The 55927-nt window shown below is 59.3% G+C and overlaps 1 protein-coding gene and 1 pseudogene across 13 annotated transcripts; one reads left to right on the forward strand and one right to left on the reverse strand.

Moving 5' to 3' along the window:
* The first annotated feature begins 1255 nt into the window (after positions 1 to 1255).
* Positions 1256 to 11390, forward strand: LOC146426315 (unconventional myosin-Vb-like; annotated as a pseudogene).
* Positions 11391 to 15751: 4361 nt separating this feature from the next.
* UNC13A (unc-13 homolog A) lies at positions 15752 to 53166 on the reverse strand. Of its 13 annotated transcripts, none has more exons than XM_085040848.1 (44): positions 52994 to 53153; positions 48101 to 48130; positions 47672 to 47771; positions 47321 to 47438; positions 47017 to 47140; positions 46773 to 46846; positions 46639 to 46693; positions 45895 to 45930; positions 45151 to 45361; positions 44529 to 44654; positions 42489 to 43124; positions 40758 to 40851; positions 39728 to 39774; positions 38327 to 38420; positions 36971 to 37042; positions 36448 to 36667; positions 35691 to 35918; positions 35361 to 35502; positions 34804 to 34973; positions 34205 to 34320; positions 33938 to 34101; positions 33124 to 33274; positions 30941 to 31009; positions 30739 to 30828; positions 30487 to 30621; positions 30093 to 30226; positions 29559 to 29644; positions 29196 to 29322; positions 29018 to 29114; positions 28763 to 28906; positions 27560 to 27643; positions 27252 to 27329; positions 26884 to 26972; positions 26615 to 26767; positions 26358 to 26481; positions 23155 to 23193; positions 22152 to 22181; positions 20965 to 21021; positions 20744 to 20824; positions 20475 to 20622; positions 19398 to 19454; positions 18087 to 18176; positions 17850 to 18009; positions 15752 to 17572 (listed from the first exon to the last, which is right to left on the reverse strand). In XM_085040848.1, exons 1-44 carry the CDS (start codon positions 53013 to 53015, stop codon positions 17284 to 17286), a joined length of 5391 nt encoding a protein of 1796 aa, XP_084896974.1. In that variant the 5' UTR covers positions 53016 to 53153; the 3' UTR covers positions 15752 to 17283. The 13 variants fall into 13 exon arrangements, with proteins under 13 accessions (XP_084896974.1, XP_084896973.1, XP_084896976.1 ...); XM_085040847.1 differs by having other exon boundaries at positions 33112 to 33274; XM_085040850.1 differs by lacking the exon at positions 38327 to 38420 and adding an exon at positions 38580 to 38658.
* Positions 53167 to 55927: the final 2761 nt, after the last annotated feature.

The raw sequence follows: 55927 nt of genomic DNA on the forward strand, positions 1-55927 counted from the left end.
CATGGAGATGCTCCAAGGGCTGGAGCCCTTCTGCTCTGGGGCCAGGCTGGGAGAGCTGGGGGTGTTCACCTGGAGGGGAGAAGGCTCCAGGGAGACCTCAGAGCTCCTGCCAGGGCCTGAAGGAGCTCCAGGAGAGCTGCAGAGGGACTTGGGACAAGGGATGGAGGGACAGGATAAGGGGGAATGGCTTCCCACTGCCAGAGGGCAGGGAGAGATGGGATATGGGGAAGGAATTGTTCCCTGTGAGGGTGGGGAGGCCCTGGCACAGGGTGCCCAGAGCAGCTGTGGCTGCCCCTGGATCCCTGGCAGTGTCCAAGGCCAGGTTGGACACGGGGGCTTGGAGCAACCTGGGCTAGTGGAAGGTGTCCCTGGCCATGGCAGGGGGTGGCACTGGATTTAGCTTTGAGGTACCTTTCAACCCAAACCATTCTCCATGCTCTTCATCCCTACCTCTCACCTTACTTGAGCACTCCCTTATCCCTCTGTCTGTAGCTGCACTGACTCTGTATGTGGCACCTGCTCACCAGGGCTTCATCCTGGCCCTGCAGGGATTGCTGGGCCACTGAGGCATGAGGGGACAGCAGGCATCTGCCAACAGGAACACCCTGGGATGTGGGAGCACACGGGTAGTTTGGGCTGTGGAAAACGGGGATCTACAGACTGTGGCACCCCTGGAAAGTAGCAGCCGTGGGCAGTGGGGGTCCAGAGAGTGGCACCTGGGGGCAGCAGGGACACTCAGAGGTGTCAGTGCCATGGCCACTGGTTTCCATCATTACTGTAATGAGTGGAGCAGTGGCTGTGCCGTGGGGCTGTGGTGGTGTGGGGTGCTCTGGATGAGGGACCTAGAGGGGCCCTGGGTGCCCTTGAATGAGGACAGTTTTGGGGTATCCTAAACAGGAGAGGTCTTTGGGTGCCTCGATGGGCTCTTGGGGTGTCCCAGGTGGGAGGGGGATGAGAGTTTGGGGTGTCCCAGGTGCTGGAGGGAGTGTCTGTGATGAGGCTTCTCTGTATGCCCCAAGTGGGGTCTCAGGGTGCCCCTTATGGGGACTCTTGGCTTGTCCCGAATTGGGAGTCTCGAGGTGCTTTGCACAAGGACCCTTGGGGTGCCCCAGCTGGGAGAGGTCTCGGGGTGCTGCAGTGGGGGAGGAGCAGCCCCAGCAGCCCAGGAGATCCTCTGTCCCAGGGAGGGGCTGGGGGCAGAGAGGGGCGGGGAACATAAACACCCTGCCCTTCCAATTAGCGGCAATTAACGGCCATGGAGGGCTGCAGGCGGGGCAGGGAGAGAACTGGCAGCAGCAGCAGCGGTGGGGGTCACACTGTGGCCACTGGGGACCCCATGGCTGCGAGGGACCTGTACGTGCAGGTGACAGGTTCAGGGGTCCCAGGTGCGGTGCTGTGGAGGGAGCTGGCGGGGCTTCATGCCCTGGATAGCTGTGGTGGCTTGTGTGTCCCCTGGGTCACCTCTGTGCTGGTGCTCAGCCTGGTGGCCTGTGCAGCACCTTGCAGAGGGTTCACCACAGCTGAAGAAAGGGTTTGGTGCCTCCTGAGCACCCTGTGCTGCTGCTTTCCCAATTTACCTGGCTGCTCATCCCTGGGATTCCTGCCCCATTCTCTGCCCTCAGAGCTGATCCAGCTCTGCCCATGAAGGACCTTGAGCAGGTAGCAAGATGGGCCTTGGCTCCTTCCTTGAGCTGGTGTGTGTCAGAAATGATCACCACAGCCATGAGACTGCCCCAAAACATGGCCCTTCCTCCCTGGAGATACAGCATGAACCTGGGGCTGTGTGGTGCTGGACTCTCTTCACTGTCCATCCTCAGAGAGTGATGGGCAACCTGATGTCCCATCCCTGAAATGTTCAAGGCCAGGTTGGATGAGGTTTAGAGCAATCTGGGATAGTGGGAGGGTGGGGAACCATGGCATAGTGGGGAACAGGATGGGCTTTAAGGTGCCTTTCAGCCCAAGCTGCTTAGGGATTCTATGAGAATTCCTTGGATGTGAACCCAAAGTCCATCCCTTCCTTCTCCTTCCCTGGCCTATTCAATGCTCAGGTGATTGACTCTAATGATGCTTTGCACACTGCAGACCAGGAAATGTTTGCTGCAGCCAAGTTCCCTGAATTTGCAAAACCAACAAACCAGAATGATTTTTAAGGCCCTGGAGGGGTAGGGGCTGAGCTCTGCTCTGGGACAGGGACAGGAGCCCAAGGAATGGCTGGAGCTGGGTCAGGGTTGGGATGATCTCAGGGAAAGGTTCTTCCCCCAGAGGCTGCTGGGGCACTGCCCAGGCTCCCCAGGGAATGATCCCTGCCCCAAGGCTGCCAGAGCTCCAGGAGCGTTTGGACAATGCTGCCAGGGATGCACAGGGCTGGACCGTGGGCACCTGTGCCAGGAACAGAAGCAGCAGGAGCAAGTTCCCTGTTCTCAGAGCACGGGTCATCATGTGCCATCTTGAGGGTGGGTGTTCACCCTCTTGGCAGGTGACAAGAGGTGTTTGCATCAGGGTTTTGAGGTTTTTTGGCCCAGTTTTCAGCTCTTCCCTCATGGTTTTGTACTGCTTTGCTTGTGCTGAGCGTGGGATCTTGCTTCCTGTAGGGGGGCTCCGAGAGAGGATTGTTCCAGGTGTGAAGGAGGTGTGAGGTCCCTCCAGGGCTGAGGGACATATCTAGGGTGTGGGGTCCCTTGGCTGGCCCTGCCACTGGGCTGCCTGTCCCAGGTGAGAGCTGTGGGAAGGGCTGCAGCCCTTGGCTCCAGGGCTGGTGGCGAGATGCTTTCCTGCCTCTTGGCCAGTCTTACTGCTCTCTGCAGTGCCTCTCTCCTGTGTCCTGCAGGGTGCCCAGGTATGGATCCCTGACCACATTGAAACCTGAAGGGTGGCAGAAATAACCAGCGGCTACAGGTAACACTGTTCTCCATCTTTGCCTGGAGGATGGCCCAGTAAGGCTGGAGCTGTGCAGCCCCATGGGACCCCCTGTGCTTCTCCCCAAGTCAGGAATCCCCAGGTGGGAGATGGTTCACTCTGCACCCCAAAAGAACTCAGGCTCTTCAGCAGGCCTTGGGAGCTCACGCATTGCCTGATGTCCCACCTAGTGCCTGAGCAGGTGCCCAGAACCTGCAGTATGTCTGGCTCTGGGTGTCCCATGTCCCCAGGCTGACTCAGGAGATGGTCCTTGCTCCTGCTCCTCCCCGGCTTCCCGAAAGGCCTCCAGCTTGGCTGATGCTGGCTGGGGTGGGATTCTTGGTGACCACCAGCCAAAGCGTGGCCTGCAGACAGAATCCCTCTGGCTGTGCTGCTCCCCCAGCCCCATCCTGCTTTTGGGGACCACGTGCCTCTGCTCAGCCCTTCTGCTCCCTGCAGGCACTGGCCTACCCCATCGAGCTCCAGCTGCCTCCTCTCTGCAGCCCTGCCTGCCTCTGAGGCACCAATGACCTGGTGGCCCTGAGCTACCTGCATGAGCCAGCTGTGCTGCACTCTCTCTGCTGGCACTTCTTGGACGCCAATTCCATCTACACCTGCTGTGGTGAGCCCTGAGCCCCTCTCCTGCTCCCTGGCCTGTGCACACCTCCTGCCCTGCCCTGGCACAGCCTTCTTCCTCCAGGCATCATCCTCATCACCATCAACCCCTACGAGCTGCTGCCCATCTATGAGGAGGTGATTTACGCCTATAGCAGCTGTGAGCTGGGGGACATGGACCCCACCTCTTTGCCTTGGCAGAGGAGGCCTTCAGGCAGATGGTGAGGTAAGGGAACCCCCGGGGGGGGCAAAGGGGAAGGCTGAGGTCCCTCTGGAGGGGGCATGTCGGCAGAGCTGTCCTCACCTGCCCCTGTGTGCAGGTTTGGGAAGAACCAGTCCCTCAGCAGCAGCAGGGAGTCGGGCATGGGGAAGACTGCATTGGCCAAGTATGCCATGAGGCTCTTCACCATGGTCGGGGGCTGCCGGGGGGACTCCAGCACGGAGGAGAAGGTCCTGGCCTCCAGCCCCCTCATGGAGGTGGGTGCCCCCAGTCCCCAGACTGCGTGTGGGGAGAGCTGGGTGTCCCTGCAGCCTCTCCCTGTGCTCCTCGTGGCCTGGATCCCTGGTGTGAGGCTGTGTCTGTCCCCTCCTGGGAAAATGAGTGGCAGGAACTGAACCTCCCAGAGTGCCTGGAGGTCTGGGGCCAACTCAAGCCTCCTCCCTCTGTACTTGCCAGGCCTTTGGGAATGCAAAGACAATCGGGAATGACAACAGCAGCTGCTTTAGGAAGTACTTGGAGATTGGATTTATCCAAGAGAATGTCACTGGGGCTACCACCAAAACCTACCTGCTGGAGAAGTCCCATGTCACCTTCTGTGTGGGTCTCTGGGGTGGCACAGGGACAGGGCTGAACGGAGCCCGAGTCCTTGGAGTGGGACGGTGTTCTTCCTGAGCATCCCTGGGGAATGTGACCTCAGTGCTGCTGAGTTGAGCTGGGAAAGGTGAAAGTGTCCCTTGCCCCCAAATCTGGGGCTGTAGTACTGCTGCAGGGTGGCCCAAGGTGACCTGACTTCTGGGTGACTCTTGTTCAGCCACAGGCAAAAGAGGAGAGGAACTGCCACATCTTCTACCAGCTCTGTGCATCAGCCACGCTGCCCGAGCTCCAGGGCTTGGGTGTCCCTGAGTGTCCCCAAGTCCCTGTGACCCCCATGGCTGCCAGCCTGACCCATGTTGGGCAGTGCCAGCCCTTCCTGCCCTCCCAGCTGCTGTCTGGATGCTGGAGGGGGCTCTGCTGATGATAGTCACACAATCCTAGAATGGTTTGGGTGGGAAACTTTGGGACCCTAAAGCTCATGTCCTTCCACCCCCTGACACCTTCCACTATCCCAGGTTGCTCCAAGCCCTGTCCAGCCTGGCCTTGGACACTGCCAGGGATCCAGGGGCAGCCACAGCTGCTCTGGGCAACCTGTGCCAGAGTCCCCCCACCTTCACAGGGAGGAATTCCGTCTCAATATCCCATCTATCTCATGGGTGCCCAGGGCTGGGAGGGAGGTGGTTGGGAGCCCCATGGGGCAGGTTGTGCTGGGTCCCAGCCTGACACGTGTCACTCACAGGTGGGGCAGAGTCCTCCCACTACACCTGCCAGGGCCAATGCTCCAGTGCCCAGAGCGCCAGAGATGCCGAGGACTTGGAGAGCACCTGGCATTCCCTGTTGCTCCTGGGTGTGCAGGGGTGGGGAGGGGTGGGCAGGGCTGTCCCCAGGGCTGGCTGTCCCTCTGTCTTCACCCTGACCTTAGGGTAGGAGTGCTGGGGCCAGACATCCCAGTTCTGGAGAGCCTGGCTGTTTACTGGGAATTCCATCCCTCTGGTTTGTGGGATGTGGGGGGAGCCCGGAGGTCCCTCATGTGTGTGGGCATTAGGGACCCCTCCCTTGCTGCTCCTGTAGGTGTCCCCCAGTCTGAGCAGCTGGAGATGTTCAGCATCTTGGCTGCCATCCTGCACCTGGGCAATGTCACGATCAGAGTGCAGGACCGGCGTGGGGATGGCTGTGTCGTGGAGGTGGGCGAGGGCTTGATGCCACCACCCCAAACTGTCCCCAGAGCCGTGGCCACGCCAGGCCTCAGTGACAAGGACTGTCCCTTTGCAGCCAGGCAGCAAGGCTCTGGGACTGTTCTGTGCTCTGCTGGGCCTGGAGGGGTCACAGGTGACACATTGGCTCTGCCACAGCAAGCTGGTCACTGCTGGTGAGACCTTCCAGAAGCTGCTGTCCAGGCTGCAGGCGCTGCATTCGCGGGATGCCCTGGCCAGGTACACGTATGGGCATCTCTTCAGCTGGATGGTGAGGAGGGTCAGCTGTGCCCTGCAGTTCCTGGAGTGTCACCACACCTCTATTGGCATCCTGGACATCTCTGGGTAAGAGCAGCTTCCCTGTCCTGGGCTGCCTGGAAGAGCATGACCCTGGTCCTGGTCCTGCTCCAGCTGGGACACAGCAGTGCCTGTCCCAGCACTGGGGACAGTTGGGTGCCTGGGATGGCTCTGCCTGGGAGGTGCCTCAGGCTGGTCTCTGGTGCCCACAGGTTTGAGGTGTTTGAGCTCAACAGCTTTGAGCAGTTCTGCATCAACTACGCCGAGATGCTCCAGCAGCTCTTTAACCTGGTGGGTATTGCCCCAGTGTGTCCCCAGCTGTGTTCCCTCACTGGGAGCTGCTGAGGGGGAGCCTTGCATGTTCCTGCTGGTTTTGTGCTCTCTGCCTCCATCATGGCTGTGCTTCAGACCCTGCAAACCTGGGGCTCAGCATGGTCCCTGCTCTCTCCCAAAGTGCTCCATGGAAAGGTCTGTCAGGGGTCATAAGGAAACCAAGCTGCTGCTTGGGGCCTGACCACCTTTGTCCCCTCCTGGCTCACTCCTGATTTCCTCTATGCCTTCCAGCACATCTTCAAGCTGGATCAGGACCAGTACGTGACCAAGGGGATCCCTTGGGTATTTGTCGACGTCTGTGACAACCAGCCATGCCTGGAGCTCATCGAGGGCCAGCTTGGCATCCTGGACCTGCTGAATGAGGAGTGCAGGGTGGGTGAGGGGTGCTGGGACAGGCTGCTCTGACCACCCAGAGCCCCCCCACTGCCCCCTCTGATGTTTGTCTTCCAGATGCCGCAAGGCAGCGATGGGAGCTGGGCCAAAAGCTTTACCAGAACCACCTCAGCAGCTCCTACTTCCAGAAGCCGAAGAGGCCCATGTATGCTTTCATTGTCTCCCACTTTGCTGGAAAGGTAGGGAATGGTGTAGGTGGGGAGAGCTGGGCAGGGGCTCTGCACAAGTGGCCCCCAGTATGCCCCGTTTGGAGATCATGGTGGCACTTTCTGCACCCTCCCAGGGTGGGAAGTGGATCCTGCTGGGCTGAAACTCCTTATCTGAGGGTAAAAATATGGAAATTATGTGCTAGTTCTCATCAGCAGCCTCACAGCAGGGCAGGAGAAGAAGTGTGGCCACCACCAGTTCTGACTCCTGCATGGACATTTCCCAAGTCCTTGGACTGTGTCCAAGCAGAGCTCTGCACCAAACTGGTCTGGGGAGCTGCAGGCTGAGGCTGGTGCCAGTGTTGTGTCCTGCCAGGTGGAATACCAGTGTGCTGGGTTTGTGGGGAACAACAGGGATTCTGTTCCGGAGGAGCTGCTGGGGCTGCTACAAGCCAGCAAGGTGAGATCCCCTGGGCAGCTGCGGAGCAGGCAGAGCCTGGCTAGGCTGTGGGAGCCTGGGAGGCATGGGTGGTGTAGGAGGAAAATCCCTGTCTGCCAGCTGGCACAGCCCCACGCAGAGCTGGCCTTGGTCAGGGTGCCCTGAGAGCACAGAGTCCTTGAATATTCTGAGTTGGAAAGGACCCATAGAAATCATCCTGTCCAGCCACTTGCCCTGCACAGACACCCCAACAATCCCACCCTGGGCATCCCTGGCAGCATTGTCCAAACACTCCTGGAGCTCTGGCAGCCTTGGGGCAGGGACCATTCCCTGGGGAGCCTGGGCAGTGCCCCAGCAGCCTCTGGGGGAAGAACCTTTCCCTGAGATCATCCCAACCCTGACCCAGCTCCAGCCATTTGAGAGTGTGTCATGAGATGTGAGTGCTCCCCACTCCGTTCCCCTTGCTTGGTTGTCCCCATTTTGGAGCACACCTTGGCCATGGCCCTGCTCAGAGTCCTTAAGGCTTCTGCTGCTTCCATAAACAGTCTGTAATGCTGCTGTTTTTCCCTTCCACCCTCCATGCACCTGGTTAAAGATAAGGAGCACCTGGGAAAGTGCACAGGGCTCTTCCTGGGGGAGGGAGTAGGTGGGGCACAGCTGGATGTGGCACATCTGGGTTGTGCCCCTGGGTGGGTGGGGTTTGGGGCTGTGGCTGCTGGCGGTGGTGGCTCTGCAGGGGCTGCCTGTCTGTCACGGCTCTCTCTGGGCAGTCTGCCCTCCTCGCCGAGCTCTTCCTGAAGGACGGGGAAGTCCCCATGTCCCTGCAGTCCCGCAGGTCCAGCGGGGCCAGGGGCCCTCATGGCTCTGGCCACAGGTCCCTGCCCAGGAGCCAGAAGAGCAAGACGTCCCTCTCCAGCCAGGTATGGGGAAGGGGGGCAGGTGTGCTGGCCCTGCCAAGAGCCCTGTGTGCCCTGGGGACCTCCTTGTGACCCCGGGGGTTCCTGCTGGCCCTGTGCTTCCCCCCTGCCTTGTCCCCTGCAGTTCAAAGCCCCCCAGCTGATGGAGGTGCTGGGCAGCACCATCCCCACCACATCTGCTGCATCAAACCCAACAATGGGAAACAGCCTTTTGCGTGACTGCCTGGCTGGAGGCACTGGGGCATTGCTGTTCCTCTGCTCTCTATTCCTCTTGCCCTGCGTGGTTTGGGGTGTGCCGAGCTGGCTAGGACCCATTCTGGATCAGCCCCTCCGTGCCCCAGGTTTGACTCCAGGTGAGTGGTGGAGCAGCTCTGAGCCTGTGGGGTCCTGGAGACCATCCAGATCAGTGCCTCAGGATACCCCTGCAGGTACCCCTGCCCCAGCAGCACCCTGGCTGCTCCCCCCTCTCCAGTCACAGCATCTCTGACCCCACTCTGTCCCCTGCAGATGGATGTACCAGGAGTTCTTGGAGAGGTACCAGGTTCTTGGAGAGGAGAGTCCTCTGGTGAGCAGAGAGAAGCTGAAGGGCACTGACATGAAGCAGATCTGCAGCACTGCCCTTGGGAGACTGCTCCAAGTAAGGCTCCTGCTTTGGGGATGCAGCCGTGGCACCTCAGGAACATTTCCAAAGCAGGAAAGGTATCCCTTGCAGGTGCTTTTCCCTGTCTGTTGGTGCCCAGTTGTCCTAGGTTGCAATATAGATGTAGTTAAGTATTCTATTACCACCAGCTGTGGGCCGTTAGCTGCTATCACCTGCTAATGACCCACTCCGGATGACAGGCAATGGGCCATCCGTTAGCTATTATCAGCTGTTAACGACCCACCCCGCATGACAGGCAATGGGCCATCAAGGACCCACCGTGTGACTCATGGACTTATCTCATCCCATTGTGAGATGCTCTGCCCAGGAGGGAGGAGCCAGGTGTTCCCACCTGGATATAACCTGGCCTTGGAACTGCCTGAGGTAGCCCTGTCTACTGGGTTCCCAGAGGACCAGAGCTACTACTGGATCTTCAGCTGGAAACTAGACCTTCACAGGATCACCGCTTCAACTGGACTACTTCAGTTGGACTGCTACTACCACCCTAACAGGGTGTTAGGTTGTATCTGACTTTGTCAGTGCTTTTCCTTGTATTATTTCACTTATTTTTAATTTCAGTCTTGACTTGTGATCTCCCACTGGTTTGTTTTCAAACCAACACACCAGTGAGGCACAGAAATGGGTGAGCTGGGGATGAGCTCTGCCTGCAGGGAGGCTGGATGGGAAGGATCCCTCTTGGAGGAGCTGAGGGAATGCTTTGTCCTGGGACTGACTCTCCCTTTGCTGCAGGACCCCAGCAAGTACCAGTGTGGGAAGACCAAGATGTTTCTCCAGGCTGGCCAGGTGGCCATGCTGGAGGAGCTGCAGGTGCAGAGCCTGTGGGCAGCCTGCACTCAGCTCCAGAGGCACCTGCAGGGCTGGCTGGCCCCGTGGCACTTCGGGTGGCTCCACAGGGCCATGCTGGGCCTGCAGTGCACTCCCAGGCCTGCTGGCCTGCAGGTGAGTGGGGACAGGGCTGGGGACAGAGGGCAGTGCTGCCGGCTCCAGGCTGGGCTGTGACACGGCTGTCCCCATGGGATGGGGTGCAGGCTCTGCCACCCCCTGCCCAGGGCTTTGTCCTCCCTCTGCCCAGGGAGCCACCCCTTGCCCTGTCCTCTCTTTCAGGCTTTGCTGTCCCTTCTCTGAGCACTGCCAACCCCTGTCCAGCTCTCTGTCCCTTCTCTGGGCTCTGTCACCTTCTGCCCAGCTCCCTGTTCCCCCTCTTGGCTCTGTGCTTCCTGCCCCGGCTCCCTGCCCTCCCCACAGGTTTGTGAGGATGTTGGGGAGGACCAGAGTTGCCATGGTGCTGCAGAAGACCCTGCAGATGCTCCTGGCCCGATGCTCATTCTTGCACCTGTGCCAGGCCACCGTCACCATCCAGACCTTTGCCCGGGGCCTGTTTGCCCAGTGCCCTTACCAAGAGGTGGGAGCCCGGCAGGGCAGGGGGTGCCTGGGTCCCCTCTGGGGGTGCTGGTGGTGCCACTCTCCTGCCTCTGCCCCTGCAGATGATGAGGCACCACAAGACCATGGTGATCCAGGCCACTGTCCAGGGCTGGCTGGCTTGGACACACTATGGCCATGCTGTTCCTGTAGTGCTGCTGCCGCCAGGCCTGGGCGTGATGGGAGCTGTGCTGGCTGCAGCTCGAGGCACACTCGGTCAGGCACAACAGGCAGCTGCACAAGGACATGGAGATCAAGGTGATCCAACTGCAGTGCAGGTTGGATGAGCAGGTGGGTCCCAGGTGCAGGGGCAGGAGCTTTGTTCTGACCACCTCTAACCTGCGCCTGTCCCAGCCCTCTCCTGGCCCTAGGGCAGAAGCTGATTGCTCCATGGGGCCCCAGGAGAAGTGGTGCCTCTGGGCTTTGTTCCTGGGTTTCTGTGCTCCTTGGTGGCCTTGGAATGGGTGGGGCAATCTCCTGGGTGCAGCCTTGCAGCAGTGTCATGTGCTGGGAACAGTTCTGGTGTGACACGTTCCACTGTGCTGCTGCTGGCAGCATTCCTTGTCACCATCTGGGTGTCTCTGCTCTGACTGTCACTGCTCCAGTTCTGGGGGTGTCTCTGGAGGAGGAGGGAGGTGGTGTGATCCTGTCTGGGAGTTGAAGGAACCAGGGCAGGATAATTCTGCTGTTGGAACCAGACTGGAGGTGGGGAAGGGACCCATACATGAGCTTTGCCATGGCTTTAGAGCCCATGGGGGCAGCAGGTCAGGGAGAGCTGCTCTCCCAGGCCTGAGGTTTGTGTGTGGGGATTCCAAGGCTCAGAGCTCCAAAGAGATGGTGGGAAATGGGGTCCCATTGCAGAAGGACAGCCTGAGTCCATGGGGGCTCTCGGTGATGTGACATGTGGGGATTGCCCACTGTTCCCAGCACTGTTCCCAGCACTGTTCCCAGCACTGTTCCCAGCACTGTTCCCAGCCCTGCCTGATGCTCTGTCCCTTGCCCCAGGCCCAGGACAAGCAGCAGCTGGTGGAGCAGCTCTCAGGGCTGCAAGAGCAGCTCTCGGGGCTCACAGCTGCCCACGCCAAGGAGCTACAGTGCCTGCGGGATGAGATGCAGTGGCTGCAGGAGGACGCAGCCCGTGATGCCCAGGTCCAGCAGCTGGCACAGCTGGAGAGGCACAGCATGGAGCTGAGGCAGCTCTGTTGGGGGATGCTGCTGCTCTTCTGGGGCTCCACAGTGCTCTCCAGGAACCTGGAAACTCCAGGTAGAATCTGGAAACTCCAGGTAGTCCCTGGAGGAGCCAGCTGGGCAGGGCTTGGGCTGTGCCTCCCTTCTGCCTTCCCACAGCGCTCGGTGGAGATAGAGGCTGTGAAGCTGCAGCTGGGGGAGGAGTGAGATGCCCTGACCCAGCGCACGTTGGAGCAGCCACAGGATCTGGAAGGTAAAAGGGGCGCTCTGATCCCCTCATCCCCCTGGGTACGGGCAGGTCCTGCAGGCTCGGTGTGTCTCTGCACATCCCCTCTCTGAGGGGTCACGGTGTGGCTGTCCCCACTCCCTGCTGTGTCTGTCCCCACAGAGCAGCGCCTGCGAGTGGCGCGGGAGAGCCAGGGGATGCTGCGGGAGCTGGAGGAGGAGCAGGAGCGCTACCGGAGCCTGGAGCAGGAATACACCCGCCTGGAGCAGGATTATGAGAACCTGCGGATTAAGGTGGCCTGCCACAGGGTGAGGGGCTGGCAGGGAAACAGGAGCCTCCAGGCAAACCCTTCCTTGGCTCCTCGTGGGGAGTGGGCAATGCTCACCTCTGAGGGAGAAATGCACTCCCCAGTTCACCTGCTGGGGGTCCCCAAGCCAAGATGCCCTCCCGAGGCTGTCACTGCTCTGGGTGATGTGGCATCAGGGGATCAGCCTTGTCTTTCTCTTCCCCAGTTAGCGAAGCACCTCGAGATGATCCCCTGTGGCTAGCACAGGTCTTTGCCACGAGAATTCCTTTTGTGTTTTATAAATAAAGTTTGGATGTTATTGAAAACAGTGTCCCAAGATTTGGACGGTGCAGGCCTGGCCAATTAGGCCTAGGGGGAGGTTTCTGACTGACCAATCTGGGTGACCTTTGAAAACTCTATATATATGATGAAATCAAAACAATAAAGGCTTTTCCTTCTTGCCACTGAGAACTGGGTTCTTCTCTCTGCTAGCGGCTCAACAGCAACAATCCCCCTCCTCGGAGAGCTTCCAGGGCTCCAAGAGAAGCTATTTGTCTTCCTCCCTGTCCACAGCCCCCTTGAGAGACAGCTCTGTCCTGCAGGCTGAGGCTGGTGGGGGTGACAAGTGTGTTGTCCCTTCCCCTGGCTGTGGGGACAGATGTGCCCCAAGGTCCCTGCCTAGTGGCTGGTCCTCTCGGGAGGGGTGTCCCCAGGGATTCACTGGCTGCTGTTTCACACCCTGTCTCTGTGCACAGGGGCTGGAGGAGCCGCGGGCTGGAGTGAGATGCTGAGTGGTGTAGGTGGCCAGGCCTCCTTGGAGAGGTCGTGTCTCCTCCCCAGGGTGGAGCTGGCTGGGACCTGGGAGGAGCTGTGGAGGTTCAAGGGCTCGGTGCAGCTGGAGGAGAAGAAACCATTGGGATTCCTCAAGCGCAGGGTGAGCTGCTGCCCTGATGCCGTGAGCAGGGCTGGCTCTGGGCTGGCCTCACCCCTTTCTCCTCCATACTGGACATAGCTGGGGCTGGGCAGGAGCTCAGGGTAGGCAGTGGGCAGTGACGTGAGACACACCCGTGACGCAGTGCAGGTCACCAACAGGTGAGTGTGGCCCCAGTGAGGTGGCCTCAGCTGAGGTTGGTTCCCCCATGCTGCTGGTGGGGCTTTTCCTGGTGCTTAACCAGCCATGGCCTGGCTTGTGGTGCTGGGCACCTGCAAATCCTCTTTGGAAGAGCTACATCCTCCCACATGAGAGACATCACAGCCTCAGGAGAGCTGGGCCAGCCGGTCCCTCACTGCTCAGTTGGGTGTGGGGCACCCCTGGCTCTCCTTCCCTGCCATCCAGCCTACCCAGCTGTGTTTTCTTGGATGGGGCTGGAGCATCCCACTGTGCTCAGAGCACCTCTGTGAGCAGATGGGATGTCCTGGACTCCACAGGAGCCTCTTGAGAGCTGGTGGAGCTCATTCCTAGGCTGTGCCACATGTGCTCTGTCCTCACAGGGGACATGCTGGGGCTGTGCTGCCCTGCCTGGGCAGGGGAAGAGTCCCCAGTTCTGCAGCTTCTTGGAGGAAATACCCCCTCGGCAGCCTCCCAGGGGCTGGGATGGGGCTGCAGTGCCTCAGTTTCCCTGTGCCGGTGTGCAGGCTGCACAGGTTCCTTCAGAGCTTACTTTGGACTCACTGAACAGGGTTTCAGAGACTCTCTCATGGACTGTAATTATTGGCCTGTTCACAGTGGGCAGCTGGTGTGTAAGTGATTAAGACCATGTTCTAAAATAAATGATTACTTAGGTTCTAAGTAGTCATGGCTGGAAAAGACCTTTAAGCTCATCAAGTCCCACTATCAATCCCTGTTCACCACTCAACCACATCCTCATGTGCCCCAGCTCTAAAGTGTTTGAAGGCTCCCAGGGATGTTGATTCTACTCTGGCCCTGGGCACCCTGTTCCAAGGCCTGGAACAGCAAGGCCTGACCATGCTTTCAGTGAAGAAATTTTCCTAATAGCCATTATAAATCTGTCCTGGTGCAATGTGAAGCCATTTCTTCTCATCCTGAAGCTCCTTGAAGCCTGGGCCCGAGAATCTCTGTGTCCATCCTTGTACTTCAGACCGCTTTGGATCTACCAAGGTACAGATTCCAAAAAATTGGTAACTTCTATGGCTTCCACAGAGCAGTCAGGGGTAAGAGTGAAGGGCAGGACTCTGTTCTAAACTCCCCCTGATTTATACAGCTGCCAAGACCCCCAGGGTCAGGATTCTTCACTCCAAAAGGCTCCTGGATCAAGGTACGGGACGTCACTCACCATTTACCCTCCCTGCCTCACCTTGGTGGAATTAGTTTAAATTGTTGTTAATCAACTCCTATGAGGGTAATGAGAAATAAAACTAAATCTTAAACCACCTTACCCCTCCCTTCTCCTCAGGCTCAACCTCCCTCCCCACTTCTCCACCTCCTCCCCCACAGCTGTGCAGGGATGGGTAGTGGAGGTTGTGGTCAGTTCATCACCTCTTGTCTGTGCTGCTCCTTCCTCCTCTTCCCCTGCTCCAGTGTGGAGTTCCTCCCAGGGGAGCCAGCCCTCCATGAACCTCCACTGTGGATGGATCCCAGAGCTTCTGCATGAGCTGCTCCAGCCCCAGGTGCTGCCAGACGCCTGCCTAGTACAGCTATGCCAGAGGGTCAGATCTTCCTTACGGCACATCCCACTGCCCTGGCCAGGGTCCTCCAGGCGCTGCAGGTGAATTTCTGCTCCCCTCGACCTCCATGGGCTGCAGAGGCACAGTCTGTGTCACCTCAGGCTGAGAGGGAACCTCTGCTCTCTTTTCACATGGGCACAGGAGCCCCAGTACTGATAATTAAATCTAATTCATTAACCCAGAAACCTTCAAGAAAGGGTGTATCCATCAAGGATCACTGGAAAAAGACAAGACCCCAAGAGCCAGGATCGGACTGGACTTGAAAACTTTATGGGTCCCTTCCAGCCTAAACCATCCCATGATTCTAGCAAAGCCTGGTGGCAGCTCCACAATTCTCAAGGGTGAAGCAGGACTCTGCCAGACCCCAGGAAAAGCCCCAGGTCTCTCTGCAGGTCGTCAGGCCCCAACATTAATCAAATCCACATCAATCCAATTTAGGGGGAAGAGCGTTTTGAGGGACTGCAGCAAAAGGCTCACCAAAGTCCAAGCAGGTGCTATCCACAGCTCATTCCTTGTCTGCTGATGGCGTCACCCCATCATCAAAGGCCACAAGACCAGCAAGGGATGGGTTTGCCCTCAGTGAAGCTGTCCTGGCTGTCCCTGATCGTTCCCATGTCTGGGAATTGTGAGCATGGTGCTTGGGAATAGTATCACCTCCCATGGCAGGTCTGTCCTAGCTCTTCGGCTTCTGCCCGAGGGGAGCCGGAGGGACAGGGGCTGAGCTCTGCTCTGGGACAGGGACAGGAGCCCAAGGAATGGCTGGAGCTGGGTCAGGCTTGGGATGATCTCAGGGAAAGGTTCTTCCCCCAGAGGCTGCTGGGGCACTGCCCAGGCTCCCCAGGGAATGGTCCCTGCCCCAAGGCTGCCAGAGCTCCAGGAGTGTTTGGACAATGCTGCCAGGGATGCCCAGGGTGGGATTGCTGGGGTGTCTTGCAGGGCCAGGGGCTTGGACTGATGGTCCCTGTGGGTTCCTTCCAGCTCAGGATGTTCCAGGATTTGTGCTCCTGTGATTCCATTTAACACCTGTCCTTGGTTTTGCAAAGGCACCCTCAGGGAGGCTGAGTGACAACAGGGATCAACTCTGGGCTATTGGGCCTTGGAGTTGGTTGTCCTTAGAGCCAATTATCCTTGAGGTTGGAGATCCCTGCTTGTCACTTAAAGATGGAAGTGCTGCACAGGGGTGGAAGAGGAGGTGGGAAGCCCTCAGGTGTCTGTCCCCTCCCACCTCCCCACATGAGCCACAGTGAAGGGTGTGCTTTTTAATGTCAGTTATAATAAAATATTTTTACAGAGCCCAAAAAATTCAAAATAGTGCAAAACATCTCACTGTCATGCATCCATGGGAGCCGCCACCACCGGCGGGACAGACACACAGGCATCGGTGACACTGTGCTACAGGAGCAGAATTGGTCAGTTCAATCACATGCCAAACAGGACAGTCTGGGGAGGGGGCACAGGGCCAGGGGCACCATGGTCGAGGTGCAGGGCTGAGCCCCAGCCTGGCCGTGCAGGAGCAGCCAGTAGAAAAAGGGTGTAAACATTGAACAGAAACGAGAGAGGAAAGTGAAACCCTTTGGTCCCAGGCAAACCCTCTAGAAAAAGGAGCATGGGGGCCAGTCGGGGTACCCTGTTTTGGGATGGGAGGGGGCTGAGAGAGCTGTATTGACTTGTGGGGTCATGAGGCCTCTATCTGCCCCAGGACTTGGGGCAAAGGGGCCAGCTGGGGTGCCCACCCCAACACTGCACACCCAGGCCTCCCAGGCACTCGCACGAGACATGCACACCACTTACCACACAGAAATGGTGCTCACTGGGGAACTGGGGGGCACAGAACTGGTGCTTACTGGGGGACTGGAGGGAGGAGTTCTCTGTGGTGGGGTGGGAAGGGTTTTGCTTGCGCCAAGGAGATCCCATGGGCTGCACTGCTCAGGGATGCTGGTCCCCACCGGCCTGAACAAAGAGGAATGAGTCTGTCTGCTCTGGTGCCCCCAGCCCTTGCCTCCCCAAGCCCTGGCACCTTGTGGGGGACAGTGGGGCAGCCCACGGTGGCAGCAAGGCAGGGAAGACAGGATATGGGCCGGGGGCTGCTCCCTGCTGCTCCCGACCCTGGTGATGCTGCTGCCAGCCAGGGAGGGGACCCTGTGCAGGGTACATGGGGGCTGCACCCGCCAACCCAACAGCCCCAATAGCCCTTCCGGGTGCAGGACACAGCCTGTCCAGCTGCCCTGTATGTACAGGTATTTACATATGTACAGGTGCTCAGGGCTGGGAGCTGCCCTGCCCTCAGGGCACACCACGAGGCTCAGGGATGGGGACAAGGGGCCATTTCACTGTGCCAGCCACTCACCAACACCCGCACATGGGATGAGACACACACACCCTCCACAGCCCTTTCCTTGTGTCACTCGGTGAGGTTTGGGGCTGGGTGGGACAGTGGAGGTTCAAGGATGGGCCACTGGGGTTCCTCCATCTCAGACAGGCTGGGGAAGGGTGGATTGCTCCCCTCATCCAGGCTCGGGTCCAGCCCTTCCCTGCAGCACCCCCAGCCCCAGTACCTTCCTGCGGGGTGGGACGGGGGCCTGGCTGTGCTCGGCACCACTGTCACCCAGCCAGCGTGGCCAGGGAGGGAGGGGAGGGTCTGTCACTGCAGCCACAGCACCCCCTCCCTAGGGCCGGGACGGCGACTCCTCTGTGCCCACTCCTATGGCTTATACACGGCTGGAGGATGCTGTCAGGGGGCTGGGAGCAGGGGGCGAGGGCTGGGGGCCAAAGGATTTTAACTGCTGCCCTCCTCGGCCGAGCGCGTGTCCGACTTGAGCTTGACGAACTCCTTGGCCACCTCGTCGTTGTTGCGCTGGGACAGGATGCGGAGCACGGTGAGCCCGGTGTCATCCATGTGGATGCGGCGGCCCAGGGGCAGCCAGCAGGCACAGCCGGGGCGCTGCAGGATGTCCCGGAGCTGCAGCACGGCGATGCCCACCGTGCGATCCTCCCGGGCGAAGCAGTAATCCTTCACACACACCTGCAGCTCGTAGCACTCAGGGCCCGTCTCTGACCCCAGTGTGCTGGGGGGCGAGGGATAGACAGTGTTGGCACAGGGGGTCACACCTCACCCCTCCCTCAGCCCTCTAACAGCCCCTACACGGCTGCTGTCCCCAGCCGTAAAAAAGCCTTTTCCGTTTTACTCCTTTTCCCCCCTCCCTGCTTTTACCAATGAGAAAATACCTAAAACATCCCGTCGAGGATGAGCAAACTCACTAGTGGGAACCCAGGAGGTTCCCACACGATGGGGACATGTTCCCCCAGCCTGTCCCCACATCCCCAGCCTGTGCTGCAACTCACAACTGGAAGCTCTCGTTGTACTTGGGGGCCCAGCTGTTGTTCTTGGATTTGGTAGCAAATTTCCTCTTCTTGTCACTGAGGTGGGGCCCGATGATGTTGACCTCGATGAAGGGCCGGAAGATGCCTGATGTCTGCCACTTGAGGTCATTCGCAGCCACCACTGCAAGGAGGGGACAGGTGAGGCTCACAGGGCACTGTCACCATCCAGACCCTGGCACCCTGGCCAGCAGAACCCACCTTTGACGGTGACTTTGTGCTCACCACCAGGGTTGGTCAAGAGCTCCACGTGGATGGACACCTCCCCGACAGGGTCATCCACACCAGAGCCTATGACAGAGGGAGGAGGTGTAAGTGCCTGTTTTCCCAATGTTCCTGCCATTCCCTGCCCATCACTAACCCCACTGGAGGAGGCACATCACCCACTGCGGGGTGGAGAGGGGTGGGCAGTAGGATGTGTCCCAAAGGGTTGTGGGCACAGCAGTGTGGATGCAGCAGCTGTGACAGACATGGCAGGACACCCCAGCACCAGGCTGTGAACCCTCACTTGTCCAGGCAGGGCTGAGGGGCTTGGCCAGGATGGGGCAGAGGACAGTGGCCCAGTTCACCCTGCTCTGGCCACAGCGAGGTGACAGTGTCATGGGAACAGCACTGGGCAGCAGGGACCCGGCCAGGACAGCCACAGGCCCAGCAGTGTCTCGAGGCTGACCTGCCCCTCACACCCCTCCATCCCAGGGACCACATCGAGATCAATCCCCAGGCTTGGGGACCCCAGGTGACCTGCAACGAACCCACCCCATCCCTCCCCCAGAGCCGTGCATGCACCCATGGGTGAAGGACAGGGTACAAAGCAGAGGGACTGGCTCTGTGTGTCTGATGGACCCATGGAGATCCAACAGGGCTCAGCAGAAAGCTCCCAGGGTGGGAATACCAGTGGGAGGACATGTCCCTGTGTGGCTCACCCCAGCCTGGCACATTCCCCTCCATCCCCCCAGCCCCCGCCCCCACATGCTGAGCCAGGATGGAGGCGATGGTGGGCAAGGAGGAGGGGTCTGGGCATGGAAGGCCAAGCGGGGGTGCAGCCCCAGCCCCCGGCAGGGTGTGATGGAGGCCAAGCGGGGCCCAAGTGGGGGGCTCATTCCCTGCACCCCAGGACAGGCAGACAGAGCACGCCGGAGCAGGGCTAGTAATGGTCCTTAGGGCAGCAGGGTGGGCAGGATGGGGACAGCACGTGGCACAGCCTCCCCTAGGGCCATGTGTCCCAAGGGGAGGTCATGGTAGGTGTCCACCCCCAGGGAGCAGTGCTGGGGACAATGTGGGGTGCCATGGGGACAGCCCCCAACCCGCTCTGGGGTGTGGTCAATGTGGCTGAGCACAGTTCCTCCAAATTCCCCCAAAGCAGCCTTGGGAATGGGAGTTTTCCCATTCTGGGGATCCCCAAGGCCAGTGATGCTGGGGGGTCCCCAGGCCACCCCAGCCCGCAGTGCCAGGACTGTTACTAGCCCAGGCCGGTGGCAGGCAGGTGCAGGGGCGGGCGAGTAGCACACGTACCCTTCTCAGGATAAACCTCTTCACTAAGGGTAAACCTAATGCCTTTCCCACCATGAACTAGTGGGAAGGAGAGAGAAAGAGACAGAGACACGGCACAGAGTACACAAAGAGAGGAGGAAGGAGATGAAGGAGGAAGGGGATGACAACCAAGAGAGGAGGGAGGAGATGACGTGTGTGTGGGGAACAGGAACAGTAGGAGTGGGGGGGAAACAAAGAGAAAGAGAGATCAGATCTCGCAGACAGACTGACAGCCAAGCACCCGGACAACACTGCAGCAACACAGGAGTGCCAGGCACCCCCAGCTCCGAGTGCAGGCTCCTGGGGACAGGGTACACCCAGGGGTGCTGGCACCCATCAGACCCAACCCTACACCCCCAACATGGCTGGCACAGGAGGCACAGACAGGACAGATGTCCCTTGAAGGAGACTCACGGACAGCGAACGCACGTCCCACTCCCAGAGGACGCAGACAAGCCTGGCTGGGGCACCCTGCAGTGGCCTGTGACCACTAGCGAGCATCTCAGGGCCCTCCTCAAGCAGTCAAGGGACAGAATAAAGGGCAGCACTTAGAGCTGAGGGCTGATCCTGCCCTGGAAGGTGCCCAGCATCCTGCACTGCACCCCAGCACCCCAGAGCCCAAATCAGGGGAGATGGGCACCCAGCATGCCCAGGACAGGCCCTGGAACAGAATCTGGATCCAGTGGATCCTGTGATTGGTCTCTGCTGGGTGACCTGGGCCATCCCGAGGGGACAAACACTGTGACATCTGGCCAGAGGGTGACCTTCCCCCCACCCACAGGCCCCATTTCCATGCCAGCCCAGCAATGCGCTGGCGACCCACTGTTCTTGGTGGGAGACTGGGGAGTGCCAGGCTGCAGCTGGGCACACATGGCCACTCTTCACCTGCAAACCACAGGAGGAAAAAGCCCTTCCCTCCTTACCCATCTCTCCCCCACCATGAACTTGGCTGGGACCCCCAGCCCCACTGGGACAGAGCCAAGTTAGGTCCTGGCCATGGGGCAGCCAAGCCTGTGGGGAGGACAGGGGCCCAGCAGAGGCCAGGGCAGCATGTCCTACCCTGCGACGACTGGGTCTGCACGAAGGTTTTGATGAGGAGATCTGTGGCCTGGGTGTAGAGGGACAGGGCATAGCGCAGCGACTGCAGGTCAGGGCTCTTCTCCAGGAACGTCTTCTTCAGCCCCACGCCACCGGCATGGAAGTATTGCTGGAGGGGGAAAAGCCTCAGGATGCTCAGCAGTGCTGCTGGGGTTCCCCTGGTGCTCCATGTGTCTGTGCATCAGGGTCAGAGCCCTGGAGGCACCCCAAGTCCCCCAGAGTGCCCTCACCTTGATTGTGTCCAGTGCCAGTTCCACCACAGCACACTGCTTTGGGGTCAGGCTCTTGGCTTCCTCACGCACCATGTGGTCCTGGGGGGCACAAATCCTGCTCTCAGTACAGGGCCAGGACCCCACTGCCACCCCCTTTAGCAAGCCAGCAAGGGGTCCTGGCAGCAGTGGCAGTGGCACCCACCCTAGAGCAGAGAGCAACATAGACCCCCAGCCCTCACCTTCAGCTTGGAGAGCTGCCCCAGCTCCTTGGCCGCGTTGAAAATCATCTGTGTGCCCTGCAGAGAGCAAAGAGACAGGGACGGCCCTGGTGAGCAGCTGGGCTGGGGGTGGCATGGGCAGGCTGGGCCCATCATGCCAGAAGCTTGTTGCAGTTCCAGGGGCTCCCCCAGGCTCCAGGGGACCGCAGCCAGGAAGGTGACGCAGGAACGGGGCTGGCAGTCCCAGTCTCAGCCCAAGTTCTTAGCACAGGTGTGAGGCTGGGGACTTGGGGACTGCAGGACAGGATGTCACCCTGACGTCAGGGACCTCATGCTCTGCTCAGCATAAGCAGCCCGGCCCAAGGGTCCCATCCTGCTCCCTGTGCTCCAAGCACCTGCTCCAGCAGGGCCTGGCACAGGACGGCACTGACCACTCGGACATCAGACACGTTGAGAGCAGAGAGCAAATGCAGGGGACAGGGAGGACGTGGCCTGCACCCCACAGCCACCAAACACCCCTCTGCCGCACGGAGCCCTGCCCAGTCCTAGGGAGGTTCCCAGCCTCTTCGCACTCCAAGGAACCCCCCAGGTGGGAGCCCCAGGCTGCCTCTGTCTGCCCTGTGCCCCCACCATGGCAGGGGCCACAGAGCCATTATGTGGGGCTCATGGGCACAGCAGCCACCTGGACAGGCAGATCCTGCTCACTGCCCTGGGCTGGCACCTCTTACTGGACTGAGCACAAGCTCCCCTTCTCAACTCCTCCAAATGTGCCAATGTGACTGGATAATCTGAAGCCCAGAGACCTCCACCACCTTCCCTCTCCCAGCACCAGTACCTCCAGTCCTTCCCAACAGTCCTTCCCAACAGGACTTCCTTCCCAACAGAGAAACCTCAGCATTTCTCCCACTAACCATTACCTTTTCAGGGGTCTGCCCCCTCCATGACTTCATTTTGTACCCCCCCAAACCCTTTGTGCCCACCCCTCCGCTCACCTGGTTCTGTCCCATTAATCCCACTCTCAATGTTCCCTTCTCCCCCAGTCAGTGGACAGGCTGGGAGCTGGGGACACTGATGTCCCCAAAACAGAGCATGACAGGACACTGGACTGAGCTGGGACCCCCCAAACCAGAGCACAGGGGACAAGGGATGGGGAGGAGGGAAGGGGAGAGAGCAGTGCCAAGTGGGGAGCAGAAGAGCCATGTCCTTACTTCAGTGTGACTGGGCAGCTTCACCCTGCTCTGGAAGAGAACAGCAAGGGATAGTTACTGGTGACCCCAGCAGCATTCAGCCGCGGCTCCAGGCCCCCCACATCCCCTGGCCACGAGGGCTCCAGCCGTGTACTCTCCTCTGGCTGTGCCTAGCTCTCCGCTGGTGCCACTGGTTTGGCACCAGTTTACAGCTGCAAAGGCTCAGCCCTGTTACCGTGCTGGTGAAGCTGTGATGAGTGTACAGGTCTCTTCTGAGGGGGGCAGGTTTGCTCCACACCCCATTTGGGGCCGGGAGATCAGGGAACCAGCTCACCCAGCACACTCAGCAAACTGGGCAGGAGCCAGTGTCCCCCAGGAGAGGAGGGGGAGCCACAGGTATTGCCCAGATGGGTGCTGGCATGGCTCTTCCCAAGACCCAGGATTTGGGGAGCAGGCTGGGGTCACTGTTGGGTCCCCACCCCATGGTGAGGAGCCCCCAGACAGGGCAAGAGCCCACGTGCTGGAGAACGCCCTTGGGGCAGGGCTGGGGCTCAGCAAGGAAGGGGGAGTGGGCTTAGAGATCTAGGGGATCTCAGCAGCCCCAGGCCCCCAGAAGGGAGCATGGCCCAGCATGGGGGACCCCTCTTCCTGACCCCCCACAGTGGGATGGGGTTGTGTGGAGAGTCTCCCATGTAAGGGGTCTCATCCACTTGCCGTCCCAGCCAGGCAGCTGGTGCTGAGGGCTGTGGGGCAGTGTAACCCAAAGGGATGGGTGACACCCCACATGCCCCCACGGGGGCTAAACACCACAGAGCCCCCACTCCCTATCCCAAGGACACACAGAACCGGGACTGTCCCCGGCACACAGCACAGCACACCTCACCACAACACCACGCAGGCAACAGCACATCCAGACAGCACGACAGAGGAAGCACGGACAAGCCTGGACCTCCACAGCAGGCGGGTGTGAGGCCACGAGTGTGGCCCCGGGGTGGTGACACACACGGAGCCCACAGCTATTTACCTTCTCTGTCCCCTTGCCATGTTTTCTCAAGAGCGTGCCCTGTAGAAGCAATGTCAGAGGTTGAGTGTGGGGTGGGGGGACAGCGTGGGACAGGACACAGGGGCATAGGTGACAGACATCACGAGCTCCTGAAGGACAGCCGATGGGGGACTGGTCCCCACCAGGATACTCAGTGAGGGCCTGGTGTCATCAGGGTGCTGGATCCCCACTGGAAAGCAGGATGTTGCACTGCTGGAGAACTTGTCCTCGCACTGGGAAACTGCAGGGATGCAGGGATGCTGAATCTATGAGGATGATCCTCGCTGGGATACAGAGATGCTGAATCCATGAGGGATGATCCTTACCGGAATACAGGATCCAGCTGTGTGTGGGCAGGCTCTGGTGCCCCCACACATCCTGCTCCAGCTCTGGCAGGTGCTCCCAGCGCTGGGGAGGGAGCAGGAAGGGGATAGCTGGGATTTGGGTTTGGCACACAGAGCTCTGGTCTGTGCAGAACTGGGCCCAGTGACAACCCCACACTGATCCAGGCAAGAAAAACTGGGTGAAATGAGGCAGCAGGGCCATAGCGGGGACAAACTGGGCTCCCAGGGTGGACTGGGGCATACTGGAACCAGGAAGAAGAGCAGGGAGTCAGCTGGCCAGGAAGCCTCAGGAGGAACAAGCAGCACAGGTAGGGCCAAGCAGGGCTGCCAGGAGGGCTTCTGGCCCTGGCACAGTGTGATGGGTGAACAAGAGGAGCTTGTACCACACAGAGGTGACACTGCTCCATTTCCCACAGCCTCAGCAAGGAGGGGACATGGGGTCCCCATGGGGTCCCCATGAGGTCCCCAGGAGGTCTGAGGGGAAGCTCAGCCCCAGGCTGCCCCCAGGGCCTCCCCAAATCCTGCTGCTGGACACAAAAGGTGTTGGGGGACAGCACAGGGGGTGGTTGTTCCCAAGAGGGATTGGCAACAGCACCCAACTGCTGGCTCCCACCCCTCTGCTCTTCCTGCATGGGTGCCTGAGTCACAGCAGGGGTGGGGACAGGATTGGAGGAGGGGGGGATTGCCCTTCCCTTGCCCCCAGTACACAAACCCATGGCCACAGACTGGTCAGAAGAGGACAGAAGGAAACTGCTCAGTCAAAGCCATGCAAGGACCCAGCAGCAATGCTGAGAAGGGAACCAGGAATCCAGGCTCCCAGGGTCGTATCCCGATCAGGGAAGGAGCCTCACAACTCGTGCCAGCAGCCTGCCCTGCCACCAAGCATCCGGGCCAGGGACTGCTGTGTCCTCCTGAGAGACTTCTCCTTCTCATGGCAGGGAAAGCCTCTGCCCTCACCCCCACCACAGCCAGACCCCAGCCAGGGCCTCGAGGGGAAACTGAGGCATGAGGAAAGGAAGAGCAGCCCTGACTCCAGGCACACACCGCTCCCTGCTCGTGCCTCCCGCGGCATTTCTCCCCTCAGCACGGCGCCCTGGTTTGGCAGTCCCCGATGACATGGCACTGCCATCACAGTCCCCTCCCAGCCCATCGCTTCCCCTTGTCCCTCCCCACGTCCCGGCACTGCCAATCTGCCCAAGAGCTCTCCACCCACCACATCCAGGAGGGGCCGCTGGCATGTGCCGGCCAGGAGCCAGTGCCAGGCGGGCAGCACAGGGGTGGGGACCAGGAGCTGGACCAGGTCAGGAGCCGAAGGAGGGTGTGGGCAGGGCACGGGCAGCCACACAAGACAAGAACCGGCGAGGCCAGGACCGACACAGAGCGGACAGACAGACAGACAGACAGGGAGCTGCCGTACTTACAATCATCTGCCATTGAGAGGCGAGAGGAGCAATTGGAGAGAACAACCGTGACGTGAGTGTCGGCCCCCGCCTCCTCCATCCTCCCCAGTGCCAGCCCTGGCTGCCCCCCACCCCTGCCAGGGCCAGGGGTGTCCCCCATTCACAGCACTCAGTGTCACTGCCCTGCCACTGCACCGTAGGCCTCCACAGCCCCCGAGGTGCCCCATCCCCACCTGCCCAGTCCCTCCTGACTGTGGAGGGGGGCTTTGCTCCAGGGGGGCTCAGTTCCAGGGACCCCACTTGACATTTGGCTCTGACCTGTACCCCCAAACCACCAACCTCTCCAGCCCCCACATGAGCTGGCACCCAGGGACGCCTGGGCAGGCTGTCCCCTGCCCGAGGGACCAGTCTCAGCACGGCTTTCTCCAAGGACTGTCTGCCCTGAGGAAAACCACCCAACAGAGCCACATATCTGTGCCCCCTCCTCTGCCCTCAGCACAGAGCCCACTGCCTCTGGAGCATGGCAGGGAAGGGACTGGGATGGGGACTGGGACTCAGTGGCACCAGCATTCCTGCAAGATTTGGTCACCTTTAGCCAAGGGTGTGTGAGCCCAGTCAGGAGCAATGTGGGGCTGACCCAAGCCAGGCTCAGGGCACTGAGGTGGCTCCACTGAGGGCTGGACATGTCACCACTGTGTTGTCCCTCACTGACACAGCACAGGAGCTCCACAGCCATAGAAAGGTGAGATAAAGGCTGGTAGCTCCAGGAACTCCAAGGAAGAGCCTGAGGCCAGCTTTGTAACAGTGACAAAAGCCACCACAGTGACAGGGACAGGTGTACGGCTGGCTCAGAGCACTAGGTGTCACCCTTTCCTGCCTGACTTACAGCGATGCCATACAGAGCCTCACAGAGGGGCCATTCCCTGTGCTTTCTCTGCTTCCCTAGAACCCCCAGGAGCAAGGAACAGCTCAACCCTGCTGGGGAATATGTCCCCCCATCCTCATGAAACCCCCAGCCCCTCAGCAAGGCCAACAGGCAGTGTCTCCCCACACTCCAGGAGCCTCTGGATTCACCTCCTGGCACAGGGAGCCTGTCACAGCCAGTGTGAATGAACGTGGCATGAGATGGTGCCCCAGGCCTGAGGAAAGGATGGATAAGAAAGGACCAGTGTCCCCTCTTGATGCCACAATGGAGGTGGCAGGAAGGTCCTTTGACAAAGCCAACCAGGAAGGTGCTGGGCTGCACCAGGCACCTGAGGCAAGGATGACCTTTCTCCCTTCCATCCCTTCCCTGGCCAGGAGCTGGGCATGGGTTTGGAGACATCAGTGAAGTCCCCACCCTCTCAGGTGCCAGCGATGGCACCTGGCCAGCAATGTCCCACACTGGCCCCAGTCAGTCACCTGTGTCTCAGGGTCCCTGGTCCCTCTCCCCATCACTCACCGTCTGGTCTGTGAGTGGGGGCAGGACGATGGTCTTCTCCATGGTGTTCATCACCAGCTTCCAGAGCTCCTTCAGCACCCGCTTCAGCACCGTCTTCTCGCAGATCTTGGCGAAGAGCGTCAGGCTGCGCAGAGGAGACAGCGTTGGAGGACCCCAAGTGTCATGCCTCCCCTGTCACTCCAACCCTGCAGGTTCCTCACACTCCCTGAGGAGGGCAGGACGGGCAGGGTGGGGGTTCCAGTAGCCCCCACACTCACTTGCTGTCCAGCAGGTCCATGATGGGCTGCAGGACGTTGTCGGCATCCTGCGCGACGCTGCTGCAGGTGCTGGCAGGGACGTTGCCAGTGCCCTTCACCTGGCTCAGGATGTCACCCATTTGCTTCACACACTCCTCAATGTGTGGCTGGAAACTGGGGACCACAACACACAGGCAGCTCAGCATATCCCCCCAGAATCCCCAGCCACAGCTTCTGGACCCCCAGACCTCTCCTCTACCTGCTGCACCTGCCCTCTCACCCCGCTGTACCTGGTGGCAAAGACTCGGCTCAGATCATCAAGGACATTGTTGAGTTTCACTTGCAGTTCCTTGAGGATATCACTGGCTTCTGTGTCCAGCTGCAGGAGGGACAGGTTGGAAAAGCTGACAAGGTTTCTGAACCAGCCCTCAGGGAGGTTTCTGCACCCCAAATGCACCCCTGGACAGGCTGAAGCCCTTCCCAGTCCAACATGGGGTGAGAGCAGGGTGCCATGGGGTAGGACAGTGTGATCCCACACAAGAGTGAGGAACTGGGGTCTGCTCCCAGTGCTGAGGAACTGGGGAAGGCACTACCTCTGTGGGGAAGGGAATGATCCAGTCCCCCACAGGGCTCCCTCCTGGAGCCACCTCATACTCACATCCTTCCCACCCATGGCTTCAAACATCTTCTCGAGCTGGACACGGAGCTGCTGGATGTTGTTCATCAGGATGCAGGGCTGGACGAATGGGATGGAGAGAAGGGTCAGCACCAATAAATATGGCTGGAACAGCTGCCCACAGCTCCAGGACCCTCCCGCCTTGCACTGGGGGACATGAGGACAGGGATGGCATGGAAGCCACCCGGGCAGCATGTCAGGAACTGCCATCAGGAAGGGACCAAACAGCTCTGGGGCTGAGGGGACAGCTGGGATCACTGTGTGGGGACAGCAGAAGGGAGATACATCACCACTTTCTCCTTCTCCTTGGAGCAGTATGAGGCAAAATCCTTGGAGATGATCTCAGCGTACTGGAGCAGCACATTGCTGATGGTCTGCAGCCAAACAGGGCAGCAATGAAGACACCCAGACAGCAGCAACAAAGGGGAAGGAGGGAGAGAAGGAAACCATGAGTCCCATAGCAGTGAAATAAACTGATGTCTGGATACACACTGGGACCCCCAGACGCTCTGGCCCCATGGATCATAGAATCATGGAATTGCTAAAGTTGGAAAAGCCCTTGAAGTTCAAGTCCAGCCATCAACTTAGCACCACCACCACATTCACCACTAAACCATGTGTTCAAATGCCACGCCCACATGTTTTTGGAACACTTCCAGGGATGGTGACTCCACCACTGCCCTGGGCAGCCTGTGCCAGGCCTGGACAAACCTTTCTGTGAAGGAATTTCCCAATATCCAACTCAAAGCTCCCCTGGCACAACTTGAGGCCATTTGCTGTTGTCCTGTCCCTTGTCCCCTGGGAGCAGAGCCTGACCCCCACCTGGCTGCCGCCTCCTGTCAGGGAGTTGTGCAGAGCCAGAAGGTCCCCTCTGAGCCTCCTTTTCTCCATGCTGAGCTTCCCTCCAGCTCTTCCAGTTGCTCCTGGTGCTCCAGACCCTTCCCCAGCTCTGTTCCCTTCTCTGGACACACCCCAGTCCCTCAGTGTCGTTCTTGTGAGGAGCCCAAAACTGACCCCAGGATTCAAGCTGGGGCCTCAGCAGTGCCCACACAGGGGAACAGGCACTGCCCTGCTCCTGCTGGCCACACCATTGCTGGCAGAAGCCAGGTGCCGCTGGCCTCCTTGCCCACTTGGGCACACCTGGCTCATGTTCATGCACCAGGAGCCACATGAGCCACATTTGGTCTCCATGGGCAGATCCATCACCAGCACAGCTGGGAAGGTATCAGCCATCAAGCCTGCATGCAACTCCCTCCTACATTGCAGCAAGCCAGTTTTAATTAATCTATATTAATTAAGCAAATACCTCATAAATTAGCTCATAACTAATTAATCTCCTGTGCCAGGAGAGCTGGGAGTGTGCCAGGGTGTGTCGGTGGCACATTGGCTACCCACAGCTGGATGGAGGGGGCACAGAGAGCCCAGGAGCTCCAGCCAGGGCAGGGACTGGGGTTCCAGGGGTGGTGCTGACCTCTGCCCTGGCAAGTGCCCACCTTGGCAAACCGTCGCATGTAGTGCCCCACGATCTGGGGGTCGGGGCACTCCAGCTTCTTGATGATCTCAAAGCTCTGGTTGAGCTGGGAGAAAACGTCCACCACAGAGCAGGAGAAAAGTGCATGCTCCGAGGTCTGCTGGAACTGTGGGAGAGGAGGTGTCAGCAGGGGAAATTTTGGCCACAGTCAGGACACACTGGGCATCAAGGGACAAGCCCTTCGCCCCCGAGACTGCGTCCCCAGTCCTGTTCATACCCCATCCTTCTTGTCCCGCTCCAGTGCTCCATGCAGGAAATCCCGTGACACCTCTTCATTCTCATCCAGCCACTGGATGACAAAGGGCTCAAACCAGCTGGAAGAGAGACACATCCGTGGTGAGGCCAGCAGCCCCCGTGGTGCCATCCCCCCTCTGCGGCCCCAGGGCTGCACTCACGCGGGGTACTCGGGCACACGGCTCTTGAAGGAGGGCAGCTCGGTGACATACTCGTTGTACAGCCACTTCACCTTGAAGTGCAGGTTCATGTAGTCTGCGCTCTTGCACAGGCGGTGCTTGTCGTGCTCTGCACAGGGAAAAGTTGTGGCGTCACTTTGAGTCCCAAATCTGGAGAGTGACTCCCCAAGGGCAGCTCCAGGGCCACGAGATGAAGGTGGAAGTGCTTTCCGGGGGTGATTTAAGCTGGGCATGGTGTTGATGAGGAGATGAAAGGGATTTGCCCAGGGAACAGGTGAGGTTTGAGCCAAGGGTGGCTCCTGTCTGCTCCCCCCACCCCAGCTCAGGGTGACAGAGGGGACTCACCCTCCATTGCATACTTCATGTCCTGAGCAAAGAGGTTCCACATCACCTCTGCACTGATCTTCCCCACATTCAGTTCCTGGGGGAACCTGGGGTGAGGGGAGAGTGTGAATCACAGAATCGTTTAGGGTGGAAAAGACCTCCAATGTCATCGAGTCCAACCTGTGACTGATCCCCATCTTGTCACCCAGCTCAGAGCACTGAGTGCCAGACCTAGTCATTCCTTGGATACCTCCAGGGATGGGGGTATCCAAGGAATAGGTGTGACACCTCCGACACCTTCCTGGGCAGCCCCTGCCAATGCCTGACCACCCTTTCCATGGATTCTTCCTGATATTCAGCCTGAACCTCCCCTGGCATAGCTTGAGACTATGAACAGGGTGGACCAGCCCTCCCTCACACACCTCCCAGCAACCTCAGCTTTTCCATCTGTAGAATGGATGTTACAGCCACTTCCAAAGGCCTCAAGCTCCCATTGCCTCCACATGGGCACCCCCTGCAGGCACAGCAGCATCCCCTTCCCCAGCACCTACTCACTGGTTCAGGCAGGGCGTGTAGGAGTTCTTGTCTTCCTCGATAATGGAGACAATCAGGGTGATGAGCTTGGACCAAAAATCCAGGTTTTTGATGCTGGGGCCCTGCTCCTCAGGGGGCACCTCGCCTTTCTTAGTCTGGAAGGAGCAGAGATTCCAGTCACCCCACTGCTAGGCTCAGTTTTGTGTAAGGGCTAACAAGGGGGCAGGAGGGAATACCCTGGAGGCCCCACACGGCCCCCATGTCTGTCCTGTCTCAACCCCACAGCTCAAACCAAGGCCTGGGGCTTGTTCTGCACAGGACTGAGCACTCTGGAGAGGGAGCAGGAGCATGAGGAAAAGGAGAAGGGCAGGGGATGGGGAGGTCAGTGCCCAGCATCCCCCCCAGCCCCTCGCACCGGGTCTGTCTGGTACTCGCGGCTGTAGAGCTCGTGGCAGTTGTTGAAGATGTACTCGTAGGTGGAGTTGAGACAGGCCTTCACACAGTCCTTCACCACCTGGCTGGCTCGTGGGGGACTCTGCAGCTCCTGGACCTGGTGTGCAGGGAGGGGGTGGTTTGGAGCACCCCCAGACACCCAACCCCCCAAATAACTGTGGCCAAAGAGAGTCAGGTCCCCCGAAGGACAGGGTGAGTGGGGCCCCAGCAGTACCTTCATCCGAAAGAAGGTGATGCTGGTCAGCAAATCCACCGTGGACTTGAGATCCTGCAGCCGTTCAGGGCTGCTGGCAGGGAAGTTGTTCTGGGAAGGAAAGAGGGGAATTGCCCACAGAACTCTCACAGGGGGAGCAGGGTTGAGGAAACAGCCACTTGTTGCTTCAGGTAGGGACACTGAGGCAGGGTGGGCACCTTACCCGGTACATGGAGAGGTCGATGCGCAGGGAGTTGTGCAGCTGGTCCAGGAGTTTGACAAAGCGATCTTTCTGCAGAGAAATGCCCCGGGGGCAGGTGAACAGGAGAAAGGCACAGGGACCCGCCCCCAAACCCCTGCCCCTGGCTTTCTCTGCTCCCAGCCCAGCCCTTGCTCATCCCTCTCCTTCCTGCTGTCCTATTGCTTTCTTTCCCTCCTTCCTCCATCAGAACCCTGCATCGGCAGGGGATGTCTGCAGAGAAGAGCATCTCCTCGGTGGTGGCTGGGGCTCACTCGAGGCCCTCAGCAGTTCCTGGGGCACTTGTGGCCATGCCAGATGTGGTTCAGGATGGAGAGGTGACACCATGTGTCCCCTGTCACTGCTGGGAGGCTGACAGGCCACTCTGCCTGCCCTGCCTACTGGAACACCTCCGAGGCTGGGCTCGGGGCAAGAGTTGGGAGAGGGGGTCTAGGATCTGTAGCCCTGGGATTGAGGCTTTCCAAGAGCTCAGGAAAAAGGGCAGGGAAAGGGCATGTAGTGGTTGCCCATCTTCAAGGTAGCCCCATGAGTTGGACATTTCCATGGACTCCTCACTCGCCCCACAAGGCTGCATCGAAGGACAAGGGCAGGAAAAACCCTGGGTGAGGAGTCTCTAGTGGGGCTGAGGGGCTTTAGCTCAGCTCAGCCCAGCTCCCACCCAGGGAGCACAAGGTAGGAGGACACAAATCCCATCCTGAGTTGAGGCGTGAATCAGGGGTCAGAGCTGACGGCAAAACAACTGATCACAGAATCCCAGATGGCTTTGGGTTGGAAGGGATCTTACGGGTTACTGTGTTCCATCCCCTGCCATGGGCAGGGACACCTTCCACTATCCCAAGTTGCTCTAAACCCTGTCCTACCTGGCCTTGGACACTTTCAGGGATGAGGCAGCCGCAGCTGCTCTGAACAACCTCAGGCCCTCACAGGGAAAAATTTCTTCCCAATATTGGCCTGAAACATTGTTGGGGGAACATTTCCTTTTGCATTCCTGCTGGTGGGGAGGCTTTGGACAGCCCTGTGGGCCTCTCATGAGAGCCCTGGGTTCTCCCCACAGCACTGGCTGTACCAGATCTGTGCTGACCCGCAAGGCTCTAGAGAGCCTGGAGCAGCATCCGAGTCCTGGGATAAGGACATGGGGGTGGGATGGGGCAGTGAGTCCACGGCTTGGCCACAGCCACAGCCTGCGCTGGCCACCGCAATCCTTCAGCGCTCGCCGGGATGGCCCAGCCGGGCCCTGGGCCGGACCGTGTGTCCCCAACACCCAAGGAGCGGCTGCAGCACTCTAACACTGGACACGACGTGTACTCAGGGTTAAAGCGACACGGCTGGGCACTTTAGGACCCAACCTTAGGATCTCTAAAAAAAGAGAAAGAGACAAGTTTTTTAAATCCTCCATGTTAGAGAAAAGGCAGGTTTTTGGTACGGTTTCCTCCTCCTGTGTGATCCGGACGCACAGCTCTTTCGGCTCTAGCTACCCCCTGCAACGGGAATGTGGAGGTGAGCCAAAGCTGCCCAGAGCTGTGCTCGGCCCTGGCTGTGTCCCTGGCTACCCAGCACCTTGCTGCACCCAGAGCTGGGCACTGACCCTGGCTCGACCCGTGACAACTCGAGCAATCATTTCCTGTCTCTGGGATGGCACAGGGGGAGCCAAGGTGAGGGCTCGGCCCCTCCTTGCCCATGTCCCCGAGGGGCACCTGGCCCTGCCACAAATCCACCCCACTCAGCACCCAGTGGGTGCTGGCAAAACCGGCTGAGTTTGCAGCAGGGCTGGGGTCCCCAAAAGTACACGAGGCTGTGCAAGACTCCCCGTGAACTACAGTGGTGGCTCCTGGCCACTGCTTCTGATTTTTCCCACCAAGGTGTCCCCACTCCTGCTACGTTACCACCCAGCGTCCCAGTTTGCTCAGCTTCCCATAGTAATTAGGTGAGCCAATTTAGCCCTTCTCCTGGGAATTTGGTGGCCTTTTCCTTCCTGAAAACCAGGAGCAGGATGATTTTTTAGGGCAAGCAGGGGCTGACCCCAGCGCTGCCCGGCTGCAGTTTGGAGTGGGGTGTTTTGCACTGCTCGTTTCGCTTCCAGAGTCCCCCACCCCCTCCCAAAGAAAGGAGAGAAAAAAGAAAGAGCGTTTACTTACCATGGGACTTACCCCGAAATTGGAGGCAGCAAAGCGGTCAGAGGCATTGGCGTTGCTGGAGGAGGTGGTGTGGGCATAGTAGGCATTGATGTTGGCCAGCAGGGTGCTCATCACGGCTGGCACCCCGGGGCACATGTACTTGGAAGAGAGGCAGGCAAAATGTCTAGGGAAAGAGGTGGGAGGTGAAGGCATAGGGCATGGGAAGGGATGCAGGGTTTGGGGTGCATGAATTACTGAATCCCAGAACATCCTGAGTTGGAAGGGACCCACAAGGATCATCAGTCTAACACCTGGCCCTGCACAGACAACCCAACAATCCCACCCTGGGCATCCCTGGGATCATGGAGCTCTGGCAGCCTTGGGGCAGGGACCATTCCCTGAGATCATCCCAACCCTGACCCAGCTCCAGCCATTCCCTGGGTTCCTGTCCCTGTCCCAGAGCAGAGCTCAGCCCCTGCCCCTCCGGCTCCCCTCAGAAGGAGCTGCAGCCCCCAAGGAGTCTCCCCTCAGCTCCAGCTGAACAAGCCAAATGCCCTCAGCCGCTCCTCAGACCCTTCCCCAGCTCCATGTCCCTCCTTTGGACACTCTCCAACACCTTTAGATCCTTTTGATATTGTGGTGCCCAAACTGGACACAGGACTTGAGACAAGGCTGTGCCAGAGTGCATTGGGAAGGGGAGGGATGGGTACACAGGCTTGGGGCAAAGTCTGTACCCATGGCAGGGAGGTGGGTGCCAATAGCAGCAGCAGAGGATAATGGGGACAGTGATTCCCCAAACCAGGGCTGGAGCAGCCCCTCTGAGCCAGGTGGGTGGCAAGGGACTTACGTCATGGCCTGGTAGATGGACTCCACCCCATAGCGCATGGCAAACTCATCTACGATCTCCTGTGCTGTCTCATCAAAGTACACCTTCCAGGCATCATCCCCCTTGGCATCAGGGATCTTCACCACTCCATTGTTTTGTAAATCCGTCACAAAGTGGAACAGGTTCTGGAGGTACAAATGAGTCCTGTCAGCTCTCCAGGGCTGGTGGTGGCAGAGTGGCACTGCTGAGGAGGACACCATGCCCCCTGTGCCCGCCTGGGCTGCTCACCTCATGCAGGCAGGTGTACTGAACATGGTAGGGAGCCACCTTCTCCTCGCCCTTGATCTCCACGCTGATGTGCAGCCGGATGGCTCCCGACACTGCTGACTTGTCTGTGCGCTTGTCTGCAGGGTGCAGGGAGAGGGACCAGGCGTGAGGCTTCCCTGGTGCAGCTCTGCTCACTGCCAGCGCCAAAGAGGGGCACAATACCCTGGACAGAGGGTCCATCAGGGCCAGGGCTGGGGGGGACACCCAGCACTGCTCGCAGCCAAGGTGGAGTGCAGTGCCACCACAGCACTGCAGAGAGGGATTTGGCCACATTTCCAGCCAACAGAGATGTGGCCTCTCTGTGCATCAGTTTCCCCTTTGCAGAGGGCTGGTGCTCTAGAACCTCCTGGGCAAAGGGTTCTGAAAATTACCCTGGGAGAACACTTGATCTTCATGGCTTTTGAGATTAAATGTTTTAAATAGCAGGCCCAGCTGCAACAGCCTTCAGCCTATGCCTGGCAGCACACCCCCCTGGAGCCCAGGGCTGGGGGTCCCAGCCCGAGCAAGATGTGTCATCCCCCTGGAGCCCAGGGCTGGGGGTCCCAGGCTGTGATGGTTACCGAGGTTGTACCAGACGTCCATCTCCCCGCTCAGGGTCCGGACCTCAATGATGGTCTGGCCCAGGAAGTCATCAGATTCCCTCTTGAAGCGCTGCTTGACACGGGACTTAATGTCATCATCCTCGTCCCACACGCGGACCTTGATGCGGTCAGAGGAGTTATGGCACTCACTGGGGAGGCGAGAAGGGGAAAACCCTGGGATGAGCAGAGAAACCTTTCCAGCTACTCCCTATCACTGCTTCCCTACACAAAACGGACCATCCCAGCATGGGGCAGAAACTGAGGAAGAGAGCAGATGCGGGGGCACCAACCCTCCCAGTGGCGTTTATGCCACACTCAGGCAGTGCCAACATGGCCTGGACCAGCTTCTGAAGTCACATCCTCCATGGCACAAAACAGCATCCCAGGGGACCCCAGCACACCCTTCCACCCTCAGTGGGAGCAGGATGAGGCCCAGCTGGCTCCCCCACCGTACAGGGACATGCCAACAGTCAGCAGACCCCAGCATGACCACTAGTGGACAGGGAAGGGAACAGGGAGAGCAGGGGTGAACTTACAAATGGAAATTCTCCTCCCAGACTGGGTTGAGATTGCCATAGATAGTCTTAGTCCTTTTTTTCGTCTTTCCAACCTGGACAGTGACATAGGGGTCACTGGAACCCGTCTTATCCTTTGCTTGGAGACCCTGGGCACAAACCACTGCAGCACAGCACAGCACAAGCATAGCGCAGCAGAGAGAACAGAGAGAGGTCAGTGCCACAGCCACACCAACACCCCCAAAACAGGCACCTGTGTCACCCCAGGGGCTGAAGTCGCCTGGCAGGATGAGGGGTTGGGCAACGCAGACATCCCTATAGTCCCCAAGGCAGAAGGTGACAAGTGCCTACCCGTGATGCTGATCTTGGCTGACCATTTGGAGGTGCCATCCAGGACACTCTGCTTGACCGCCTTCATCTGCTGTGTGTGCGTGGTCTTGTTGACCCCAAACACCTCCTGGATCAGCTCAAATATCTCTGGTTTGTTGCGCTCCCGGATCTTCATGCGGTCCTTGAGCACCATGATGATGTTCTGGGTCCGGTCCTCTGCTCCATGCTTGGAGCTCTTTTCTGCTGCCCCTGGGAGAGGACAGGCATGGTGAGATGGGGCAGGGGGCTGGTAGTACCCAGGAATGAGACAAGAGCTCTCTCAGGTGGGTGTACTGGGCCTGGGGAGAGGACAGAAGGGACCAGGGGAGGTTTAGGTTGAATATTAGGGGAAAATAACACTTCCCCAAAAGGTCTGTCCAGCCCTGGCACAGGCTGCTCAGGGCAGATGGAGTCATGGCACCTGGAAGTGTTCAAAATACACACAGCTTAAGTAGGTGTATGGCACTTAAGGACATTGTTTAGTGGCGACCATAATGGTGCTGAGTTGATAGCTGGACCTGATAAACTTAAAGGTCTTTTCCGGCCTTAACAATTCCACGATTCTGTGACTCCATGCATTAATTAATTCAAACCTGGAAGGATTTACACCCTGCCCAGAACAAGTCTGCCCTGCCCACCACTTCGCCCATGCCCAAGTCAGGAGCAGAACTCTCCTGGGCTGCTCCCTCCTCCCTCTCCAAAGCAAGAAGGGACGAGGCTGTGGGCCCCAGGTCCTTACTCTGCAGGCAGTCGGCATTGAGCAGATCCTGGCACTTCTCGTGGCACTTGACGCCGCACTCGGCGCAGCGCATGCCCTGCCGGGCAATGCCCCACAGCAGCCCCTCGCACTCATAGCAGTACGTGGGAGTGGTGGCCGTCCACACCTCGAAGTTGTGGGGCGTCGTGCAGGAGATGGGGTACACTAAGGCTTGCAGGGTCTTCTTGTAAACATGGTTTTTCTGTGCAGGGACAGGGTAGAGAGGGGGAGAGACGCTGAAGCAGGGCAGAGGACGGCACTCGGGGACGTGGTTTAATGGTGGTGGTGATGGATTGACAGTTGGACTTGAGGACCTTATAGGTCCTTTCCAACCTCAAGGATCTCATGATTCTAACCCCAAGTGCAGCCATGAGCATCCTCGATGTTCTGGCATTGCCAGAGGATGCTAGTGGGGCACGGACTCTGCATCTCCACTGTGGGCCTGGCCCCCAAAACTCAGTTTCCCTCTCCCAACCACCCTAACCTAGCCCACCCCAGCACCTACCAGCTCCTCATTGTTCAAGGTGCTCGAGGCCAGTGCAGACGTGATTCCCGCTTTCCTGGACTGGACCAGGGACTGTGGAAAAGAAAGAGAGTTCCCAGATCTAGCAGAGTATGGAATGTCCCTCCTCCACTCCCAGTGGTTGTGAAACATCCAGGGCAGACCCTGATGCCAGATGGGGAGGGGTCCTGGCTGCATGGGGGGCAGTGGGAACAGCCCAGCCACCATTATGCAGTAGGACAGGAACCAGTTCAGCAGCCTGTGGCATTTCCAGTTCAGCTCCAGTAAGGCAGAGCCTCTCAATGTCTGAGACCCCTGGGGAGACGGGGTGGGGGGCACTTACCATGGCCTGTGGGCAGCCAGGGCAGGCGAGGGGAGAATAAAAAGACATTAGTGCAAATTCTTCCCAGGAGAGCCCCTTCCCTGCCAGAACCAGTGGGAATTGGGGCAACACCCCTTCATCCAGCACTGAGCAGTCCCTGGTGGCAGGGAACTGTGTCCCCAAGCCACAGCACTGGCTGCAGCCTGCAAATCCCAGCAGGGAAAGGCAGCAGCCCTCCCAAACCCCACACATTGCCCACCCCATCACCCCCCACCCCCAAACACCAACACAGCACAGTGCAGAAGCATCAGCGGCTGCCCAAGAGGGCTGGGGGTGGGGGCACCGGGTTGGGGGCAGCAAGGGGGGTAGGGGAATGGGAGGGACATGGGTTGGGAACAGGAGGGTGGCATCCCAGGGAGGGCACACAGTGGAGCTGACAAGGTGTAAAGAGAGGGGGAGAGGAAGGGCACCTAATTCTGAGGGCAAAGGGTGTCTGGTTTCCAAAATTACTGTCTCCTGTCATCAGGGCCGGCAGGAGAACAGCAGAGTGACCCTGTGCAATAGAGCCCAGGGGTTGGAGGGGACTCCATCATGGGGAGCCCATACATGGGGGGTCCCCAGCCCCACACACTGGGACTGGGACTGGGACAGTGGAGATAGTTGGGTCTGGGCAACTTGTAAAAGCCACTGCCAACCCTCCCCTGGTACAGAGGGTCTGTCTGTCCAGCACCAGTGCAGTCCATGCTGCAGGGACCTATGGCAGCTGGGACAGGAAGGGACTAGGGACACAGCACCAGTTAAAAAATGGGAAACCAGATACAGCCCCGGGAAGCCTCAGGCTGATGCTTGGTGTAGGGACCAGAGCTCCGTTAAAGAGAAGCACCCTCGGGTAGGGAGGGCCCAGCTCCCCACTGCAAGGAGGGCCAGGAGCCCCCCAGAGCAGTGTGGGACACCCCGCCCCCCTCTGGCAGGCCTGGGGGGGCGGAGGGCTGGCCAGCAGCCCCCAAGGGTGCTGTCTCTTTAACCCCTCGCACCACGCTCACCAGATCGCTGACTAGAGGGAGAGATTTGCGTCCAGGCTTAATGTCGGGCATGCTGTTAATGCAGCGCAGAAACCTTACAGCCGCCCCCCTGCCGTGGGGAAGGCCCAGCCAGGCCACAGGAAAGAAAACAGAGAACACAAGCCATGTTAGAGGCAGCTGGGGAGTGGGACACGGGCGGCGCAGTCCGGTGGGGCGCAGCAGGAGCGAAGCCGGCAGCTGTGGGGGGGTGCCTTGGGAGGAACCTCACCAAATCGCTAACTAGGGGGATGGGCTTTCGCTTGCGAATGTCCGGCATGCTGTCTATAATGATCAGCCCGCCACCAGGCCTGCAAGAGAGAGGAGAGTCAGCGGGGAAGGGAAACTGAGGCAGGAAGGGGCTTCCTGTCATTGCTCCATGGTCACTCAGCACTTCACAGAAGCACAGAATGGTTTTGGTTAGGAGGAACCTTAAAGCTCACATCTCGTTCCACCCCCTGCCATGGGCAGGGACACCTTCCACTAGATCAGGTTGCCAACCTGGCCTTGGACACTTCCAAGGATGGGAAGCCACAGCTGGTCTGGGCAACCTGCGCCAGGGCTTTACGACCTTCACAGGAAAGGATTTCTTCCTAATATCTAGGACTTTGTGGATAGGACTGCAAAGCAATCCCCATGTGGCCTGGGACCCACCCATGGGATCCCCATCCCCACCACCACCCCTGCCAGGGCAGGGATCATTGAACTGAAAACTGGTGGGAAGGGGATTTCAACAAAAACTGATTTTTCCACATGTGGAGCATGACAGTGAAACCCAGGAGAAAAACTGCCCATTTGGCTTAGTCAGCTTTGGCTTTGCAGCGTGAGGCTGGAGAGCTGGGGTTCCCTCTGGGACCCCAAAGGGGTGCACAGAGCAGGTGAGCCTCCAGTTCTGCTGCAAGAGAACCCAAGGCAGGAATGGCTCCTCACAGCCCTGTCAGAAAGAAATCCCTGGAGTGATCTGAGGGCTCTCAGGCAACCTACCAGGTTCTGCCCAGGTCCATGGCAGAGCTGTCTGTGAGGGCAGGACAGGACTGAGACCTCCACCCCGTCCAGGTGAGAGGCTCAGGATTCACCATGGCACCACTCCATGAGGGAAGCAGGAGTTGCCACCCCAACTCAGTCCCACCCCAACTCACCTCCCCTCCCTCCCCCTCAGCAGCAGCTCTTGGAGACACACAGCAGTGTCATCTCTGCTGACTCCTCCAAAAGCACTGACCAGCCCCAAACTTCAGCCTCAAAATCTGGCCTTCCTGCATGCCCACAACTCAGCAACCCTTCCCCACACAAGCCCACTGCTGAGCTCATTAATCACATCCTAATGCGGAGGGGGCTGAGATCCCAGGGGGCAGAGTGTACCCAGCTTCCCCTTGTACTCACCCGCCTTTGAACCACAGAGATTTTTCTCCATCACCTTCCCCACGGGCCTAGAAAATAAGGGACAGTGTCAGGGCACAGCAGGAGCCACAAGCATGGGGACAGCTCCCCCAGGGCAGTGAGTGCCCACAGCACTTGGGGAGCATAGACGAATGAGCAGGATGGGCAGAGGAAATGTGTGTTCCAAAACCAAGGGGGCTGCGTCCAGCATAGAGCTGGCACTGAAAGTATCTTTAGGAGGCTGACCTGTGTGAGGTGGGTGGGTTTCAGCAGAGGGGCTGAGGCTGGCAAAATAGGGGGGATGGCTACACCATGCTAAAATTGGGGGTTTGGGGGAATGGAGAAGCATCATAAAGGCTCAGCAGGTCCTCAGGGACCCACAGCAGTCTGAGAGAAGTGCAGGGCAAAAAGCCAGAACACGTGGAAGAGGGTGTGTGTGCAGGGGTCATCCAGCAGTGCCACCTCCCCCGCAGGGAGGGGATTATTTTGGGGGAGAAGGGAGGAGAGAGACCATTCCCTCTCCTTCATGGGCAATCCCTGCACACACACACACACACACACACAGGGAAGGCACACACGTGGCTGGCAGGCTCCAGATGGACATGCTTACCTGCAGGCAGGCTACACCCCTTCCCTGCAGGAAGGGGAGACGCGGGTGCAAGGGCCATGGTGGTGGACAACTGAAAAGAGAAGCGGTGGGGAGGGGGATCGAGACCCCGGGGAGCGAATCCAGAGCCAAAACAAAAAGAAAAGATGGAGGATGGAGTCTAAAAACAAAACAAAAGATTGTCAACTCAACAGAGGCGAGGGGGTGGGTGGCTCGCACCGGCACACGCATGCAGCACACACCGGGGGTCCTCAGCACTCCTGGCCCCTACAGGGCATCTCACTTGGTGGGAATGGGGTTGTGGGGCACCACTGTTGGTACCCCCAGGTCAGGATGGGTCTGTGGATGTCCCTGGAAGCTGCCCAGGTGTGGGAAGGGGCTGTGCCCCCAGCCCGGGGCTGCAGCAGTGGCCAGGGGGGTCCTCACCTCCTGCAGCTGCATGCAGACCTTGTTGAAGGCTCTCAGCCAGTTGGCTTTGGCTCGCGCTTTAGGGTCCTGCACCTCCTCTTCTGCCGGCTCCCTGCAAGCACACACATCCCCTGTCACCTCCCAGCACAGCACCAGGGAGGGGGCAGCAGCCCCCACACCCCCAGCAGGTCTGAGGCTGTGATTTGGGGATTCTGATGGGCCTTGAGACAGCGTGGCCATGGCAAAACCCCCTCTTGGTACCAGGAAGAACCTGAAAGGGCAGCAGGTCCCGCTGCAAAGGGCAGCACAGTCAGGGCAGAGCACTGGGGAGAAGCCAGGAGCTTCCCCTCCCTCGGGAGACCCTGCCCTGAGTGGTGGACCCAAGTGATACACAGGGGACAGTGGGTGACACAAGCATGTGAATTAAACACCCTTTGCCCCCCCATCTCTCCAGCACAAGGTCCTCTGGCCACTTCCCACCACAACTCCCTGGCATGAAGAGCATCCAACACCCCTGTGGCTCCAAGCCCAGGGAAAACTGTCTGCCTTGCTGCTGACATGCTGAGTGTTGTGGGTTTTTCCCTCCTGTCCTACAAAATGAGGACATGAAGGAAAAGAAAATAAATCCTCCAAACATATCAGCAAGAGGCTGGTGTGATGTGACACAGGAGAGGGGAGTCCAGAATCACTCTGGGGAGGCCATGGGGTGCTCAGATGAACTTGCCCCAACCTGGAGGGCCTTGTCTGTGCTAATCTGGGATTCTCTGTGCTAACCTGGGGTCCTCAGCATTAACCTGTGGTTCTCAGCACTGAACCACAGTTTCCAGTGCTACTTTGGGGTCCCCAAAGCTAATTTGGGATCATCGGTGCTACTCTGAGACCCTCAGCACTAATCTGGGGGTCCCAACACAATCTGGGGTTCCCAGCACAATCCATGGTCCCCAAATCTCAGCACAGGACCCCCCAGGCCCCCTGCCCCGTGGGCACTGCAAGCAGACATGACCTGAGGACCCCATGCTCCTGCAAGGTCTTGGGCCTAAATATCCATTTGTTTAATAACCAGCTCATTATACATTGTTTTAAATTACAGATTCCCCATTCCTGGTCTATAATTTAAACTAAATAAAAGGCTGGAAAAGCCTGTCAATGTTCACCTCTGCACAGAGGAGTAACACTCACTGAAAATGGAAATGGTCAATTATGGTATTTGAATAATCTGTCCCTAATATATGAATTATTCACATGCTCCGTCAGGAACCTGACCACCAGTTAATTCACCTGAACAGCACAGGAGGTCATGGATGAGTTTTTACTAGGCCTAGGGAGAGGATTGACTCCTGTAAAGGAAATCTTCTCTGACCAAGCTCCATCCAGGGTGCCAAGAGCTTGAGCTAGAGGAGAGAAATCACAGCCCCAAGATCCCACCTCCCCCAGCCCCAGGTTTGTCCCAGGTTATAAACCTGCAACCCTGCAGCTCCAGCAGCTTCTTGAACACCTTGAACCTTGCTTAGCACAGGGGGTGGCTGGGCCAGGGCAGCGTGCCCAGGGGGCTGGCTCTTGCCTGGGTAGCACAAGGTGGGCTTCCCCCACCTCAATGGCTCAGGCACCTGGAAAAGCTCCAGACACAGCAGAAGGTCCCTGGTCCTGCGCCAAGCACCAGCACCATTCCTGAGCCATCTCCTGAGCATCCTCAGTGCCTCCAGGCACGATGCCATCCCAGGGACACAGTAGGTCAGTTCCCCCTCCTACCTCTCAGCCGGTTTTGCGGGCTCAGTCTCTGGGGCTGTCTCTTGCATAGGAACTTCCTCCTCTGCCCGCTGGGCCTGGAGGGCCTCAGGGGCTTCCTGGGGGGCAGAGGTGTCCTTCTCCTCCTTCCTTTCCTGCTGCTGAGGCTTCTGCTGTGGGACCAGCTGGGGTTGCTGCTGCTGCTGCTGCTGCTGCTGCTGTTGCTGCTGCTGCTGCTGCTGCTGCTGCTGCTGTTGCTGCTGTTGTGGGACCTGTTGCTGTTGCTGCTGTGGGGGAGGTTTTTGTGGTGGTGGTGGGTATGTTTCATGCTCAGGGGGTTCATAGGTGTCCTGCTCCCGCAGTTCCTCTTCCTCCTCCTCCAGCTCCTCCTCCTTGGGGTAGCCTTCTTCAGTCTCACTATAGTCCTCAATGAATTCTTCCTCCTCCTCCTCCTCCAGGTAGAGATCATCATCATCCTCCTCCTCCCAGCGCGGCGAGTCCTTGCGGTAGCTGACAGAGCTGTGGCAAGAATGGTAGGAGTCCCCGTCCCTCTCGTCCAGCTCCGAGTCCCTCAGGCTCTCGTTCTCGAAGTCCTCACTCAGCTGGGAGCTGCCCTGGCTCAGCTCGGCCGACGAAGCATAGCGACTGCTCCCTGTGGGGCTGAGGGGTGAGGGGACACAAGGACAGGGCTCCCGTGGGTCTGTGTCACCCCAGACAGAGCCCCACAGCAGGGGCGGGAGGATGTACGGCTCACATTGGGAGCACTGGGCTCCTTGTCCTGGGAGCTGAAGGCACAGAACCAGTAGACTCCATGGGCTGGAACCAGCCCCTCAAGCTGGGGCACTCACAGGGTCTGACCTCCCTGCCTGTGCCTGGGCTAAAAGTGGGGATGGGGGAGACTGTGTCTGTCCCTTCAGCTCACCCCAGCCAGGGGTGGTGGCAGCAGCACCCCCAGCCAGATCCTGACTCCTGCTGCTGCCAGACACCCTGTCCTGCCCCCAACACACAGATCGGTCACACAACCTCAACCCTGACACCCCAGTGCTCCCTGCAGCCTTCCCAGGCACTCTGGCCCCAGGACACCCCCTCAACCCCCTCACTCCTCTTAATACCATCCCTACCCAGGGGTCCCCTCTCCTCTCTTCCTGCCAGGCCAGATCCCTTCCCCCACCCTGTCTGCCACCCCTGGCCCTTCCAGCCCCCTCCTCTCACAGCTTCCTGGACAGGGGGGCCCACAGGAGTCCCTGTGCCCCAGGAGGCTGCCAGGGATAGGGCAGCTCCACGGCTCCATGGGGACAGGCTGACAGAAGCAGACATGCAGACAGGACAGGGACATGCCAAGGAAGAGGCCGACACCACGTCTCCAGCACTGGCAGCCAGGGCTCAGGGGCTGTGTGAGGGGACAAGGATGAGGGGACAGGATGGGCAGAGCCCAGAGTGGCTGAGCCAGGCTGGGGGAAGCCAGGGGACACCACAGGGAAGAGAGTGCTGGGGGATGCGCAAGCTGGTCCCAGCTGGGAGGGGTACTGGCATCATCCAGGTACCTTGGAAAGGAGAACTTGGGGCACAGGGATGTAGGAGACAAGTCTCATGCCTGGAAACCCCACACCTCCCCATCCTGATCCTGGACAGAGCTGGGAAAGGGGCCCTTGGCACATCGCAGGATCCCAAATCACTGCATGAGGCTTTTGCCCAGACAGGCACTCCCTGGCAGGTGACCAGGAACAGGGGGTGGCATTTGAGTCACGGAGGACCCAGTCCCACACCTGCTGGCATGACAAGGAACAAGCAGCAGCGCTGCCAGATAGTCAAAGTGCCAGAGAGCAGGACCAGGACACTAGGACGTTGCCCCACGAACTGGGGTGCAGCAGCAAGAGGGAACACCACAGGGCTGGGGGGACACCTGGAGCATCCCAATGCTGTCCCTGTACAAGGCCGATCTGGGGCAGGGAGGGTGGCACAAGGCCGCCCTTGCCAGGACTGGTGTTGGCCTCACCATGGCTGCAAGGACCGACCACAGCACTCTGCGACGGCACACGGCACACGGCACAGGCAGTGACCCACCTATCCGATAGGTCTAGGGACCGCCTGCTCTCAAGGGAAGGCTGGCGGCTGGTCCGCCTGCTCGACTCAGAACCGGACTCAGCGTCGCTGCGTCCGTTTGCGGCAGAATCTACGCTACCATAGCGTCTGCCAGGGAGGAGAGGAACATGGTCAGTGAGGTCCCAGGTGCCACACCACCGCCACCCGCCACCCCCTGCTGCCACAGGGACACTGGCAGGGAGGCTCTGTCCACCTGGATGGGGCTGGCACTTTGGGCTGGGCTCTGCTATAATCATGAGAACAGTGCACCAGGCATGTGTCCCTGCCACATCTGCATCTCCAGCCAGCCAACATCCCACTGCCCAGCTCCCAGCAGGGACAGGCAGAGGTAGGGAGCCCCAAACCCAGCATGGACAGAGGAGGGCAGTGACCCAACAGAGTTTGAAAACTTCCCAATGAGAAGGAAAGGCTTGGATGGGGCCAGCATCACCCCACTCTTCTGCACCTCAGCATCCTTCCCTCTGTCACCCACCGCCCTGGGAGTGCCATCCCTGGCATCACCCTGGGGACCTGCTGGCCTCTGTCACCTGTGGGGGAGGTTGAGAGAGCGGGTCCCGGGGTGAGCTGGCTGTGGCCACACTACCTGATGGGAGCCTGGTCCGAGTAGTCCATCTCGTAGCTCTGCATGGAGTCAGTGTAGGAGTCGCGAGAGCTCTGCTGCTGGTGCCTCATGGGGTACTGGTGCACAGAGGCATTGGGCTGGGACGTGGTGTAGTAGGGTGGGGGGATGCTGTTGCTGGTCTCGCTGCGGTAGTCACTGTCCCGGTCATCCACAGTACTGTCAGGGTCATCGTCTGCAAGCGGTCACAGTGAGCGGGGCAGGAGATGGCCCAAATCTGCCCCCTACCCTGCACAGATCCGTTAGTGCCACCACTGTCTCCCCACCACTGTGGCACCATGCTGGGGAAGTGGGCCCAGGGCAGGGTGAGGAGCGAGCTGACATGCTCTCAGCACAGGAAGGGTTTGGGGAGGACAAGGGGAAGGCAGAAGGGAAATTTGGGACATACAGAAGGAGGAAGAGGACAGGGGGAAGGGACCCTCCCTCTGCCCCACCAATGTCCCACCGCAGAGGCAAAGCCTGAGCTGCTCATTGTCACTGGAACAACCCAAGCACACAGAGCCCCATGGTGCCACGTCCCCACCAGCCGATGGGGACAGCCCTGCCCTGGACAGGGCACTTGGTGACACTGTCCTCATCTAGCACAGAGTCACAGCATGAGGCCGCAGGCTTGACCCAAGTTCCAGGCCCTCTGAGCCCTGGGCCAGGCAGAGAGGGATGTGCTGGGGACCCCCAGGCTGGGAAGAGAGGAGGGGGCAGGATACTTACTCTGCTGTTCTCCCCAGCCAAAATAATTCCAGTTGCCTACAAAGAAAGGGGCAGAGACAATAAAGATGGAGGCAGCTGGCTGGGAGGAACAAGTATCTCCCCAGAGGGTACACTGGGTTGGGGACACTGCCCTGGAGACAGCATCCAGGAAGGGGCACATTGACACTGGGACAGTGCCCAGGTCTGAACATGGTGACACAAAGCTGGACTGGAGACAGTGCCTGGGGTGGTCGTGTTGTCACTGACACAGGCTGGGAACAGTGCTACGGCCAGGCATGGTAGCACTGACAGGGGACAGGGTCTGGGGTTGGGCACAGGGGCACTGAAACATGCATGGCCCTGGGGCGGTTACAGAAAGGGAAACTGAGGCATGTGTTGGGACAAACTGAGTTGCCACCCCAATTCCACTCCCCAGCAGCCCCCATCACCAATCTTGCTGACCCTTGCCCCAGAGGGACCGTCCTCACCACCCCCACTGCCCCTATGCCCTGTTCCCTTCACCCAAGGGAAGGCTCACCCACTGTGGAGCAGGGAGACAGCAAAGAAACACCAGCAAACATGGGAAGGAAGACATGGGAATGGGGATGGGGACAGGGTATGGGGTGAAGTTGAGCCCCACTTGGGGTGGGGTCCAATGCCCCAAAACAGGTGTGCAGCCCACCCCTTAAAATTCCTTGGTATGGGAGTGGGGAGAAAGGAGGCTGTGGGGGTCCCACAGCAGGGCAGGGACAGGCCAGCACTTACAGCACTGTGAGCCATGCACGGGCAGAGGCTTTTCTTGCTCCTCCTGGAAGGCATACTGGGGAGAGAGGAGCTGGTGAGGGCTCCTGCTGGCAGCATTGCCCCTGCCCCCTCGCCCCAGGTCTGGCTGCACTCACATCATCCTGGTCCCGCATCGCGTTGAGCTGCTCCAGTTTCTTGGCCCAGTACCTGGCCTCCTCCTCAGGGATATCTGCAAAGGTGAAGACCCCAGTTCGTGCAGAGACACCCCCCACACCAAAACAGCCCCCAAGCTTTTGCATCAGAACCTCAGCCCCCGCTCCAAGGCTCATGAGCATCCCTGGGGCCAGGAGCAAGGAAGGACACAGCCCAGGCCTGGGGGCCCAGAGATGGGGTACCCACCGAGCGGCAGCTCAAAGCGGGTGTCAAGGAGGATGCGGTGGAAAGTCGGATCCTTGGTGCCCGAAATCTCATTGTCAGTCATGATGACCTGGGAGTCGAGTGTGAGCCATTCCCCAGGGCCCTCCTGCAGGGTAGAAATGGGATGAGGAGAGCCCCCAACACCCCTTTCCCAGCTCCACAACCCCAGCACACAAGGTCTGGCCCCAGGCAGGATGGGGAAGGCTCTGCCTGACCCAAAGGACAGCTGGGGGTGGCACATGTCCCTTGGGGCTCAGCAGGGAGATGGCTGTGCCTGACTTCCTACCTCATTGGACTGCCGGATGGTCCGGAGGGGGATCCACACTGTGCCCACCATGGTGTCCCAGATGAGCCCCTTGTTCCACACCTCCACTGTCAGGCCCAGGTCCAGCCGGTTGATCTCACTGGGGACAGGAAAGGCATCAGGTTACTCCCCCCATCAGGTTAACCCTCCTCAAGTTACCCCTTCTCAGCAGCCCCCTGGGACCACCCCAGCTTCTACCTGACCCCACCACCCCAGGACTCAGATGAGCCCCCAGATCTGGGGTCAGAGCAGTGGGGGACTCACTGTGTAATTCTGGGGGGCTAGGGGGAGCAGCAGGAATGGGGAAGCTCAGGGAAACCCTTGAACACTCACAACATGAAGTCCTGCTCCCAGGAGGGCAGGTTGCCCCGCACCGCGATGGTCGTGCTCTTGACATTCTGCACCTTCAGGGTCACGTAGGTGTTAAATTTCTCTGTGGGAACAAGCAGAGAGTGAAGTGACCCCCAGTGTGCCCCCATCCCCTGACACCACCCTCTGCCACCCCCACACACACTTCTCTCAGTACCCCAGCCCCAGGAGGCATCCCACCTCTGCCAGGGCTGGTAGGTGCTCCCATGCTCCTGTCCAGGGCACCCCCATCTGTCGGTGTGTGTCCCCCCAGCTTGTCAAATGGTGCCTCCAGAGCTGAGGGTCTCCTCGACCCTCATCCCCAACCCCTCCTCTGGCCTTACCACATCCAACCAGCCCAAGAGCCCCCCACCCTCTCCCCCTAGGTGGGCAGGCAAGCAGGGTTTCACTTACCTTGGGGCCCGTCGTACTTGGCCTTTTTAACTGTGGGGACAAAGGGAGGGAAGAGAATCACGCTCAGACCCCGGAGGGGGGGATTGGGGACCCCCATCAGAATGTCCAGGGGATGGGAGGACCCCAGTCCTGGCTGCCCCCCACACCGCCCCCCCCAGCTGCCATGTGGGGAAAGTGTTGAGATCCCCAATGACACGTGAGGGTGGGGGATCAGATATGAGCTAGAGGTGGGCATCAGAAGGGAGCAAAGGCCCCCCCCAAAAAACCTGCTACTCTGGGACAGCTTGCAACCCCAAATGACCAGCCTTCCTCTGTTGAGGGGGTGCTACTTCCCTCCCACCCCACACTCTTGAACTGGGATTTATTTGGAGAAACAGATGATGTTACCATCCACATCTGGAAAGAAAACTTGTGGTCTGGGGGCCCTGTCCCCCACTCCAGTCCCAGCTTGGGGGGCACCAGCCCAGCAGCACCAGGGTTAAGGCTTTCCCAAACCACTGACCTAGATTTCCCAGGGGAAACCTGGTAGGTCAGGGGGCTGTAATTCTCCCTGCCCAAAAACAGCCCTAGGGGTGGTGGAGATACACCCCCAAAATCCCATACAGCCCCAAAACACCCCCACTGCACCCAAGCCCTGTCTCCCTGTGGTGGGCACCATGGGGCTCATTCCCATCCTGCCCCTTGAGGTGTGCAAGGGAGGCTCCAATCTTGCTCAGCACCATGGGAACCCTGCCCCCCACCCCACCCCGATACTGGCTGACCTCCCCAGCTTCACCCAGCTGGGTGGGGGTCGGTCCTCAGGTTTTGGCTGTAGTGGCGGGGCAAATGGAGCTGAGCACAGCCAAGCACCAACACTGCCAATGCCAGGGGATGGAGGGGGACGAGGGGTGTCCTCGGGGCTGCCAGGAGGGGACCAGGCAGGGAGGGAATGACACAGCACCCGGAGAACGGTTAAATGACACTGGTGCCAGCGGGTGCAGGACCAACGTGACCGAGGAGGGATGAAAATAGCCCTGCCGACATCAAAGGTAATTTGATTTCGGAGACGTGCCACTCGCCAGCCGCTTATCACCCGCCACCAGCGCTGGAGGGGACGCGGGGCTGCCGCCAGCGCCACGTGCCTGGCCGGGCTGGGAGGAGGCCACATGGCACCAGCAGCCTCGGGGAAACTGAGGCAGGGGGAATCATCACCTCGGAAAAGAACTAGGGACCCTTTGGCTCGACTGCCTGCCCTGTGCCACCGAGAGGGTGACACATTGGGTGGCTTTTTGCCCAAAGGAAGGTCACCAGCCACGTCACTGGCAGCCATGTTCCCAGGGAATCATAAGGCTCCAGGAGCTGCAGTTTCACTCAGGGATGGGGGATTCACACATGGGGGATTGGCAGAAGGCTCCAGGATCCCAGAGATCCTTGACTGACACCAGGTTGAGAGCCTGGAGACTGTCTGGGAATGGCTGGCATCACTGTGTGTAATAATTATGTAAATTAAATATAATGTATTTATACATTATATTATACATTATATTATATATATTATATATATATATTTATATTATGCTATTCTAATAGAGTATTGGGAACCAGAACCCGCCTGTGGCTGACAGGGATCCCCTTCCCCCGGGCCCAGGGGCACCCACTACTCTTTACCAGCTGCTGCTTCCAAAAAGGAACGGGAAAGCAGAGGAAGGAAAAGCTCCAAAAATACCCGAGGTGACAGGAACAAACAATTACCCAGGGAACACGTGGCTTTCCTGGCTGTCATCTCCTGCCAGGGAGAAGTCCTGCTGCCACCATCTGCGGGATGTGCTGCCCTCCCACCCATCAAAGGGTCCCCAAAGCTGGCACAGGGGATGTGCACACTGGAGTGCCACCCTGGGGCTAAACGCAACATGAGTTCCCAAGAAAGGAACTATGGACAGTGTGACACCTATGTGACACCAACAAGCTGGGTGCTTCCCAGGCTGGGGTAATTTGGCTCCTTTCAGGGAACATTGACCAGCTGGAGAAACTGAGGCAGCTGACAGGGATTGGACTGGCAATGGCATGAAAACCAGGCTGGGCTGTTGGCATCCCACAACAGGCCTGTCTGTCTGTCCACCTCTATGCCCTCCCACACATCCCTCTGTCCATCCATCCTGCTGTCTGTCCATTTACCTGTCTGTCCATCCACCCATCTGTCATCCATCTTCCCGTCCATCCATCCACCCATTCCTCAGTCCATCCACTCGCCCCACTGTCCACTTACCTGTCTCTCCATTCACCCATCTGTCTGTGCATTCATCCATTCACCTGTCTGTCCATCCACCCACCCCACCATATGTCCATCTCCTGCATGTCCACCCCTCTGTCCATCCATTTACCTGTCTCTCCACCCCCTCCCCTATCTGTTCATCCACCCACACTTCTGCCCATCTGCCCCACTATCTGTCCACTTACCAGTCTCTCCACACACCCATCCCTCTGTCCATCCACCCATACACCTATCTGCCCATCCCTCTGTCCGTTCTTCATCCAACCCTCTGTCCATCCCTCCACGCACCCCTCTGTCCATCCCTCCGTCTGTCCATCCAGTCACCCCTGTCTGTCCTTCATCCACCCCTCTGTCCATCCTTCCATCCACCCCTCTGTCCACCCTCTCCCTGAATCCCTCTGTCAGTCCATCCACCCACCCCTCAGCCTCTGTGCTCACGTCTCCCATCCCCTCCATCCATCTGTCTCTCCGTCTCTCCATCTGTCTCTCTGGATGCCCATCCGCCCGCCTGTCCATCTGTCCGTCTGCCTCACACCACTCTAGACACCTCCTCCCGTCCCTGCTCACCCCACACTCCCAGGTCACTCCATTGCCAGTCACCCAGGGACACCCCCTGGCACGAAGCCCCCGGGGGCTGCATGAGGCTGCAACCCCCAGGAGGGCCAGGGAAAGCCTGGGGGAGGCTCTGGGGTGGCACCCCCGCCCCCAGGACCCCCAAAATAGCATAAGAAGCGTGACCAGCGAGTGGTGACGGGGCAGTGGGGGAAGTCTGAACCTACTCAGAGCTGTTTCTCACCAGCCACCCCCGGCGCCACTGAGGATGTCACCACATGCAACAGACCTTTAAGTGGGAGTAAAGAGGCCCCCCCCCTGCTGCCAGAGGGTACCCCCAATCTGGGGCTGGCTGAGAGGCACACAGGGGCACACCAGCTGTGGCACTGCTGTGGGAGAGGGGGCTGTGACACCACCTACAGGACAAGGACATGTCAGGGAGTGGGAGGGGGCACAGCCCCCATCCTGATGAGCTCAGGCAGCAGTGGGGCAGCCCCATTTTCCTCCAGATTTTGCCTGGGGTAGGGGAATCCCAGACACCCTATGCCCCACCTTGTCCCAGCTGTCACTTTGCCACCTCCATCCTGTGGCCCCAAGACACACAAGCACTACCCTGTCTCCATCAGGATGTCATAGGGCCTTGGGAAGGGGGTAAAGAGATCCCTTCCCAACTTCTGCCCCCCTTATTAAGCATTCAACCCAGAATGACCAGCGAGGCTGAGGCCAAGCCTGCAGGACTCATCTGTGCACTGAGTTGGGCAGGGCTCAGTGTGCTGGGTGCAGGGATCCCCTACCTGTGCACTCCCCCAGTGCCTCCCACTATGGGGTGACCAGCACCCCTAGCCAGGCCCACACCAGCACCAGACCCCCAGGCTTCTACCCTGACTCCCCCAGCTGCCCTGACTCCCACTAGCATCACCATGCCCAAGGGGGCAACACCTGCAGGGGTATAGGGGGCTGCAGGAGGTGGGGCTGCGGCTCAGGGTGTAATTTTAGGGGGATATTTAGGGACTCACAGGAGGAAGTGGGGAGAGATTGTGGGATTTGGGGTGCATGGGGACTGTTTGGGGTAGTGAGAATGTAGAGGTATATAGATGGGGATAAATGATGTTTGGGAGTGGGGGGATTTTTGGGGTCAGGAGTGCTTGAGGATGTAATTGGGGGGGGGAATAGATGTGGGGTGTTGGGGGTACATATGGGGTGGTTTTGGTGAGGGAGTGTTTCGAAATGCAGGGGACTGTGACTGCAGGATGAGGGTGCCTGAGGATAGGGGTGGGGTCCTGGGTGTGTTGCTTAGGGGGATATCTGCAGAGAGATGGGAGGCTGGAGATGGATGGATGGGGATATTTGGGGAGTGGGCACGTGGGAGTCTGCGTTTGGGGGGTGTGGGAAGAGATACGGGGGGAGCAGGGGGGAAGAAGGGGGCTCCGAGGGGGCGGGAAGGTGCAGAGGGATAGCCGGGAGTAGCCGGAGTAGGCGGCGCGGGGGGAGCCCCCTCCCCACGGCGGGGGAGGGCTACGGGGGGAGCCCGGGAGGGCTTATGGGGGAGCCCCCTACCTCCCCAGCAGTGGGAGGTTACGGGAGGAGCTCCCTCCCCACGGCCGTGGGAGGTTATGGAGGAAGCCCGGGGGTTGTTACAAGGGGTGTCCCCTTCCCACGGGGCTGGGAGCCGGGGCGGGTTACGGGGGGAGTCCCCTCTCTCCCCTTGCCGTCCCCACGGCGGGGGCAGACGCAGGGGGAGCCCCTTCTCTCCCGGCGGGAGCAGTTAGGGTCAGGGGATCCCGGGGGGTTCCGGGGGGATCCCTGTGCGGGCAGGGCGCGCCCACACCCCCTCCCTCCCCCACCCCGACTGCCGGCTCCCGCGCCGCGCGCGCGCCCCCGCCGGTTCATTCATAAATCCACGCACCGTGTGGAGCGCTTGTGAATGGAGCCGTTCCCGCGACCCCACCCCGATCACCCCCTTCTCCCCACACTCCCCTCAGCCCTGCTGGCCTCGCCAGCCCCGCGCTCCCCCCTCTCCGTCCCGAGCAGAGCGGCTGCGGGACGCGCCCCCCGCCCGGCTCCCGCGGCCGTGCCCGGTGCCCCGGTACCTCCGACGCAGAGCAGCGACATGGCGGCGGTGTGGGTGCCGGGGGCGCGGGGGGCGCGGGGGGCCCTGGCCGCCGCCCGGCTCTAGCGCGCCGCCATCTTCCCTCAGCACCGCGGACAGCGCCTGACGTCACCACCGCCCCCGCCCGCGCGGCACCGCCCCCCGAGCCCCCCCGGCGCCGGCGGTGAGGCGGTCTGGGGTCCCGGCGGGGCCGTGTGCCGTGTGGGGACCGCGGGTCCTGACCGTACGGCCTGTCACACCCGCACCGCCCGGGGGAAGGGGCGGAGGGTCCTGCCCAAATCGGGGGGCTGGGCTGTCCGGGGGGGTGGGGTCTGTCCGGCTCGTACAGCCTCGTGGGGGCTGTCGTGCCCTCCTTTCCCTCGGAGGGTGGGGTCGTCTGGCTTCTACAGCTGGGGGGGAGGAGGGCGTGTCCTGCCTGCACAGCCCTGAAGGAGGGGTGGATTTGGGGTGCAGCATTTACCTCACATTCCCCCAGGCGTGGCCCCCCCGTGCCGGGCTGTGCCTGTTCAGAGCAGGTGGGGCATACTGTCGTTGTCATTCCTCCGTTGTTGTTGTCCCCTCTCTCCTCTCGGCCACCAAATGTGACATCCCAAAGAAATGCTCGGACCTGGGCAGTGATCCCAGCTCCGGGGCTGCAGAAGCTGCCGTGGTCCCAGGCAGGGACCAGCACCAGCTCCGGATGCCGGCCCTATTGGAAGGGGCCCCACATGGTGGTAAAGCAGAGACCTCCAGCCCCATCACTGGAGACACGAGCTCAGGAAGGGTTTCATCCTGTCCCCATCTGCCTCCTCTTGACAGATGTGATGGACTCATGCTCCCATCCTGCTGATCCTGGTGACTCTGGCACAAGCAAAAGTGTCACCATGTCAATCCCATGGGATCATCACATCTCACAGGGACTAGCAGAAAGCGGGGTCAAGAACACCAGGGAGAAAAAAGGATGCCAAGGGAAACTGAGGCACAGAGCAGCGAGGGTACCTGTGGGACTGAGTGCCCTGGTCTGACCCCACACTGGTCCCTGATTACTAATGAGTGGTCGCAAAAGAGCAGCAGGGCCTGACCCTACCAAAGCAGTCCCATGCCTGTGGTGGGTCAGTCCATTGCCAGCTCAGGACTGGACCCACTGGTGGAAGAAGACACAGGGGCTGGACATTCATGTGTGCCCTCCCACACCTGCAAACCCACCCTGTCTCCCAGACATGTGCACACAGGCCCCCCCGAGGTGACAGACCTGGCAGGGTGACCCAGGTCAGGCAGCAGGGAGGCCCGTGGAGCCAGGCTGGGAACATCCCCACTGCCAGCTCCCTCCCTCCCAGAGGGAAAAGGCTTTGGGGGACACTGGGGGGATGCGCCAAGAGCTGGTATGGTGGGCAGCAATGGGCAGAGCCCTCCCTGCCAGGGAAACTGAGGCACAGAGAGCTGGGCTTTGAACCAACGGATCTATGACAGGCCAGAGGAGATGGGACCATCCTGAATAATGCATGGATGCCAAGGCAGGAGCCCCCAGGCCCACGGGCTGGAGCAGCTGGCTCAGCCCCAGCCCCTTCCCCACCATATCCATTCCCCTGGCTCTTTGTGTCCCAACAGCTCTGCTAGGGTAGATGTCAGCACTGAGGATACCTCTCCTCCACTTCTCATTCTGGGGGGGTCTCACTCCCCTTCTGCCCCCATTGCCTGTCAAAGCACTTCCAGACTCCCATGAAGTCAGAGTGATGCCCCTGGCAATGGACCAGGACTGCATGGCACCCCCAGCCCTGGCACATGGCATTTCCACAGCACCCACCCTCACAACCACCATCCTGGCAGGAAGTTCAGGGTGTCCCCAAATACCCCCAGAGCCCTTCCCCACAGCCAGGGATGTGCCAGAGGCCCTTCCCATCCCCACCAAGGCCTCTCAATGTATTTTTGGGTGCCATCTCATGGCATCTCCTCCCTACTCCCACCAGCGCCACAGCCCTGGGGCAGCAGAGCTGCTTCCAGCAGGACGTGTCTGCTCCGCTCACTGTCAGTGCATTGCCCGCGTGTGCTGGCACACATGTGACACAGACGCACATCACACACACACACGTGTGACACACACACTTGTGTGACACACACATATACCTGTTTGTGCACACACACATCAGTGCACGCACACACACACACACACACACACACACACACACACACACACACACACTCTCTCACATTATCACGCACTGCTTTAAAAGCACCCTTTCCAAGCCAAACAGCAATTCTGGAAGATACCAAACAGGAAGTTTTTCCTCATTCAGCTCAATCCATCTGGACCCTCCCTGCACCCACTGCTGCCCAGTGCCACTCTCCTGCCCTGGCACCCAGCTCTGAGCTGCAACCGTGGCTCAGCTGTGGGTTTATTTTCTGCCCCAAACCCTGGTTTGGATGGAAAAAAGTCTCCCAAGAAAAGGCCTGGCTTTTGGTCAAAAATAAGGGTAAAAAAAATGGTATTCAGGAAAAAAAAAAAGTAAATCAAGACGTAATCTCCATGCCTTGAAATTAATTATTTCCAGGAGCTGAATTCCTGCAACCTGCCCCTCATGCTGCTTCCCTTCCCACACAGCCATCTCACCCATCCCGAAATCCTGCAGTGCTGTGTCCATGGTGGTGCCCAAGCCCCCATGCCCCAGGCATCAGGATGGCTCCATCCCCAGAAGCTTCTTGTCTGAATATGCCCAAATGTCATCAAAACTCCAGCTCAGCACAAATCCAGCTTCTCCCGTGACTCCTGGGCCTTGAAAGCAAAAAAAAACAAACCTCCAAACCCCCTCAAAAACTTCCTTAATCCCTGCAGCAAAACCCTGGGGTTGGAAAATCTGCCAGCAGTGGGCAAAGGGAGCACAGGGGGAAGGCAGGACACCCAGCAGGGACCAGTTCGTCCCAGTGGGCAGCACTGGGA

The sequence above is a fragment of the Lichenostomus cassidix genome, chromosome 28, assembly GCF_008360975.1.
Source record: "Lichenostomus cassidix isolate B80296 chromosome 28, HeHo_3.0, whole genome shotgun sequence".
NCBI classification, from domain to species: domain Eukaryota; kingdom Metazoa; phylum Chordata; class Aves; order Passeriformes; family Meliphagidae; genus Lichenostomus; species Lichenostomus cassidix.

Excerpts from the sequence above, each read along its gene's own strand:
- UNC13A (XM_085040847.1), bottom strand. The coding sequence starts at position 53,015 with ATGTCGCTGCTCTGCGTCGGAG. Across the intron at positions 39,775-40,757 it reads TCTGCATGCAGCTGCAGGAG|GCCCGTGGGGAAGGTGATGG; the intron begins GTGAGGACCCCC and ends CTTATTTTCTAG. Across the intron at positions 21,022-22,151 it reads AGCTGCCCAGTCACACTGAA|GGCACACAGATGATTTTCAA; the intron begins GTAAGGACATGG and ends TGCTCTCTGCAG.